Source organism: Lepus europaeus, chromosome 3 (genome assembly GCF_033115175.1).
Source record: "Lepus europaeus isolate LE1 chromosome 3, mLepTim1.pri, whole genome shotgun sequence".
In the NCBI taxonomy this organism is placed as follows: domain Eukaryota; kingdom Metazoa; phylum Chordata; class Mammalia; order Lagomorpha; family Leporidae; genus Lepus; species Lepus europaeus.
In genome coordinates, this window is record NC_084829.1 from 111,965,575 (window position 1) to 112,037,663 (window position 72,089).

The 72,089-nt window shown below is 42.0% G+C and overlaps 2 protein-coding genes and 1 pseudogene across 2 annotated transcripts; 2 read left to right on the plus strand and 1 right to left on the minus strand.

Annotated features, from left to right (window-relative positions):
- The first annotated feature begins 10,644 nt into the window (after nt 1-10,644).
- LOC133757052 (large ribosomal subunit protein eL37-like) lies at nt 10,645-10,953 on the plus strand (annotated as a pseudogene).
- Nucleotides 10,954-19,450: 8,497 nt separating this feature from the next.
- Nucleotides 19,451-21,420, plus strand: LOC133756131 (cathepsin B-like). The gene has a single exon (XM_062186638.1). It carries the CDS (start codon nt 19,542-19,544, stop codon nt 20,559-20,561), a length of 1,020 nt encoding a protein of 339 aa, XP_062042622.1. The 5' UTR covers nt 19,451-19,541; the 3' UTR covers nt 20,562-21,420.
- Nucleotides 21,421-25,338: 3,918 nt separating this feature from the next.
- On the minus strand, nt 25,339-57,452 carry HDAC2 (histone deacetylase 2). Its single transcript, XM_062186640.1, has 14 exons — nt 57,172-57,452; nt 45,374-45,486; nt 43,921-44,038; nt 42,537-42,611; nt 41,948-42,086; nt 38,579-38,720; nt 35,680-35,772; nt 35,496-35,604; nt 30,772-30,912; nt 30,441-30,549; nt 29,763-29,893; nt 28,474-28,629; nt 26,369-26,426; nt 25,339-25,713 (listed from the first exon to the last, which is right to left on the minus strand). The coding sequence occupies exons 1-14, from the start codon at nt 57,221-57,223 to the stop codon at nt 25,683-25,685; spliced, it is 1,467 nt and encodes a 488-aa protein (XP_062042624.1). The 5' UTR covers nt 57,224-57,452; the 3' UTR covers nt 25,339-25,682.
- Nucleotides 57,453-72,089: the final 14,637 nt, after the last annotated feature.

Sequence of the window (72,089 nt, forward strand, 5' to 3'; positions counted from 1 at the left end):
CAACTTAACCCATGGCATCACAACATCTGCCTGAAAGATCAAATTTTTCATTTCTGAAAAAGGCGGCTATTGAACTTTTGGTAGGGGACTGCACTGAATCTGTACTACACTATGTTTTTGGTATTATTGCCATCTTAATATTTCTAATAAGTGTAATAAGTCTTCCAGTATATTAACATAGAATTATCTAGGTCTTAGTACTCATTTAGATCTTTATTTTCTTTCAGCAATGTTGTGTAGCTTTCAACGTACAAGTCTTTTACTTCATTGGTTAACTTTATTCCTAGATATTTCATTCTTTTGGAAACTATAATACATGAAATTGCTTCCTTAATGTCCGTTTCAGATTGTTTGGTGTTTAATAATCAATTGTTTTTGCATTTTAATCTTGTGTCCTACAACCTTTCTGAATGTGCTCTAGTAGTCTTCTAGTGGGTTCTTTGAGATTTTTTGCTATGTAGGATCATGCCATCTACAACCAAGATATTTTTACTGCTTACTTTCCAATACAGTCTTTTTTTTTTTTTTTTTTTTTTGCTTAATTGTTCTGCTAGAACTTCCAGTATAATGTTGGATAGTGATGATGAAAATAGACATCTTTAGTTTTTTGGTCTAAGAGAAAAGGTATTTAGTCTTCCACCAATGAGTGTTATGTTAATTGTGGATTTTTCATAAATGTGCCTATAATGCTGAGGAAGTTCCATTTTATTCCTAGTTTTTTGAGTTTTTTAATCATCAGATGTGTTGAATTTTGCCAAGTATACTTGTGTCAATTGAGATGATAATATGGTTTTTTTTTCTTTTGCTCTATTAAGCTATATATTACATTGACTCTATTTATGTGAGCCTTTCCTGTATTCCTGAAATTAATCTTTGGTCTCATTTTATAACCCAGGTAATCTAATTTTGGATTCAGTTTGCTCATATTTTGTTTAAGGGCTCTGCATTTATATACATGAGATATTGTTCTATAGTTGTCTTTTCTTGTGTTGTCTTCATATGGCTTTGGTACCAGAGAAAGACTGTTCTCATAGAATGAGTAAGGAAGTATTTATTTTGTATTTCTTGGAAGAATTTGAAAAGAATTTATTTTGATTCTTTAAACATTTGATCAAAATCATTATTGAAGTAATTTAGTTCTGGACTTCTCTTTGTTGGGAAGTTTTTGCCACTGACAATTTGTGTGTGTGTGTGTGTGTGTGTGAAGTAAGATTTTTTAAAAGATTTACTTATTTGAAAGGCAGAGTCACAGAGAGGCAGAGGCAGAGAGAGAGAGGTCTTCCAAACACTGGTTCACTCCTCAGATGGCTGCAACCACTGGAGATGCACCAACCCGAAGCCAGGAGCCAGGAACCTTCCGCAGGTCCCCAGTGCGGGTACAGGGACCCAAGGACTTGGGCCATCTTCCACTGCTTTCCCATGCCACAGCAGAGAGATGGATCGGAAGTAGAGCAACCAGGACTAGAACCGGCGCCCATACGGGATGCCGGCACTGTAGGCGGCAGCTCCACCAGCTCCACCACAGCGGCGACCAGTGAAATAAGATTAATGTAAGTCAGAAACCTCCTGCTGCAGCACCAGGAAGGGGGCTCCAATAGAGGAAACCCCCAGAAACTTGTTAAGCATAATTCGGAGGAACAGAATAACAGCTGATAACCAATCTGAGGGCAGGAACAAAACCCATCAGAGGGCAGGAATTCTAATCCTATGTAGCCTGCTCATGATTTAAAAAAAAAAAAAATCAGAAATGTGGGATTGCTACTTCCTTGCTAGTCTCATGATAAAACTGGAAACTCAGAGAGGGGGGATAGGCACTTTTGTCCTCCTAAAGGCAGTTTCTGGGACAAAGCAAACATTTTGGCTTCCCATTTTCTCATTCCAACAGGGACCTTACCCAACTGCCTATTAGCCCATCAGATTCCTCACATCTCACCCTTGCCCAACCCCTCCGAAGAATGGACCCTAATGCTACTAAGGATATGGGGCAACCACGGCCCTGGCTGCTTCATGTTGAAAGAGGGCGTGGTTGGCCGGCGCTGCAGCTCAATAGGCTAATCCTCCGCCTGCAGCGCCAGCACACCGGTTTCTAGTCCGGGTCAGGGCGCCGGATTCTGTCCCGGTTGCCCCTCTTCCAGGCCAGCTCTCTGCTGTGGCCTGGGAGTGCAGTGGAGGATGGCCCAAGTGCTTGGGCCCTGCACCCCATGGGAGACCAGGAGAAGCACCTGGCTCCTGGCTTCGGATCACCGCGGTGCGCTGGCCACAGCGCACTGGCCGCAGCGGCCATTGGAGGGTGAACCAACAGTAAAGGAAGACCTTTCTCTCTGTCTCTCTCTCTCACTGTCCACTCTGCCTGTCAAAAAAGAAAAAAAAAAAAAAGAGGGAGTGGTTGAGAGACAGCAGCAGAGCCTTCCTCTGAGGTGGATCTAAGGGATTTGGGTAGAATGCAGTTTGATGGCTTCTAGCACAAAGCATGTAAGACAGTTATTATCTCTTCCAGTACAGAGCCTCATCTTTTGAGAGTTCCAGGGATCCAACTCGAAGCCTCAAGGTCAAAGACTCAGTTTTAGAGATTTATATGGAAAAGAATTGTCAGTTTTAAATCATTTGGTCAAAGTAAGTTAAACCTGAACATTTTAACCAAAGCTGTGGATCAGATCTAATTGGTTAAGGTAGATGAAGTTAATTCCTTAAAGACTGAAATTTTAAAGAAATTGAACTTAATAAAGGCAATAGAAAACACATGAAACTTCCCTAAGATGCATAAAACTTTGTTACCTAGGTCAGTTACAAAACAGAAAACCGTGATTGAAAAGGATTGGCCAATGATTTCAGCAGGTGAACCTATCATTCAGGACAGTTAAATACATCATGGAACAAAAAGATAGCGAGGGGCCAGTGCTGTGGTATAGTGGGTTAAAGCCCCAGCCTACCGGGTTGGCATCCCTTATGGGCGTCAGTTGGAGTCCTGGCTGCTCCACACCCATCCAGCTCTCTGCTACGGCCTGGGAAAGCAGTGGAAAATGGCCTAAGTCCTTGGGCCCCTAAATCCATGTGGGAGACCTGGAAGAAGCTCCTGGCTCCTGGCTTCAGATCGGCACAGTTCCGGCTGTTGCAGGCAAGTTAGGGAGTGAACCAGTGGATGAAGATTCTCTCTCTCTCCCTCTGCCTCTCTGTAACTTTGCCTTCAAATAAATAAATACATCTTAAAAAAAGAAAAAAGTAGAGAATCAGGTAATCCCACTATTACTGACAATCTTTTACTCATTATAAGTCCACTGAAATTTGCAGCTTTTTTATTTTTAAGATTTATTTATTTGAAAGTCGGAGTTACACAGAGAGAGAAGGAGAAGCAGGGAGGGAGATCTTCCATCTGCTGGTTCACTCCCCAATTAGCTGCAACGACCAAAGCTGCACTGATCCGAAGCCAGGAGCCAGCAGCTTCTGGGTCTCCCATGCGGGTGCAGGGGCCCAAGGACTTGGGCCATCTTATACTGCTTTCCTAGGCCACTGCAGGGAGCTGGATTAGAAGTAGAGCAGCCAGAACTCAAACCGGAGCCCATATGGGATGCCAGCACTGCAGGCGGCAGCTTTACCCGCTACGCCACAGTGTCAGCCCCTGCAGCTTCTTTTTAACTCAGTTTTGGAAATTTGTGTGTTTCTAGGAATTTTATCATTTCATTGAAGTTAAGTGAATGGTTGGCATACTATTCATTATTATATTCTCTGTATACCCTTTATTTAGTAACGTGGTAGTAATACCTCCACTTCTACTTCTACTTTTAGTTATTTACATAGACTCTTTCTTAGCCAGTCTAGCTAAGGTTTGTCAGTTTTGTTGATCTTTTCAAAGAACTTGTCAAATTTGATGAAACATGAATCTAGAAGTCCAAGAGAATGAACAAATTCCAGAAGGATAAACAGTGAGAACCACGCTGAGATTCAATGGCGTCTCCCGATTCAGCATGAAACCTCGGATTTTCTCTGTGTCATTTCACCTCCTGTATCCCTGAGCACGGAGCCAATCTGGTTCAACTTCTGCAGAGGGAAAACATCTCCCACTGGGGCAGAGCAGGGACCCCTGGAAAACTTCTCAGGGCTCTAAGTGCTTCTCTTAAGACACCAATCATTCTTGATTTCAGCTCTAATCTCACTGTAGCTTTCAGCGGTACCTCTCATTTCTAAACCTCTCTGAAGTTCTGGCTTAGGAACACATCACTTCCAGGATCTTACCTGGCAGGTGGTTTCAGCCACCACTTGTCTGTCAACCACCTACCATGATCATTTCCCTTTTCTGCCGTAGTCTCTTACATTGTACTACTGGGTTTTTATATTTTAATATATTAGGGGAGCTGTGGGAAGGATCTAATTAGTATCTGTTATTTAACCTTTATTACCAATCTAAAGTTGATATCTCCATTTAATAGATGAGGAAATGGACGACTAAAAAACTTGTCCTAAGTCACAGCTGGATCCCAGTTTCAGTGGTCTTATATTACCTTGTGTAGCCCCAACAAGCCCAAGCATCACAATTTTTTCCAGTGTCATTTGGCTTCAGCAAGAGTTCTTAAACCAGATTTGTTCTTAAGAGTGCCCTCAGTTCTCTATGATATAAACAAGAATCACCCTGGTGTTCATACCCCTAAATAGGCAGGTTCATTACTTTAAGTTCGACTCATATTCAGTCCTCCCATAGATGTGGGAATCTGTGTTAGGTAATTGTAATTTACAAGGCAGTAAAGAGGGTGATGGCGAGAGTGAGAAATGCCAAGGGCTGCTCAGGAGGAGTGGACTGCTTTAGGGAATGGAGGGCAAGGAAAAGTGACTGAGGTCCAGGCAATCTGAGCCCACACGGAGAATGGTGGCCTCACAGTAATTACCACCAAAGAGTTGTTTGAGAAGGGGAAAAGCCTAGTAACCAGTTTATTGCCTCTCAACTCCGAATGCCTCCTTCATTGTCGGTGCAGCAGTCCTAGAGTCGAGCAGGTTAAATGTTTCAACTTGGCCAGTGGGAGAGACATTGAGCTTTGTCAGTGGACAGCCTCTTCTCAGGTTCTGGTGTGCTTTTCTCACCAAGTCCTTGGAGCACCTGTGGTTTTTGGACTCTGGCATCACCAGCTGGTTCTCTAGCACCTGGCCCTAGCAGCATATGAGGATACTTTTCCATGGCCCCATGATTTAAAACTTTTTTTAAAAGATTTATTTTGTTTATTTGAAAGACAGAGTTACAGAGAAAGGTAGAGACAGAGAGAGAGAGAGAGAAAGAGAGAGAGAGAGAGAGATCTTCCACCCACTGCTTCATTCTCCCAAGTAATGGCCAGAGCTGAGCCAACTGAAGCCAGGATCCAGAAGCTTCTTCTGGGTCTTCCACATTGGATGCAGGGGCCCAAGGACATGGGCCATCCTCTGTTACTTTCCCAGTAACATTAGCAGAGAGCTGGATCAGAAGTGGAGCAGTCCGGACTTGAACTGGTGCCCATATGGGATACTAGCACTGCAGGCCAGGGCTTTAACCCATTGCATCACTGCACCAGCCCCAATTTAAAACTTTTTTCAAAAATATTTTATTTATTTATTTCAGAGGTAAAGTTACAGACAGTGAGAGGGAGAGACAGAGAGAAAGGTCTTCCTTCTGTTGGTTCACTCCCTAAATGGCCACAACAGCTGGAGCTGCACCGATCCAAAGTCAGGAGCCAGGTGCTTCTTCCTGGTTGCCCAGATGGGTGTAGGGACCCAAGGACTTGGGCCATTTTCCACTGCTTTCCCAGGCCACAGCAGAGAGCTGGATTGGAAGTGGAGCAGCCAGGACTAGAACCAGTGCCCATCTGGGATGCAGGTGCCGTGGGTGGAGGATTAATCTACTGCGCCATGGCTCCAGCCTCCTATTGAAAACTTTTTAAAAATGAATTTCTATGAGGTAAATAGTTTGATATTAGTAAAATATTGACATTGAAAGTATGTTCTAATAAATATATAGTTAATAACCATGAACTATATTGCCTACTTATTATGCATAAAAGTACACTGTTGATTTTGGACCTTAGAAATTTTGCCATGTAGGAAAGGCAAAAGCATTTCAGGGGCTGGCACTGTGTTCTAGCGGGTAAAGCTGTCACCTGTGGTGCTGACATTCCATGTAGGCTGCTCCACTTCTGATCCAGCTCTCTTCTGTGGCCAGGGAAAGCAGTGGAAGATGGCCCAAGACCTTGGGCCCCTGCACCCATGTGGGAGACCTGGAAGAAGCTCCTGGCTCCTGGCTTCAGATTGGCACAGCTCCAGCCATTGTGGACATCTGGGAAGTGAACCAGCTGATGGAAGACCTCTCTCTCTCTCTCTCTCTCTCTCTCTCTCTCTCTCTGCCTGTGCTTCTCTGTACCTCCTCTACCTTTCAAATAAATAAATAAATCCTTTTTTTAAAAAGAGCATTTTATCTCTAATGTCAGCTCTGATTCATTGCAGTGGCTGTCTGGGTCAATAAGGACTTTAAGGCCAGAAAGCAGTGACAAACTGATGTCTCTAGCACAAGTAAAAGAGAGGGAGTGGTGGAAACGCATAGTTCTTTGTCAGCTGCTCTCTAATGCTAGGTTTAACCGTGTGCCCATCATTCATGTATTGGAAACTTAAGGTCCATGCAATGGTATTGGAAGGTAGAGGCCTACTGTGGGCTGATAAGATCATGATCGTTCTGCGCTTGCAAGTGATTTCATTTTATTGTGGCATCGGGTTCATTGTGGAGGGTTGGACCTATCATAAAAGTGAGTTCAGACGCCTCTTGCTCTCTGCTGCCCTCTGCCGTGAGAAGATGTACCACTAAGGACTTCACATGCTGACACCTGGATTCTCTGGACGTCCCAGCCTCCAGAGGCATGAGCCAAATTCCTCACAAGTTATCTAGTCCATGGCATTTTGTTGTAGCACCACGAGATGGACTAAAACACCTGCCTAGTTGCACACATTGGTAAACTGAGGCATAATACAACTTTCCCAAAACAAAGCTATGTACATAAGGTAAAGGCTGAGGCTAAATCCATATTTATTATTTCAAACACACTGCTCTTTACATGTTACTGCTTCAAGTGAATATAGAGTTTTGAGAAGGTCAGATGAGCACGTATAAGTTTAAGGTGAGTAACAGAGTTAATCATATGTAAATAAAGTTAATTGAAAATAAATATTAGTAAAAAATAAGAATGGGAACAGGAGAGGGAGGAGGAAGAGGGGTAGGAGAGTGGGTGGGAGGGTGGGTATAGTGGGAAGAATTACCATGATCCTAAAGTCGTAATTATGAAATGTATGAAGTTTGTATTGTGAGGCTATTTACCTTATTTAACTATTAGGGCACAGCTGCGCATATTTGGGGAATCAGATTTATTGAGTATCATAGCCACAAATAGACCTGAAATAGATTGGACTTGCAGAGTTTTTGGCCTAGCTAGAGAAAGCATGGTGAAAGAGTCATTAAAATAGAAACCAAAACCATGGCTTTACAATTTGCCTGAAGATATGTCACATGTTAATGTGGATTTTAAACAAATGATATTTCAAAAGGGTCTTCAGCATCAAAGATAAATAGCATGAAAGTTATACCTAAACCTATTACATGTAAAAATTAAACTATACAAATACCTGCACTTCAAAATATCAATTCTGGGGGCTGGTACTGTGGTGTAGTAGATTAGTCTCCTCCTTCAGTGCTAGCATCCCATACAGGCGTGAGTTCTGCCTGCTCCATTTCTGATCCAGCTCCCCGCTAATGGCCTGGAAAAGCAGTGGAGGATGGTTCAAGTGCTTGGGCCCTGGCAGCCATGTGGGAGACCCAGAGGAAGCTCCTGGCTCCTGGCTTCAGATGGGCCCAGCTCTGGTCCTTGTGGCCATTTGGGGAGTAAACCGGTGGAGGGAAGACCTCTCTCTCTCTCTCTCTCTCTCGCTATATCTTTACCTCACAAATAAATATTTTTTTAAAAAAAGAAAATATCAATTCTTAAAATTCATTTGCTTGATGGGGAGCATGACAGTGAATAATGGCTTGGATTTTTGATGGTAGAGGTAGGTTTTTCCTGGGAAATACTGTATGTCCACCTCAGGTATTGAAAGCAAGATTCTTCTCTCACTTCTTATTCAGGTGCTGATTGGAAAATACATATTCAGATCCTATGGAGATTAGAAATTCGGCCTTGTAAGTAAAAGTGTAACTTCCTCGGGGCGGGAGGGCTGTTAGCCACCACTGGAGCACACATGACTGGCATGTCGTCAGAGGCATCACACGTCTGAGCTTTCCTACAAGACATCAGAATAGGATTTTTGGCGTGCTTTCTCACTTAAGGACAGAGAGAGACACTCTTGTCTCTTCAAATCAAATACTGAATTTATGGGTTGCCATAAACACAACATCCTTGTATTGTTGTTTGCTAGGTAGATAAGTTTGGAGAGTCTCTTTTCTTTTACATATATTTCAGGTGATTAAGCTTATCCCTTATAACTGAAGTGACCATGGAGAAGTTTTTTGAAGAAACACAGAAGAATGTAGTTAGACATAGAAGAGAGGCTGGAAGCTTCAGTTTATCAATAAAATCCCAAATTTGCAAGCTTGAAGGAGATTAGTTGTAGATTTTAATCATAACTTTGTTCAAACTCATTCCTAATCACAAACTATTGGTTGCAAAATGGGACTGGCCAACAATTTTTACCTATTTGGAATTCTGCCTCTGTTTAGAGATATTACTTTATATGCATTTCTTCAACATTTACAGCAAGACATTCTTAAATTATTAAAGCAAATAATGTAATTGATGAGTCTTCTCTCCTTTATCATCTACTCTACAAAAAATTAATGATTGTTAATAATAATCACAATCACAACTCTGCACAGTGGTCAAAGATCAAGGTGATTTGGTACTTACTTTAGTAACAAAAATTGCAGAGCAAGGATCCAAGGCTCCTAATATTCACTAATATTAACTTCACTATATTAGGTTACCATTCCCAGTAATAAATTTCAATTCTCTTTTTTCTATTGTGCATATTAACTTATTTTACTTTCAGTTAAAACAGAACATCATTCTGATTGCACTATTTTTGTGTTTTGTGGATATAAATCTCAACAATTGGTGTTACATTATTCTACATGGAAAAAACTTGAATCAGAACCCTGAATTTAGCTTAATTAAAAGTGTTTAATCCAATATTGCACTCCAAAGAACCTGTTAATACATGATACTTTACTTGTAAATTGACCATCAAGTGAATACAGAAGAAAATGCCAAGTAATAAAAATTGAGGGGGGGAGGGGGGGTGGAGAAGAAAGTAATAAAGAGCATATCTGCCATCTTGTGGTGAGAAGGAGAAATGCACCAATTGTTGAGCAGCTTCTAAATATTACAGATAGCAATAGTCCTTATTTTCCCTATAATCTACTACAATTTTGTTTGAAATTATCTCTAATAAATTACAGGGGCATGAAGACCATCCTAAATTTGAAATGTTAACAGCTGCCTTGCTAAAATCAGGTCTTGAAAGACTGTTTCTCAGGGGCTGGCATTGTGGCACAACAGGTAAAGCTGCTGCCTGCAGTGCCAGCATTCCACATGGGCATCGATTTGTGTCCTGGATGCTCCACTTTTGATCCAGTGCTCTGGTAATGGCCTGGCAAAAGCAGTGGAAGATGGCACGAGTTTGGCCCCTGCCACCCACATCGGAGACCCAGATGAATCTCCTAGTTTCAGCCTCATTCAGCCTTGGCTACTGAGGCAATCTGGTATCAGAGCAGCTAGCACTTATTGAGCATTAATTATGTCTTAGCTCAATCCTCACAACAAATCTATAAGGTATGGACTTACCTACCTTTTTTCTTTTTCTTTTTTTTTTTCTTTTTTAAAGATTTATTTATTTATTTGAAAGGCACAGTTGAGAGAAAGTCTTTTCATGGTTAGGACTGACTCAGGCTGCAGCCTGGAGCTGGAAACTCTATCTAGATCTCCTACATGGGTGGCAGGGACCCAACCATCCGAACCATCACGTGCTACCTCTCAGAGTGGCATTAGCAGGAGGCTGGGATTCGGGGGAGGGTTGGAACTTGAACCTAAGCTCTCCAATATGAGACTCAGGCACCACAAGCGGTCTCAAACAGTAGGCTATACAACTGCTCCTAGAGTACTATTTTTAAAGCTGAAATGATAGTGACTGTTGCTACCTACTTTTTCCCAGTTTCACAAGATTCTTCCAGATGACCTTTACATAATCTTGTTCTTGGCAGTGGAGGCTTCAGCCACAAGGCACATCTTCCTCCTAGGAACCAAGGAAACTAAGACAGTCACTATTGTTCCAGGAGCCAGCTCTTAACTACATGAATCTGCAAGTTATTCCAAGAGCCAATCTGAGAAAAAAAAGAATGAAAAAAAAAAAGGTGTAGGGTTGGATAAAACTTTTATCTCTATAAGCAGAAATTGTCTGCTTGCATTTTTCATTAAAAATTATAGCAAAGGCATGACATCCACATGGCCTAGCACTCAAATCCCCAAGAAAAGCAGCCCATGCCCAGTGTTATAGTGTCACGATTATCTTTCCTAGATGTTACTTGTATAGCCAAGTAGTTATGTGTATTTAACTTTCAAAATTTTCTTTCTTTTTGGCCGTCACCCCAGAAAAGTGATGAAGAAGGGAACATCCTTATTCGGAAAGGATCACAACAAGATGCACACATGGTGCTGCCGCTGCAGCTCTGAGGCCTCCCACCTGCAGAAGCGGCTACCCTGCCAGGTATATGAGGAAGTACAACTCGAGCGCCAAGGCTAAGAGACAAAAGATCGCTGGGACTGGTCGGGTGAGGCACCTAAACACCGCGTACCGCACCGCAGATTCAGGCACGGATTCTGTGAAGGAACAACACCTAAACCCAAGAGGGCAGCTGCTGCAGCATCCAGTTCATCTTTAGAATTTTAACAATTAGTCACACAATAAATGCTCTAGTTTGAAATTTTTAAAAAAATCTTTCTTTTGCGGAAGGAGAAAGAAAGAAGAGAGAGAGAAGCTCTCCCATCCACTGGTTTACTTTTTATATGTATGTACATATATAATTTATTTATTTGTTTGAAAGTAAGAGTTACACACAGAAAGAAGGAGAGGCAGAGAGAGAGAGATGTCTTCCATCCACTGGTTCCCTCCCAAATGGCTGCAATGGCCGGAGCTCTGCTGATCCGAAGCCAGGAGCTTCTTCCGAATCTTCCATGTGGGTGCAGGGGCCCAAGGACTTGGGCCATCTTTTACCGCTTTTCCAGGATATAGCAGAGAGCTGGATTAGAAGTGGTGCAGCCAGGACTCAAACAGGCTCTCATATGGGATGCCAGCACCGTAGGTGGTGGCTTTACCCAGTACACCACAGCGCCAGCCCCCACTGGTTCACTCTTCAAATGCCCACACAGCCCAGGGCTGGGCCAGGCACAAGTCAGGAGCGACCCACTCCAAATCTCCCATATGGTAACAGGGACCCAACCACTTGAGCCATCACGTGTTGCCTCCTAGGGTATACATTAGCATGAAGCTGCAATTGGGACTGGAGTCCTGACTGAAACCCAGCTACTTTGATACCGGACGCGTTTGCCCCAAGTGGTGTTTTAACTGCTACAAAAACACTATTTTTCTTTCTTTTTACACAAAAAAACATGTCATATGTCCCACATCTTTCTTGCTTCTTCATACTTAATGAAGCAGGTCTTTTTTTTTTTTTTTAAGATTTATTTACTTATCTGAAAGAGTTACACAGAGAGAGGAGAGGCAGAGAGAGAAAGAGAGGTCTTCCATCCGATGGTTCACTGCCCAATGGGCTGCAATGGCCGGAACTGCGCTGATCCGAAGCCAGGAGCCAGGAGCTTCTTCCAGTTCTCCCACATGGGTGCAGGGGCCCAAGGACTTGGGCCATCTTGTACTGCTATCCCAGGCCATAGCAGAGAACTGGATCGGAAGTGGAGCAGCTGGGTCTCGAACCGGCACCCACATGGGATGTCGGTGCTTCAGGCCAGGGCATTAACCCACTGCACCACAGCACCAGCCCCATGAAGCAGGTCTCAACAATCTTTCCATTCCCTCATACTTACTATGCCTACACAGTATATATGCCAACAGATGATAGCTCCATTCCAACCTTTCTCCATGTGCTCATGACTGACCATCCTCACGAACACTGATCTCAGAGGAAGATCGAGTTACAGTACACAGAAAAGACCTCGAGTCAACAATACGAATGTTGGATGTGTTCCAGATCCAAAATGCAGAGCTAGAAGAGCAATTGAAGCAAAAATAATTGCAATGCAGGCAACATACATTCGGAATAGTCATCAAAATGTAAGTGGTATGATATGCTACACATGGCAGCTACAAAGAAAAGTTGAAGCCGAGTGTGGATCTTTCCGAGAGAAGTGGACAGATGATGTTTTTGTTCTTGTTGAAATCAAAGGCAAAGCCATGTGCCTAGTTTGTGGTGATGTGCTAGCACTCATGAAAAAGCCAATCGAAAAAAGACACTAAGATGGCGGAATAGGGAGAGAGCTTACTGCTCTAGTCTGGGGGAAGATAATTTAAAAACTGTGGAGAGAGTGCAATTTCAGGGAAGAGTTGAGGGGGAAATGGCAGAGGAAACTCCACACAAATTGGGAGGACACTGTGGATCTATGAGGAGGGTGTGGACGTGCACAACTTGGGACCTCAGCACCAGCTTTGGAGAGTGAGGTGAGACCAGATGGCGGCAGCCCAAAGCACTGGTGATAAAGCTGCTGGAAGGGACTGGCATGAGTCTGGCTGAGAGCCCTGTAGGGGACAGTGTACCTGTCAACCTAGAGGGACAAAAAGGGGCCACATTTCCCTCTCCCTGTCTACCTGGCACCAGCATCCTAGCTCAGAGAGGGCAGGCACCATTTTGGATATATGTAACAGCTGCACCAGCTTGTATACGCACACCCAGCAACCAGCCCAGTGGAGAGGCCTGAGTCTGGCTGCAAGAATTGACAGGGGGCTAGGTGCTCGTGACTCTGGAAGAGTTGTGCACTGAGACTGTGGAAACTGGTTGCATGGGAGGGTGCAGGTGTGGGTGGCTCCACATGCTCGAGGCTCCCTGATATCCTGGTGAGGTTCATGTTAATAAAATGGTGCAGTCTTATCTATGGCATGATCTATGCCCTGGACACCATCCTAGGCTCTAGCCCCCGCTACCATTGCTGGAAGCCAGCTGCCCCATGACTCAACCACTAGTGTCAGCTCCACCCCCATCCTAATGGGATTCCATGATCCTACTTTCTTGCCCGCCCTCCACCAAAGTTTTAAGAGGACCTGTTCTTGAACATGGCTCACTCGCTCGCTCCCGATCTCTCTGCTTCTTGATCTCTCTCTCTCTTTCTCTTACATTCTTCTCCCTCTTTTCTTTCTTTGCCCCTCCCCTCCAGTCTGTCAGGTTTCCCCAATAAGCCCTTTCCCTTACTCCGGTGTTTGGTGTGTTCTGTGGTGGCCTTACAGGTCATTGCTATGGGATCTGTGTTCACATGGAGGGCTGCAAAGACCCTTTGTGTGATTCTTGTGGCAGTGCGAACAAATATTATACCCACTGGGGCAGGTGACCAGGCACTGGTCTCCTTAAGGAGAGGAGGTGAGCATGAGACAGAGCAAACAGAGCAGATTAATCCTCCCCTCTGATTAAAAAAAGAGAGCAGAGCACAGTTTACCATGCTTAATTTGGGAGTCACCTTGGACACTCCCTTTACCCTGGAGCACTGATCAGAGCTCCCCAGCCACACCCAGCACATGCCTCAGACAAAGTATTCACTGGAAGAGCAGACACTCCACTAATCCACATAGGCATAGTCCAAGGAAAAACCCATCAAGCAAGGAAAAAAAAAAACCAACAACTGTCTTCACAAATGCCTAAAAATAGATGCAGCAACTCAAGAAACAAGAATAAAGAAGACAACATGACACCTCCAAAGGAACACAACACTTAAGTACTAGATTGTGAAGAGATTGAAGAAATGTTGGAAACAGAATTCAAAAAATTGATTGTAGGATTGCTTAGAAATAATCAGAAGTAAATCCTCATATTAAAGAAATCTATACATGACATAAATGAACATTTTTCCCATGAAATTGAGATTTTAACAGAAATCAAAATGAAATATTAGAAATGAAGAATTTGGCCGGTGCCATGGCTCACTTGGCTAATCCTCTGCCTGTGGCGCCAGCACACTGGGTTCTAGTCCTGGTCGGAGCACCGGATTCTGTCCTGGTTGTTCCTTTTCCAGTCTAGCTCTCTGCTGTGGCCTGGGAAGGCAGTGGAGGATGGCCCAAGTGCTTGGGCACCTGCACCCACATGGGAGACCAGGAGGAAGCACCTGGCTCCTGGCTTTGGATCCGCGCAGCGCACCAGCCGAGGCAACCATTTGGGTGGTGAACCAACAGAAAGGAAGACCTTTCTCTCTGTCTCTCTGTCTGTCTCTCTCTCACTAACTCTGCCTGTTAAAAAAAAAGAAATGAAGAATTCAATAGATCAAATAAAAAATGCAGTAGAAAGTATTAACGATAGACTTGGTGAGGCAGAAGAAAGAATACCTGAGTTAAATGACAAATCTCTGGAATTTTTACAGTCAGATAAAAAGAAGAAATTAGAGGCCAGCGCCGTGGCTCAACAGGCTAATCCTCTGCCTTGCGGCGCCGGCACACCGGGTTCTAGTCCCGGTCAGGGTGCCGGATTCTATCCCGGTTGCCCCTCTTCCAGGCCAGCTCTCTGCTATGGCCCAGGAAGGCAGTGGAGGATGGCCCAAGTCCTTGGGCCCTGCACCTGCATGGGAGACCAGGATAAGCATCTGGCTCCTGGCTTCGGATCAGCACGAAGTGCTGGCCGCAGTGGCCATTGGAGGGTGAAGCAACGGCAAAAAGGAAGACCTTTCTCTCTGTCTCTCTCTCTCACTATCCACTCTGCCTGTCAAAAAAAAAAAAAAAAAAGCAATTAGAAAACTAAAAAACAGTGTTGGAGATCTATGGGATACTATCAAATGGCCCAACATATAGTTCTTAGGAATTCCTGATGGCATAGAGAGAATGGATTGAAGGTCTTTTTAATGAAATAATTATAGAAAATTTCCCCAATTTGGAGAAAGAAAGGGATGTACAGGTACAGGACTCCTGATAGACAAGACCATAAAAGATCTTCATCATGACACATTGTAGTCAAACTCTCCACAGTAAAACATAAAGAAAATATTCTAAAATGTGCACGAGAGAAACGCCAGATTATTATCAGAGGATCTCCAATTAAACTCACAGCTGACTACAGAAACCCTACAGGCTAGGAGAGAAGAAGGGTGAGATATTTTCCAAGTCTTAAGAGAAGAAACCTGTCAACCAAGAATATTGTAGCCTACAAAGCTCTCATTTATGAATGAAGGTGAAATAATGACCTTCCATAACAAACAGAAATTGAAAGAATTTGTCACCACTTGCCCAGCCTTACAAAAGACACTTATGGATGTGCTACACACAAAGAAACGTGGTCATCACTATGAAAGACGGTGAAGGCAGAAAATCTCCTAGTAAAAGTGCAAAGCAAATCCAAAGTAAACAATATGAACATTTATAGAAAAACAGCAGGGAAATTGAACTTACTGTGGTTTTTCTTCTGTAGTTCCTTAGATTTCAGAATATCCTGTTACTGGGAATCTAACCACATATTAAGGCGATCTGTTTTTGAACCTTTTTAAAAAGAAGACATTGATTATATTGGAACAACTTTTTTTTTTTTTTTTCCCCTTCTCTTGTTACATACCATTTGTGTAATTACAGTGCTAAGTCTTAATTCTTATGTTTTTGGGCAAAAGAGTGTATCAGTTATTTTAAATGAATTTTTCCCTGTGTTTGAAAAAAAAAAAAAAGCTAATCTGGAACAACATGACAGCTCAAGACATGCCGAATTCAATGAACTGGGAATCTAAATGCATCTGGATAAAAATCAACGCTCTTCACTGGAGTTTGGAAGCATAACAGCCACTCTCACTGGGCCTCACTGTGACACAGACATTATTCAGAGGAGTTACACAGCGAGCGAGCTAACTGCAAAGCTGAGACCTCAGGGTGAGGGAGATTTGTGAAAGACATGGTGGCTGCTGTGGAGCTGTTAGCATCAAAGAAAAATTGTTTCTGAATGGAGTGCTTGTCTCAGAGAAGGCTACTAACTTAGCACAAGATGTTGAAAAAAAAACTGCAGAGTTCCAATTTTTCTCTGGCTTGTGACAAGACAATGGACATAACAAATACAGTCCAAACTGGCCATTTTCATTTACGGGATTCTACAGTTGATATGCAAAAGGAGCTGCTGTCACTGGAAGCCATACAGGGAACAAGAGGAGAGGACTTGTTGGAGACATTATTTATCAATGACAAGACTTAACATTTGAAGAGTGGCCTTATTACAAATGGAGCTCCAGCCATCACTGCCTTGCCAAAAGGGTTAATTCTATCTGCCAAGAAATAACTAAATTGGGGCCAGTGGTGTGGCGTAGTAGGTAAAACCGGCTCCTGTGGCACCAGCATCCCATATGGGCACCAGTTCTAGTCCCATTTGCTCCCCTTCCAATCCAGCTCCCTGCTAATGTGCCTGGGGAAGTAGTGGAACATGGCCCAAGTGCCTGGGCCCCTACACCCACATGGGAGATCCAGAAGTTGTTCCTGGCTCCCAGCTTTGGATCTGCCCGGTTCTTGCTGTTGCAGCCACTTGCCCTCTCTCTGTAAACCTGCCTTTCAAACAAATCAATCTTTAAAAAAAATAACTAAATTGTCTCAGTCATGACCCAATTGATTATACACTACTGAAGTCTGTGTGCACAGCTAGTGCAGCTCAGTGATGTGATGCCATGTATACATTTTGTCAAAAGCAGAGGGATTAATGGTCACCAGTTTGAGTTAGTGCATCATCTTCACTCTGAGTCTGGTGATTTTGCTTATCACCATCAAGTATGGTGGTTGAGTCTTGGGAGAGGGCTCAAAAGGTTTGACAAACTTCTGGGTGAGGTCAAAGCACTTCATGGTGATGAAGGGAAAACCTGACAGGGAACACAACAGCAAGTGTGATCTGGCGTTCATGGTGGAGATGACCAAGTACCCCTCAGAGCTGAATGTCAAGCTGCAGGGCCCCATACAGCTTTGCAGCTCTCTGCTTTCACACACCAAGTCATCTGAAGCTAAACTGAAGTTGTGGAAAGTGCACCTCGAAAGGAGTAACACAGTGCATTTCCCCACCCTGGAAGGACTAAAGCCTTCTAGGACACTTGAATATGCTGGTGAGCATGGGGAACTGGTTGAAGCATTTAATTAGACTCAAGGACAAGAAAAATAAACAGACCATTTTTGCTACACCATTCAATGTGGAACCAACTGAGGTGCCTGATAACCTGCGAGACAAGATCATTCAGCTGCAAAGTGATGAGCGGAAAGCTAGGTACAACAACCTCCCTCTGCTTCAATTCTGTAAACCTTACATAAGCAGTGATATGTTTCCTACTTTGAGGGAATCTGCATTGAAATACTCATCTGTGTTTGGAACAACTTAACTGCTGCGAGCAGTTCCTTTTCAAAACTTATTATCCAAAGTGCAGACTGTGCTCCAGCCTGGCTGATGCAAACATGGATGGAAAAGTATTTTTCAGTAGCGACATCTTCAATAACAGCTAACAGCACATGCCTCACCAAAGAAGTTCCAACCATCACATAGATGAGTTTATTGTTTGATCAAATACTGCAGGCAAATTTTTAAGTTGGTAATTTTGTATGGCCAATGAATTATAAATATCCAAGTGCTGCTTGGCTGAAAAAGGTATCTCAAACTTGCTTTAAAATAGAAATATTGTCTTAATCTTATAACATGTTGCATAATGAAGTCTTCTGAAGGTTGTCTGCACATAAATTGTTATTTTTCTTAAAATACAACTTGCAGATTGTAATTTTGATACAGAAATGTCAAATTAAGCTCCAGGCTGTACTGACACACTGACATACGGAGTTTCCTCGCTTTTGCCAACAGTTTCTTGAAATCTTTTAAATCTAATGTCTACCTCCAGACTTAATTTGCATTTTCTAAGTTAAAGATCTTTTCATATTAAAGATTTGCATGTTTATCAGTTAATATCTTACATGATTTTTTTTAATTGCTTTTCTCTATTGACCTGGATATGTTGCAATGCTGCTTTCCATACTCCCTTTTATCTTGTCTTGGAAGTTGGGTTTTTCTTGCTTTTTTAATCCTATCTTTTTTTTTTTTTTAATTTTTTTTTTTTTTTTGACAGGCAGAGTTGTCAGTGAGAGAGAGAGACAGAGGGAAAGGTCTTCCTTTGCCGTTGGTTCACCCTCTAATGGCCGCCGCGGTAGCGCACTGCGGCCGGCGCACCGCGCTGTTCCGATGGCAGGAGCCAGGTGCTTCTCCTGGTCTCCCATGGGGTGCAGAGCCCAAACACTTGGGCCATCCTCCACTGCACTCCCTGGCCACAGCAGAGAGCTGGCCTGGAAGAGGGGCAACCGGGACAGGATCGGTGCCCTGACCGGGACTAGAACCCGGTGTGCCGGCGCCGCAAGGCGGAGGATTAGCCTGTTGAGCCACGGCGCCGGCCTTTTCTTGCTTTTTTAAAAAGATTTGAGGGGCCGGCGGCGCTGGTTCGAATCCTGGCTGCTCCACTTCCTACCCAGCTCTCTGCTATGGCCTGGGAAAGCAGTGGAAAATGGCCCAAGTCCTTGGGCCCCTGCACCCACATGGGAGACCCGGAAGAAGCTCCTTGCTCCTAGATTCGGATTGGTGTAGCTCCAGCCGTTGCAGCCATCTGGGGAGTGAACCATCGGATGGAAGACCTCTCTCTCTCTCTCTGCCTCTCCTTCTCTCTCTGTTTAACTCTTTCAAGTAAAATAAATAAAGCTTAAAAAAAAAAAAAAACCTCATTTGAAAGGTAGAGTAATAGAGAGATCTCCCATCCACTGGTTCACTCCCCAAATGACCTCAACTGGCCAAGCCAAATTCAGGACCCTGGAACCCCATATGGCTCTCCCACGTGGGTATTAGGGACCCAAGTACTTGGGCCACGTTCGCTGCTTTTTGAGGAGTATTTGTAGGGAGCTGGATTGGAAGCAGAACAGCTGGGATTCCAACTCGCCCTCTGCTACGGGATGCCACCATCACAGGCAGCAGTTTAATGTGCCGCACCACATCCATCTCTTGGCTTACAAGTTTTTGTTGGCCTGGCAAACACTTGCTGTCACCAAGTGTACCACTTCCTTTATAGTTTGGGCTTGGTCACACTCAGGTCTTCCCTATTTCAACTACTTTTAAAAACCTCTAAGAAGTTTTAGTAGTTAACAGTTTCATCTTTGTTTTCCAATTTAAATCACGTTCATTTGATAGAAGATAAAAGCTGTACGGCGGCTGCTGGGCTCCGGCTGCGGCGCGGCGGCGGCGGCGGCGGCGGGCGCGAGGAGGCTGCAGGCCCGGCTCTCACGGCTGCGCTCGGTGCATCAAGGATCTGTCTTCCAGAATGTGGCGACTCTTGGCCCCTCTCTGCTGCCTGCTGGCACTGACCAGCGCCTGGAGCAACTCCCATCTGCACCCGCTGTCGGATGAGCTGGTCAACTTCATCAACAAGCAGAACACGACGTGGCAGGCCGGGCACAACTTCTTCAACGTGGAGGTGAGCTACCTCAAGAAGCTGTGCGGCACCTTCCTGGGAGGGCCCAAGCTGCCCCGCAGAGTTGAGTTCGCTGATGACATAAAACTGCCTGAGAGCTTCGACGCGCGGGAACAGTGGCCAAACTGTCCAACCATCAAGGAGATCAGAGACCAGGGGTCCTGTGGCTCTTGCTGGGCTTTCGGGGCCGTGGAAGCCATCTCCGACCGGATCTGCATCCACACCAACGGGCACGTGAACGTGGAGGTGTCGGCGGAGGACATGCTCACCTGCTGCGGCGGCCAGTGTGGGGACGGCTGTAATGGCGGCTACCCCTCTGGAGCTTGGAACTTCTGGACCAAAAAAGGCCTCGTGTCCGGGGGCCTCTATGACTCCCACGTGGGCTGCAAACCCTACTCCATCCCTCCATGTGAGCACCACGTCAACGGCTCCCGGCCTGCATGCACGGGGGAGGGAGACACGCCCAGGTGCAGCAAGACCTGCGAGCCCGGCTACAGCCCGTCCTACAAGGAGGACAAGCACTTCGGCTACAGTTCCTACAGCGTCTCCAGCGATGAGAACGAGATCAAGGCGGAGATCTACAAAAACGGCCCGGTGGAGGGCACCTTCACCGTGTACTCTGACTTCCTGATGTACAAGTCAGGAGTGTACCAGCACACGACTGGCGACATCATGGGAGGCCACGCCATCCGCATCCTAGGCTGGGGCGAGGAGAACGGCGTCCCCTACTGGCTGGTGGCCAACTCGTGGAACACTGACTGGGGTGACAAAGGCTTCTTTAAAATCCTCAGAGGACAGGATCACTGTGGAATCGAATCCGAAGTTGTGGCCGGAATCCCACGCACTGACCAGTACTGGCGACAGATCTAACCCGCTGTGGGTTGGCCCCCTCCCCTGCCGTGGGGGAGGCGCCCCTAAATGTATCCGGTGGGCTGGGGAGGAGATGAGATGGGGTTGGGGTAGGTAGGAATGGCTTTCCACACAGGAGGTTTTAGACAGGGCCTGAAGGACTGGACTGGGCCACGCTTGCGTCCGCCGCCAGAGCTGTCTTCCGAGGAGACGCATCCATGGCTGCCCCCTCCAAGCCTGCTCAGCGGACGCTGGTCAGGAGGTAACAGGCCGCGCCGGCCACTGCTGTGAGCGCAGGAGGCTCCTCCTCCACTAGGCACCTGCTGCTCCTGCCCCAGCTGCTCCCACCGCACCCACCACTCCTCTCTCTGGAACCTCCAAGAGCAGGACAGACCCGTCGGCGTGGACGGCAGGTGTTCCGAGGCATTGGCGAGTGGCGTTCCTGCTGACGCCGCCAGCAAGTTGCCTTCTAGACCTGCACCAGGTTCCGAGGAGGGATGGCGGCAACTCTCCGGAAGACGCCACCTCCCCCCAGGGCCCCTGCACCTGCCAAGCTTCGCAGTGTCGCAAACCCTCTCCGGTCTTGTCCTCGGCATGGTTCCTTTCTAATAGAAGTTTTATTTTTTGCATCCTTGAGCTGATCACGTGAACGAACAGGTCTAATAGTTGGAAGAGCGGCACTCCTTTTCCAGATTGTCTCCCAATGGCGCGGTGTGAAACAAAACCTGGTGGTGTGGATTTGCTGACTGTCTCCTGACACGGCAGCTGGCAGGACTAGTGTGGGAGAAACCAGCTTTTGCTGTTTTCTAGAAATCACTGCTTCACCCTGTCCATTTAATGAGGAATGACTGTGCCAATAAAAGGTTTCTCCTTCCAAAAAAAAAAAAAAGATAAAAACTGTATTTTACCCATTTGGTTATCCATTACGCCAGTATCACTTGGGCAATGATCTTTCCTCATAAATTTCAAGTGCCATATGTATACTGTATAAAATCTCTAATGTGTTAGGGCACTTACCTGGACACTCTACGGTAACACACTGGTATCACCTATTGTACCTTAGAAGGACAGCAGGTAGTGGCTTGAGTAGTTGGGTTGTTGCCGCCCACAGGGAAGACCTGCACTGAGTCAGGGCGCCTGGATCAGCCCCAGCATCCCAGGAGCTTGGGGAATGAACCGCTTGATGGGAACTCTTTCTCTCAAATAAACTTTAATTTTTAAATCCATGTAGCTTTTTCATATGTATTTTCCATGAAAGTACCCTTCTCTCTAAGTTATTGGTTCCTGTTTAATGCTGTACCAAATCATCTGCCTGAAACTGCTTGTTTCAATTTTCTTCCGACATTTGCTATAAAGGATGTTTTTACTTTACAAGTAAGAAATATACCCAAGGAGATTAATTACCATATTAGACAATTTTAGTATGTCCACATAATGGGACATAATATTTAGCAATTAAGATGAACTAGAGTCGGCGCTGTGGCATAGCTGGTACAGCTGCTGCCTGCAGTGCTGGCATCCCATATGGGTGCCAGTTCGAGACTTGGCTGCTCCACTTTTGAGCCAGCTCTCTGCTATGACCTGGGAAAGCAGAAGATGGCCCAAGTTCTTGGGCCCCTGCACCTGCACAGGAGAACTGGAGGAAGCTCCTGGCTCCTGGCTTTAGACTGGTGCAGCCCTGCCACTGCGGCCAATTGGGGAGTGAACTGTGGATAGAAGACCTCTCTGCCTCTCCTTCTCTCTGTGCAACTCTTTCAAATAAATAAACCCTTTTTTTTTTTTTTTTTTTTTTTTGGACAGGCAGAGTGGATAGTGAGAGAGAGACAGAGAGAAAGGTCTTCCTTTTTGTCGTTGGTTCACCCTCCAATGGCCGCTGCGGCCAGCGCTTCTCCTGGTCTCCCATGCGGGTGCAGGGCCCAAGGACTTGGGCCATCCTCCACTGCCTTCCCGGGCCATAGCAGAGAGCTGGCCTGGAACAGGGGCAACCTGAATAGAATCCGGCACCCCAACTGGGACTAGAACCCAGTGTGCCGGCGCCGCTAGGTGGAAGATTAGCCTGTTAAGCCCAGGCGCCGGCCAAATAAATAAATCTTAAAAAAAAAAAAAAAAAAAAAGATGGAACTAAACATGTGTCAAAACAGATTACAGGCTGGTGCTGCGGCTCAATAGGCTAATCCTCTGCCTTGCGGCGCCGGCACACCAGGTTCTAGTCCCGGTCGGGGCACCGGATTCTGTCCCGGTTGCCCCTCTTCCAGGCCAGCTCTCTGCTGTGGCCAGGGAGTGCAGTGGAGGATGGCCCAAGTGCTTGGGCCCTGCACCCGCATGGGAGACCAGAAGCACCTGGCTCCTGCCTTTGGATCAGCGCGGTGCGCCAGCCCCAGTGCGCCTACCGCGGCGGCCATTGGAGGGTGAACCAATGGCAAAAGGAAGACCTTTCTCTCTGTCTCTCTCACTATCCACTCTGCCTGTCAAAAAATAAACATTACAAAACTGAAGGACAATGGAAAGCTACGGAAGTATACCTATGTGATAACTTTTTTCACAAACACAAAATACATTTCATTATTCTAATGGGCTGAGTTTGTTAGTTTCTCTTGTAATAAAGGTTTATCGATTGCTAATATGTAGTGAAATGGTAAAAACATGGATAGGATGTCAACCACTTTCAGAATAGTGGTTCTTTCTGAAGAGTAGACAGGGAATTATACACAGCAAAGTGCATAGAGAGGGCAAAACGCTGGTTGCGGGCAACATGGACACAGTGAAACATCTGCAATCTGGTTGCATATGCAGTTGTTCCTAACAAAAACCTCATGCTTAAGAAACTCATTTTTATCTCAAAACAATCGATTTGGACCAGGAAAAAGGAAAAAGCCAAAGGATTTTGCCAAGTTCCTAAAATGTAGAAACTACCTCAAATGTCTGCTTCCTACCATTAGCATGTAATATGTAATGAGTTATTTCTCCTTATGTTCAACTGTATTCTCAAAATTCTAAAATGGGTACACATTCAGTTAAAAAAATTAGATTTTGCCTAAATAGGATGTTTTGTTTTGCTTTGTTTTGACTTTTTTGAAAGGCAGAGCTTTTACAGAGGGAGGGAGAGGTCTCCCATTTGCTGTTTCACTCCCCAAATGGTCAAAAGGTCTAGGGCTGGGCCAGGCCAAAGCTGAGAGCTAGGAGCTTCTTCCAGGTCTTCCACGTGGGTGCAGGTGTCCCAGCACTTAGGCCATCCTCTACTAAATTCCCAGACACATACACAGGGAGCTGGATCTTAAGTAGAGCAGCCAGGATTTGAACAGATGCCCACATTGGTTCATTTGTAAAGAAACAATAAGGAGCAGGCATTGTGGTGGCAAAGGAGGTCAAGTCACTGCCTGTGGTGCCAGTACCCCATATATGAGCACCTGTTCCAGTCCTAGCTGTTCCACTTTTCATCCAGCTCCCTGCTAATAGGCCTGGAAAAACAGCAAATGATGACCCAAGTACTTGGACCCCTGCCCCTCACGTAGGAAACCTGGATGGATTTCCAAGCTCCTGATTCACCTGGCCCAGCCTTGGCTGTTGTAGCTATTTGGGGAATGACTAGTGGACAGAATCTCACAGCATTCAGGATACACATACAGGATATTGTGTGCAATCCTGAGGGGACCACAGGTGCTTAGCCCTAACCACACTTGAGAAATAGAAACTGCGTAAGAAAGCTTTTAACATTTATTTATTTTTTATTATTTATTTATTTATTTTTTTGACAGGCAGAGTTGTCAGTGAGAGAGAGAGAGAGACAGAGGGAAAGGTCTTCCTTTTGCCGTTGGTTCACCCTCCAATGGCCGCCGCGGTTGGCGCGCTGCGGCCGGCGCACAGCGCTGATCTGATGGCAGGAGCCATGTGCTTCTCCTGGTCTCCCATGGGGTGCAGGGCCCAAGCACTTGGGCCATCCTCCACTGTACTCCTGGGCCACAGCAGAGAGCTGGCCTGGAAGAGGGGCAACCGGGACAGGATCGGTGCCCTGACCGGGACTAGAACCCGGTGTGCCGGCGCCGCAAGGCGGAGGATTAGCCTAGTGAGCCACAACGCCGGCCAGCTTTTAACATTTTTGAAACAGATATTTAAGTAGAGGGCTTTTGCTAACCTTGGGAAATAAAAAGCTAAATGGGGAAGCAGGCAGAAATTTAACAATGTAAAAGAAAAATAAAACTTTAGGCATCCTACGGAAGACTTGACCCACAGTACTCAGCCAATGAGGAACTGGAGGAGGGACTTACACAGTAGGAATAAATACTTAAGATTCCTTGCACCAGCTGTGCCTACTGACCACTGTCCTTGAAAGGCTGTGAATGAAGCCTGGGTTTTTGCTGACTTCATGGGTTTGAGTCCATCCTCTGGTGGTTTGGTCACCTCTGGTGGGTTTATTTCTCACACTGGTACTTGATGTGGGTGGTAGAAGACTTATATGTAGGCTCATCACGGAAGCAAGTTCTTTCCCTGATTTTTTTTTTTTTACATTTCAGTATTTCTACTTCCAATTTTTGGTAATCATTGTTTCAGCTCAAAGAAAATTTCTGTACTTCAGTTGCTCAGTTTGCATTAATTTCATAGATAAATTGTAACAAGGTCTCAGTCTTCACTCATGTTGACCAGTTAAGTTACAGAGGGCAAAGTGGTTAAAGTTGTTAATGAAACAACAGATATCATTAAAGCTACAATTATCTTTCACCTAGTGTGTTCTAATTCTACAGAAGTGATGTCATTAGCCTCTGAAATAAATTTCATATTATAATAAACAGGCAATACACCATCCAAGTACAATTTTTTAATAAAGGTAATTACAAAAGATGGAAAATCAGCTCAGAAAGGCCAATTACTTCTTTAATAGATCAGCTTTTTGACATAATAACTCACATCAATTTTAAATACTATCACATAAAGCATGGTGGAGAAAAGAAATTTTGCTTCATAATTAGAAAAACTCACAATAAAACTTGCCAAGAAAAACAAAAACAAAAAAAGCAATTTTGAAAATAAATACAGTCCATGCCAAAGTAGTATAAAATGAAGCCAGAAGTCCTCAAAAAGAAAACATTTTTCTTCCCCAGTATTTTTTCTTTTTAAATGGTTTCTTGAAATTGATGACTTTCAAATTCAAGGGTTGCTGAGCTGTTCTGATTTGGCTCTGTTAAAAGAGGCAAGGTGAATATTAAAAACAGAACACTCTTGGTTTGAATGCACTGACCAATAATTCTGATTCAGGTCCTGTAGGTTCATGCCAAAAAATACACTCATTGATAAAGCTTTAGATGTTTTGAGACTAACCACTTCCATAATCTCTCTAGTTGTTTTACAATCTATTTCAAGCTATCTTGCAAAGTTAGCAGAAATTATGTGTGACCACATATCTACATGCTTTCTGGCAGTAAAATCCTGAATTTTATTTTCATTCAAAACTTGTTTTATATTGGCTCAATGTTTCTTAAATTTATATATTGCATAACACTAAAATACAGAAATAAGAGCACCATGAGCGCACATTTAAAAGAAAGAGTTTCAAACTGATTTATTATTTAATTACAATATGCAGTAACTCTAGTCTTTGCAGTTTTTAAAAGCAAGCTACTTAAATAACAGATGAGTAGTGAACCAATGACATAAAAACCAATGGGTAAGATGGCACAGGTCTCATGCATTAAGAGAGACTGAAATTTAGAATATCTACACAATGTTCTCAGATTTAGTTAAGTACTTCCCAGTACAGATACCAATAAAGACACACACCCCAAGTAAATATATTTTTTAATATATAAAAATTATGGACAAGGAATATCACTTACCCTTTGGTATCTGTTTTTTCACTACTGCTATCCTTGGATTTATCTTCTTCCTTAACATCTAGAAACAAAGATTTGGAAAAGATCAAAATCTATTTTGAAATATAATTCAGTATGTAAGTTTTATTTCAGGTATTATACTAAATGGTAGATGTTTAAGCTTTAACCTAACAGTCACTGCCCTTTTTGAGCCTTCAGTTCTGTGGGATCACAGCCAGGACAGGGACATCAAAGGAAAATGCAGCATGGTGACAGGTGAGGAACGACTACCACAGAAGTGACATCGGAAGCTGTCCTGAAGAATGAATGTAGATTTGGTAGGTAAAAAGGGAGAGAAACATCTTGAATGGAGGAAGAAAACAAACTCCAAAGTTTTAAGGACTCTGAGCTAAGAAGAAAATTGGCAGGATGGAAGGAGAAACCCTATTGTGGCTAGAGCACTGTGAGAAATGGGGAGTAGATGACACAACCAGAGGCTGCTGCCACCTTTAGATTTTTTCTTTCTTTTTTAAGATTTGCTTATTTTTGTATTTGAAAGGCATAGAGAGAGGTAGAGATATCTTCCACCTGTTGCTAGTTTGCTCCCCAAATTCCCACAACAGCTAGGGATGGGCCAGGCCACAGACAGGTACCAGGAACTCTCTCACGTGGGTGGCAGGGATCATCACCTGACAGTCATCTGGGGTCATCCTATGCAACTCAACAGGAAGCTAGATAAGCTACAGAGCAGTCAGAAGTCAGATCTGGCACTCAGACACAGCATGCAGGCATCTCAAGCAGCAGCTTAACCCACTGCGGCAGTGTCTGCCTCATACCTTTATTTTCTAATCCTCACTAAATAAATACTGAAAAGTTCAAAACTTTTTAACAGAAGTTAACACTACAATCTGAAAACTGCAAAAGCAAATTGTTTTTAAAATTTTTTAAAGTTTTTCTTTAAATAAGCGAACAAACTAAAGTTGTAAGGCAAAAGCCTAAGAGGGGACAGCAAAATATCAATATTCTTAAGTATTCTACAATCATTGCAAGGCTCTAGTCCTATAATATGAACACCCATGTTGACAATGTGGATTTTATGACATTTGTTGTGATTTTTGGTTTAATTCTGGCTATGCAAACTCAAAGTGCCAAAACGGGATGGGGGAGGGAAACATGAAAAAAGAAATGGCTCTATGGCCTCGACCCACAGGTTTTTCCTAAAAGTTTTTTTTTTTTTCCTATAGGCTGAGAAATTTTAAGAATCACCAAGCCTGATGACCAAAGAACAGAACTAGAAGTATCAGCTTTGATATGGATTCCTAACACTCTAGAGAAGAGAAAGAGGCAGTTTACTCCCAAAATTTCAATGGTACAGACATGGAAAAAAGATGTTTGACTACTACTCTCTCTGCTTCAGGTTTTCATATCAAAACAGGTCAACTAAATCTTTTGCTCGTCACTGTTACTTGCATGAAGAAGCATACCAAGTGCTGAAAACAGGTATTTAAGGTGCTGTATTCCCTAGCCAGCTAGCATGGAGACATATAAAATACAGACAAACGATCACAGATTCTGGTGGCAAATTCAATTGCCTAGAGCTGACAATCTTCAAAGACAGAAAGGTAATAGAAAGCAGTATATTTTTAATCTTTTCTGAGAGCTTTGTGTTTTCCTCAATTTCTGAACAAAGTCTATTATCTGGCCTTATTAAAAATGATAAATAATATAAATGATAATATAAAGATTGATTTCATCTACATAAACTTTAGGTAGTTAAAAATTATCTTAGAATTTCAGTTCTCTCGTAGACTACAAACAGATTTATAACTTACCCTCTCTCTTAACTCTATCAGAGTGCACGTAAACTATTTAAGCCTTTATCATCAAGAGAATATAATAGGGTTTCCTATATTATAAAATCAAATGTGAGTAGTAACTTGCAAAGATTTCAATCAAAGATATTTAAAAGCCAAACTTTATATGGAGGAAAAAATGGCATTTACCTAGCACACACACCTCTCTGTAATACTTGCAGTAGATGACTTCAGGAAATTTTTATATTTCAATGTAGCTCTCAATTTTAAAAAAATTTTAAATCAGAACACATTCACCAAAAAAATAAACCTGACCTGCTTTTTTGTCCTCTGTTTCTTTCTTGTCTTCTTCAATTCTAGCTTTCTTTGCTCCTTTTTTATGATCTGATACATTTCTACGACCTCCTTCTCCTTCATCTTCAGAATCTGAGAATTCTTCATCACAAGCTATCCGCTTGTCTGATGCTCGAACTGTTAACATAAGATTTTAACAAGCTTTGAGGAAAAGTCACAAGCTTTAAAATCTTTACAGCACACTCATGCAAATGTACTCATCAGTTACCACATTTGAAAGTACAGGATAACAGATGCTTAATAATTTTAAGATTGGAACAAAATGAATAGTTTGCTCTAATACCGAAAACTTAGCTGTGGTTTATAAAACAGTTAAAAAGACATTTGGGGATGAGAAACATTTAGGGATCTTTTTTTTAAAAAAGTAAAAGTTTGGAGGAAAAAAAGTATGCTTCTCTTATAGCAGGTGGGAATAACATCTTTATACCTAAAAGGTGGACTTTTACTTCAGAGTTCTGAGGAAAAGGAGATAAAATAAAAAATAGTACCATAAATGTGAAATACAATCTCTGTACCATTATGATATAAATCTATAATCATATTAAGTGTAATCAAAGACTATAAAATCAAACAGCAAGTGCTTACTATTTTATGCATTCTAATGAGCAAATGGCATGTTTTCCCAATTTATTCCTGAATATACATAAGTGGATACTTTTTGGAAATTTTATATCTTACACATATAGTCGTTTAAACTGAAACTGTACACTCAAATCAGACTATGAAGCACCACAAAGAAAAATATGCATAAGGTTAAAAATGGCAAAAGCAGGGGTCGGCACTGTGGCACAGAGGGTTAACGCCCTGGCCTGAAGCACCACCATCCCATATGGGTGCTGGTTCTAGTCCCAGCTGCTCCACTTCTCATCCAGCTCTCTGCTATGGCCTGGGAAAGCAGTGGAAGATGGCCTAAGTCCTTGGGCCCCCGCACCCACATGGGAGACCCGGAAGAAGCTCCTGGCTCCTAGCTTCAGATCGGCGCAGTTCCAGCCGTTGTGGCCAATTGGGGAGTGAACCATCGGATGGAAGACCTCTCTTTTTCTCTCTGCCTCTCCTCTCTCTGTGTAACTCTGACTTTCAAATGAATAAATAAATCTCTAAAAAAAAAAATGGAAAAAGCAAAAATAACATGGTACTCTTTAAACATTACCCATAGTAAAATTTTGGGGCCATTAAAACTTGTAAGTTGAAGTGTTTATTTTAATAAACCAGCAAAATCTAACAGAATACAAATCAAGGCATTAACTTACTAGAAATTCTCTTATCTGGGTCTTCTCCATCTTCATCTCCACTATCTTCATGGACAGCATCTTCAGGAATAGCTTGCATTTGGACACCAGGTGCATGAGGTAACATTCGCAAATTTTCAAATAAACGCTGTCTAAATTATACAAGCAAAGTTATTAGACAAAATTCAATTTCACTGAAGTTCCTCTTATATGAAAAATCAAGCAAAAATTTTCATATTTTATCTAGTTAACCTATGAATTAAAATAATACTTACTGAGTCCCGATAGTTTACATATATTCACTGCATCTTTACAATTTAAAAGGGCAATACTATCTTATTCCCCATTTCAATGATGAGGAATCCTAAGCACAAAGTCAAATAACCTTGTCAAATGCCATACAGCATTTGAAGGTACCTCAAAACACTGGTAAAATGGGATCGAGACAGAAATTTATTCTGGCAGAAATTTTTTTGAAATCCGTATGTAATTTTCATGATCTTTTTTTGGAAGAGTCTTGCCATGCATGGATTTCGAAATTTTTTAGACTAAATAAATTTGTATTTTGATTTCACTTGCCATGAACGTTCTGCAACATCCTCGATATCTCTGTATAAAGCTTGGATCTATTTTCCTTAACAATGAAACTCTCCCTAAGGCACTATGAAGATGAGTTCAAACAAGTCAATGATTTCTTACTTTATCTTTTCCATGTACTCTGGAGTGTTCTGGTTTGTCATGTTTGAAGGGCTAATATGCAGTTTGAAGTCTGGTCCAAAATACTCAAAGTAATCATTATATGGCAACTCTATCAAAAACAATGAGATAAACGTGCATATTAAAACCATGGTACCCACAGAAATCCATGCACAAAATCAAATAAGACATTTCCAAAGAAAAGCTTCAAAAATAAGCATGAAGTGAATGATCTCTTAAGTCACACAGTTGTAGAATGTTCTTAATCATTCACCTACCCATTTCGGTATACTGACAGTCCATACAATCAAGCTACCAGAAGAAGAACACTTACCATTGGGTATCTCACAATCCAGAGCAACTGCAGTCTCATATGTCCAACATCGAGCAACATTCCGGATTGTGTAACCACCTCCCCCAAGCATCAGTAACGGTAAGTTAAAAGTTTTTACAACTTCCACACATTTAGCATGACCTATGACAAAGAAGATTTGGGTAACAGAAAATCTACATACTGTATCAGTTTGAAAAGTAAAATTCAAAGATAATTCAAGCAAATGCTTACTCTAACAAAATAGGTTTCCTAAATATTTTAAAAACAAAGAATAAAAATCCAAGAAATTTTTAGTCTAAAACTTTTCATCTGTTATGTCATATTCTAGTAAACATCTGATAAAAAAGCCAAACATGTAACTATTAAGATTAAAATATAAATACAGGAAGATGTTCATGTAAGGTTACATTGGAGAAAAAAAAATCAGATTACAAGGAAACACTATATACAACCCCCATTTTCCCCAATCAGCATTATGTAGAACAATTATAGAAGACTATACAACAAAGTTTAAGGCTAGGTTATCTTTGGGTAATTGTATTCTGGATAATTTTTCTTAACTTTTCTAAGATTATAAATCTAACATAAAACCACATACTTACTCTGGATAAATTTCACAACTCAGTAATCATTTATAAATTACTAGTAACTTCCTGGACTACTTATATACATAATATAATCTTTAAAGAAAGAACAACTCCCTCAATTATAAGAGAAATTCATGTATGTCCAAGAATATCTGAAAAAAAATCGAAGTACCAAGAAAAAACTAACCACCCCAAACCAAATAATATTCATTTCCAATTCTGAGTTAATTTTATAAAGATCAATTATCTCTTCTCTTCATGTATTTGTATTCTTGTAAGCATTTCCATTATCAGTAATGACATTATATGACTCACAACCCAATTGTTATTACTGCTACTAAATATGCATTTCTTTTTTTTTTTTTGACAGGCAGTTAGACAGTGAGAGAGAGAGACAGAGAGAAAGGTCTTCCTTTTTCCATTGGTTCACCCCCTAAGTGGCTGCTACAGCCGGCGTGTTGCAGCCAGCGCGCTGCGCCAATCCAAAGCCAGGAGTCAGGTGCTTCCTCCTGGTTTCCCATGCGGGTGCAGGGCCCAAGGACCTGGGCCATCCTCCACTGCACTCCCAGGCCACAGCAGAGAGCCGGACTGGAAGAGGAGCAACCGGGATAGAATCCGGCGCCCCAACCGGGACTAGAACCCGGTGTGCCGGCGCCGCAAGGCGGAGGATTAGCCTGTTAAGCCACGGCACTGGCCCACATGAGTATTTTTTAAGACAAAGTAAAATATAAAAAAACTAACTTGCATATTTCCAAGTAAGTTGCTGACTCACAAACACAATCCTCAAACCTAACAAAAATAAGTAAGGAGATTTCTGAAAGGCTAAAATCGATAAAAATGAAGAATGGAATAGAACACATCAGGAACATAACTGAAGATACAAAGGAAATGGATAAGAGGTAGCTAACTTTAGCAGACTTGAAAAATCCAAATAGAAGCTAGCAGTAGAGAAACTCAGAACTCAAGTTCACTAAGCAGATTGTAACCTCCCTTATATGCTTTTTATAACTGAAATTCTATCAATGAGTAGAAATACAATGTAGATTAAGAGTAAAATACTGCAGTTTGTGATTATAAAAGCTATTACTTTTTAAATACAAAGATACTAAAGATTTTCAGAGTTAAACTGGAAATCCAATAGTTCACACATACTTTAATAAGAGTTTCTTAGTTATATCATGTTAGGAAACGCTTATCTATTTTGAGGCAACAGATTGAACTTAATGTGTTCAACAACATGAAACTGCTTTTTGACTACTGTTGACCTACCAAGGAAAGGAACAATTAGTTTAGTATGGTTCAGCCTAATACAAAGCAGAAGAGATCATAATTCTAATGCTGGCTGGTTTAGTAGCAATCATAAACTTTTTTTTAATTTATTTGAAAGGCAGAGAGAGAGATAAGACAGAGATCTTCCTCACACTGGTTCACTCCTCCAATGTCCATAAAAACCAGGGCTGGGCCAGACTGAAGTCTGGAGCCTGGAGTCAATCCAGGTATCCCACATGGGTAGCAGGAACCCAACTACTTGAGCTATTTATTCATTGTCATCTGCTGCCTCCCAGAATACACATTAACAGGAAGCTGGAATTCAAAGATGATGTGGGGCCAGTGCCGCGGCTCACTCGGCTAATCCTCCACCTGCGGCGCCGGCACCCCTGGTTCTAGTCCTGGTTGGGGCGCCGGATTCTGTCCTGGTTGTTCCTCTTCCATTCCAGCTCTCTGCTGTGGCCCGGGAAGGCAGTGGAGGATGGCCCAAGTGCTTGGGCCCTGCACTGGTATGGGAGACCAGGAGGGAGTACCTGGCTCCTGGCTTCGGAATAGCACAACGCGCTGGCCGTAGCGACCATCTGGGTGGTAAACCAATGGAAGGAAGACCTTTCTCTATCTGTCTCTCACTGTCTAACTCTGCCTGTCAAAAAAAAAGACGATCTGGGACTCAAACCAAGGCACTCCAACACAGGATGCCAGGTGTCCCAAGCAGTTACTTTCCCACTGTACCAAAGATTTACTGTAAAGGCCGGCGCCGCGGCTCAATAGGCTAATCCTCCGCCTTGCGGCGCCGGCACACCAGGTTCTAGTCCCGGTCGGGGCACCGATCCTGTCCCGGTTGCCCCTCTTCCAGGCCAGCTCTCTGCTGTGGCCAGGGAGTGCAGTGGAGGATGGCCCAAGTGCTTGGGCCCTGCACCCCATGGGAGACCAGGAGAAGCACCTGGCTCCTGCCATCGGATCAGCGCGGTGCGCCGGCCGCAGCGCGCCAACCGCGGCGGCCATTGGAGGGTGAACCAACAGCAAAAAGGAAGACCTTTCTCTCTGTCTCTCTCTCTCACTGTCCACTCTGCCTGTCAAAAAAAAAAAAAAAAAAAAAAAGATTTACTGTAAAACAGCTTTTAGTTCTATGTGAGAATTCTTCACATCTTATCAGATAATGCAAAGCAGACATCAACCTACTACCTAAAGTTCACACAGGAAAAACTCCAAAATCATAAAAAATTATTATCCATGATAAATCACTTCTGATACACATATGAATTTTTAATAATCTATTAAATAAAATTTCAGATTCTTATGTCCAAAAATTTCATTCCAGAATGGTGACATTCTCTGGCGCAGACTTCTATGACATGTTGATTTCAACTCCTGATCAAAATATCAGAATTTGGTGCAATATTCCTAAATCTTCCACATCTTTTCTCAGGAAGCTACTGAGAATGAGCTCCACTAGAATGTGAGAAAAAAATTAAGTGGAAGACAGAGGACACAGCTGTCAGAGGGATGTAACACACCAGAGAAGAAAAAAGATGTCATCACATGTCTATAAGATACTTAGATCAACCAGGCACAGGTTAGAAGGCTGTTCTTCAAGAAGGCAATTCCGGGACTGGCATTGTAGCACAGCATGTAAAGCTACTGCCTACAATGGCAGCATTCCATATGGGCACTGGTTCATGTCTCAGTTGCTCCACTTCCCATCCAGCTCCCTACTAATGTCCTGGGAAAAGCAGTGGAAGATGGCCCCAGTACTTGGGCCCTTCTACCCATATGGGAAACCTGGAGGGAGCTCCTGGTTTTGACTTGGCCCAGCCCTAGCCATTACAGCCATTTGGAGGGTGAACCAGTAGATGAAGATCTCGCTCACTTTCTTTCAAAAATTAAAAAAAGATGAAACTGACAGAATACTTGAGGGACTGAACATAGTGAGATAAGAGATACTGAGGCTTAGTAATGAGCAAAGAGAAAACTAAGTAAATGAAAAACTTAGAAGAAAAAAATTTCACAGGAAAGAACAATTGCAGAAGGGAAAAGAGGTTGTTGCTACCATGAACACATGACCCAAACTGTTTTGTGAAAATGAAAGTATTGGAAGGGGTTTGCACACTGGGAAGCTAAATCCTCTCCTTGCATACAAGAAATGAATATTTTAAGTGGAAATTAAGAATCCAATTAAGTAACAAAGTAGGCCAAATTATATGGAGAAAGCTAAACACGAAAGAACCAATAAGAATACTGAAAATAGCTGTCTCAATGGAGATTACAACATGCCTCATAAAACTACTCATGTATAAACATATATAGAAATTTGGGCCAGCACCGTGGCTTAACAGGCTAATCCTCCGCCTTGCGGCGCTGGCACACAGGGTTCTAGTCCCAGTTGGGGCGCCGGATTCTATCCTGGTTGCCCCTCTTCCAGGCCAGCTCTCTGCTATGGCCCGGGAAGGCAGTGGAAGATGGCCCAAGTCCTTGGGCCCTGCACCCGCATGGGAGACCAGGATAAGCACCTGGCTCCTGGCTTCAGATCAGTGAGATGTGCCGGCCGCAGCGGCCATTGGAGGGTGAACCAACGGCAAAAAGGAAGACCTTTCTCTTTCTCTCTCTCTCTCTCTCTCTCTCACTATCCATTCTGCCTGTCAAAAAAAAAAAAAAAGAAAAAAATCTGACTAAATACAAGAGACCTAATTTACTGAAAGAAGGTTAACTTCTGACACACATAAACACATTTAAAAGACAGCCATTACAAACACAAAGCACAAAGTTCATTGTTAATGCACAGGCAAAAAAACTACACTGACAACTTTTATGGAAGTTCCTGAGAAGAAAAGCCATTCTCCTGGAAATACCTCTGGTACAATTGCTCACCTTTGACTGTTAGATTGAAGCAACCAAGTCTATCACCAGATAATGAGTCTGCACCACACTGTAGCACCACAGCACTAGGCTGATACATCTCCATCACTTTTGAGATAATCTACATAAGATAACAAATGTTAATATCTCTAATAACATTAAAAAAATCCATTTTAAATTTGAAAATACCACTTACAGGCTTGAATATCTGCCCATAAGACTCATCATCTATACCATCTCTCATTGGAAAATTGACAGCATAGTATTTGCCTTTTCCAGCACCAATATCCTGAAATACACAAACAGAAATATTTCACAAGAAAAACTGAGAGATTTATTTACCATAGTATTTTTAAGGTTAAAATTATGCAGTGTATTCATGGTACTCCATAAACAGGTACAATTTTTTGCCAGTTAAAATTTCTTTAAAAAGTTCAAGTAACAAGATCCAACTCTGAGTACATCCTAGAGGTTGAAACAATAGAACCCTTAAAAAATAAAACAATAAACAAGCGTATTGTTCCAATTTTACACATTGATTATTTTTGGAAGAAAATAAGCTTAACTCAAGAAATTCACAAATCAAATATATGAGATAGAGAGGCAAATTTAAAAGTAAATCTGTGGACAATACATATTTTGAGCCAAAGAAGCTTGCAGGACAACAGATTCCTTTTCGCTGTTTACAATCTGGTATGAGTTACTTATGACTTTCTTAAAGTTTTAACAGTTGTGGACTACTCTAAATAAAGTAAGCAGTTTTAACAATGAGCTAATTTCAGGTTGCATTCTTATCTGCTTTAGAATGGATTAGGCAGAAAAGAACGTTTATCAACAACCAAAACAAGACGTTTCATTTAAAAGTCCAAATATGGTTACATACAATGATTATTTTCCTCAAAAAATTTGGGGGTAGTGGGGAGGGTGAGCAGCAGTGTGATGTAGAAGGTTAAGCCTCTGTCTGCAGTGCTGGCATACCACATCAGTGCCAAACTGGAGTCCCAGCTGCTCCACTTCCAATACAGCTCCCTGATAATGTACATGGGAAAGAAGCGGAAGATGGCCCAAGTGCTTGAACCCCTGTATCTGAGTGGGAGTCACAAAAAAGCTCCTGACTCCTGGCTCCTCGCTCAGCCTGGCCCAGTCCTGGCCATTGTGGCCATCGTGGCCATCTGGGGAATGAGCCAGTGGATGGAAGTGCACGCTCTCTCTCTATTCCTGCCTTTCAAAATAAATAAATCTTAAAAAAATTCTGGGAACACATTTAAAATATACAAATGTTAATCTTGGAATGATATTTCATACAAGTATAAAGTCTCAAGTAAAGAAAAGATGCTGTTGGCCATTCTCAATCTTTATAAAACAACATTCACCAGTACTTCCTCATAATTTCAAGCAACCATTAAGATAAATGCACAGTAATTAAGAGGCCATAGTGACATCTACCTGCTGTTGGAAGTTGAGAGGGCTCCATTTGCCTCTTTGTATGCCGATTAGGATTACTATGCAAAAAGCACTATTTTATTTTTTTAAGCTTAATTAAAGCCGAGAAGAATATTGTTCTATTTCTATGGGATGTAACACCCATAAACAAATGAACTCCAATGATTTTGGGCACTAGTTCTCAAACTTCTGTGGGTAAAATAAGGGTTTCTGGGATCTGAGAATATATCTGAGAATATCTAACAACTTCCCTGTATCACTGGTCTTGCTAGTTTAGGGATCACTCTTTGCAAATTATTAGTTTATAAGACAGAACCAAGTGGTTTAAGGGAAAAGTTGAGTAAGCTAATTGGCAAGGAACTGAAATTATAAACCTGTAATTTTAAAAGTTAAATGATTTAGACTCAATCTAAATCCCTGACCTCCTTCTATCTATTAGGAAAGCTTTTACTAGCCTCTCTTACTCAAGAGTTTACTGAAAGAGTACCACCTTGTGGTCAAGCAAAGAAAAACCACACATTTGAAGAATAAAGGTACTCTTTCTGTACGACAGACCTCAAGCTTATAAAATTTTAACTAACAGTTTAGAACTAATGTTGAATGTCATTTTAGGAGAAATACCTCAATCCAGGCTGAACTAAAAACAGCTGTTTAAATTTCTCAATAAACTTCAATATTGTATGCAGTGTGGTTAAAAACATAAAAAATTCCAGTGAAGAACAACTGCCGGCAGTGTATAGAAGGATCTGGCAGTGCTTTTCACATTTATAAAACAAAAGAGCACCAAATGGAAAAAGGTAACAGAAACAGAAATAAATGCACAGAATGTAACAGGCAGGCAAGTGCTAAATGTTTATATTTTTTCTCTCCCCAAATGGCAGACACTACAAATTTCAGAAGGCTAAGGAAAAGAGATTAAAATTAGAGGTACTGATTCAAAACCAATCATAAAGGAAAGCACAAGAATCTAAAAGCACCCAGTCTATTTTATTCCAACAACTTTTACAATCAAAAGCAATGTATGCTACTACTAGGTAGTTTTGAAGATTCAAATTGAACACTAAGGGCTTCATGTGCCATGGATGTTCAATAATATTTACTCAAATAAAATAGCTGAGCAAAAGAAAAGTCCTTTAAGTTTTTGTTAATTTTTTTTTTTGGGAGATAAAGATTTATTTATTTATTTGAAAAGGCGGAGCTTAGAGAAAGAGAGACAGACAGAGACAGAGATCTCCTATTTGCTGGTTCACTCCCCAAACGGCTGCAACAGCAAGAGCTGAGCTGGCCTGAAGCCAGGAACCAGGAGCTTCTACTGCATCTCCCACATGGGTACAGGGTTCCAAGCACATGGGCCATCCACCACTGCTTTCTCTGGCCATTAGCAGGGAGCTGAATCAGAAGTGGAGTAGCTGGGACAAAAACTGATGCCCACATGACATGCTGGCAGTGCAGTCAGCAGCTTTACCTGCTATGCCACAACGTCTGCCCCTTTTTAAATTTTTTTTTACAGTCGGCAAAGTCAATTCTAGCAGATGGCAGAGTATACAAAGTGATTTAATTCTGCATGCATGCTTCAAATTAATGATTCAGGAAAAATACTGGTTCAAATACAGGTTATATCTTACATTTATTCAAGCAGAATTTGGTCTTACCCTCAAGTCTCCGGTGCCAGGAAAATATTCCCCATATTTATGGAATGATACAGTCATTACACGATCTGTGGTATAAAAAGCTTCTTCAACACCATCCCCATGATGAATATCTATATCAATATATAAGACTCTCTGATGATACCTGAAAATAAAACCATAAGTTTGTTTTTTAAGGTTCTAAGTTGAGAACAATCATCATGAATTCTGGAAACTTATTTTTGAGTTCTTACATTCCAGAATGTTTAATTTCTTTCTTACTTTATATCTACCCTAAGAGACTCCCTGATAGTTTGAATCTTAAACGTTTAAATTCCCTCTTAGAACCCAAAGTGGAAGAAAAATGTTCTATTTTATCCAAGGAATTTGTCCTATTTTACATGTTTTAAATGCATAAGCACATTTTTATATATTAACAACTAAAGACCACACCATATTCAATGCTGTTAATTTAATTTTAAAATTTCTTTAGTAAATCCCTAGTACTATTAAACAGAGGTTGGCAAATAGCCCACAGTCCAAATTTGGCCAACTGCCATTTTAAAGTTTTGAGCTAAGAATAGTTTCTACATATTTATTTTTTAAAGGAAAGATTCAGGGAACAGCTGTCGTGGCACAGCAGGCTAACCCACTGCCGTGACATCAGCATCCCATGTGGGTGCTGGATCAAATCCCAGCTGTTCCACTTACGAACCAGCTCCCTGCTAATGGCCTAGGAAAGCAGCAGAAGACGGCCCAAGTGCTTGGGCCCCTGCACCCACGTAGGAGACCAGGAAAAAATTCATGGCTCCTGGATTCAGCCTGGCCCAGCCTCGGTTATCATGGTCATCTGGGGAGTAAACCAGCAGATGGAAGATCTCTGTCTCTCCCTCTTTCTGTGTAACTCTTCTAGATAGATAGATAGATAGATAGATAGACAGACAGACAGATAGATAGATAAAGGCAGAGAGAGGCAGACAGACAGACACATCCACTGGTTTACTACCCAAGTGCTTCCAATAGCCAGGGTTAAGCCAGGCCAGAGAGTCAGGAGCCCAGAACTCCATCTGGGTCTTCCAAGTCTGCAGAAGTGTCCAAGCACTTAAGCTATCATCTGCCATCTCCAAGCACACATTAGCAGGAAGCTGTATCAAATTTTTCAAATAGTGAAAGAAAAAAAAAATCAAAACAAGAGTATTTTGTGCCATGACAATTACTTGAAGCTCAACTTTTAATTTTTGTAAAAAAGAAAAAAGATAACAGTAAAACATAATCATGCTCATTTCTTTACTAATACCTGTAGCTTCTTTTACCCTATAACTGAATAGCTGTGACAAGAGACCACATGTGGTACTCTCTCACATAATTTCATACCGGTGCTTATAGTACTACAGATCCCAGTAAAGTAGTTATGCCGTGAATACACTTTAGGAGCCACCTGTATCACCATATCTTGATATTTTATTACCCATGCACACTCATGTCAAACCACAAAAAGGGAGAGGTGTGCTTCAAATGTTATCCTTTTAAAGTACAGTGAAGTGAGAAGTATTGATGGCAATGCACCCTGTTTATTAGGCAGCATTTCAAAGCTGTGCTAAACTCATACAGTATAAGCTACCATTACCAGACTAAATATTCAAAGTAGTATTCTCAATTCACAGAAGCAACATTCAGAAGTAGAAAATTTACAACAGTGTATCTCACTGTAGCAGAATTTCTTCATAAAATTAAAAAACAAAAAGGCTGTTGATTAAAGTTTGAATTGCTCATGTGAGATAAATAAGCCTCTTTATCAAAGCAATTAAATTATGTTTATAGCCAAACAAATGTGTCTAGATTAGCTTGGGTTAAGACCATGTTTCAAAGTTTTAAAGACACTGGATTCAATATCAACAGGCAGTTACAAAACACAGCAAATGATTTCAAATGATTTTCCTTGGTTCTCAGTAAGTTAACACAATGTTACATTGACACCACTCAGTTATTATTCATTTGAAGAGTTAATACCATTTCAAGTTACTGAAAAAATAGCTTCTATGGATAAGTATGGAGTAACTACAAGGAAGAGTATCTTCAAAATTGAGAAAACACTAATTTGGTACAATCTGAAGTAGAATCTACTCAGATGTCACAACTGCTGATGCTAACAAATGTCTAACTTCGTAAATCTCCAAAATCCTAAGTGCCTTTGGAGTTTGAAGAGGAGTTCAAACAGTGAAGGATAACACCTAAACACAACACAGCAACTTAGGCATAATTTTATATCCATTAGTAAAGAAGAAGAGCCCGAAACAGATAAGAAAGGTACACAGTTACCTAGGCTCAATAGGTAAACAAATTTCCTTCAACACAGGTTTCCAATTTTTGTCTTCAAGTAAAAACTTGCTAAACATTTAGAACATAAACTTACAAGGTTTCATCATTTTTCTTTAGTTGAAACCGCAACTCAAATCTAAATTGAAAACTATTTCTACTATTTCATGTGTGTATATATACATACATACATACATACATATATATATATATTTAAGATTTATTTATTTATTTGAAAAAGTTATAGAGAAAGAGACCAATCTTCCATCGGTTCATTGCCCAAGTGGCCATAACACCAAGAGCTGAGCCAGGCCAAAGCCAGGAGCCAGGAGCTTTATCCAGGTCTCCCAGGAGGCTGGCAGGGACCCTTGCACTTGGGTCATCTTCCACTGTTTTTGCACAGGCCACTAGCAGGGAGCTGAATCAGAAGTGGAGCAACTGAGATACAAATATGGGATGGCAGCAGCTTTACCTGCTACATCACATCAGTGAATACACATACACACACACACACACACACTTACAAAGATTTATTTATTGGAAAGGCAGAATTAAAGACAGAAAGGCAGACACACACACACACACACACACAGAAAGAGAACTTTTGTCTGCTGGTTCACTCCCCAAAAGGCCACAACTGCCAGAAAGGTGGGCCAGGACAAAGCCTGAACTCCATCTGGGTCTCCCACAGGGGTCTCAAGGACTTGGGCCATGTTCTGCTACTTTCCTAGGTACATTAGCAGGCAGCCAGATTGGAAGTGGAACAGCCAGGACTGGAATTGGTACTCATATGCAACACTGGCATAACAGGCAATGGCTTAACCTGCTACACCCAAATAGCTACACCCAATAGCCCCTGCTATTTTTAAAAGGTGTTTTTAGATATTTATAAACATATATTCACTCTTAATAACACAAGGATTGGCAAATTTTCTCTATTTCTATATTGACTTATAATGAATTCAACAGAACACTAGAACTATTTCAGTCTACCATTTACTTGATATTAAAAATGCCATGGATTATTCAAATAAAAACATTATGTCACAGGAAAAGTATAAACACAAATAAACTTACTTTAGCAATTCAAGGATAGCAAGCACAATATCATTAACATAACAGAATCCTGATGCTTCTGATTTTTTAGCATGATGTAATCCTCCAGCCCAGTTAACAGCCATATCAGTTTGTTGTCGGTTTAACTTCACAGCTCCAGCTAACACAAAGAGAAATATAATAGACTTTCAGAATATTTAAAATAAAAAATTAGTATGACTGGGAAAAATGCTATAGGTAAGAGTATACCATAGGTAAGCAAAAGAGTTTAAAATTATAAAAGGTAAGGATCACTATCTAGGGCAGTAATAGTTTCTTCTTTAGCTTGTGAACTGATTAAACAATGGTATATGTATGGAAAGAGAACTAACAATGGTAACCAGAAACAAACAGGAAAACAGTCATCTCTCAGTGAAAATGCTATTGAAAAGGTAAATAAATATACACACACAAATGCAGCTCATTATACAAAACATGGTAGACACTTGTACTTTACTATAAACATACTGATTCCTTCCGATTATCACCAGTAAAACTTCTGCTTCAAACAAATAACCCAAGATACCAAGCTCAGCTCAACTTTTAAATCTGATTGAATCAGGGCACTTACCAACTGAGCCACCAGTAGAGAGCTGACAAAACTCAAACAGTCCGTCAAACACTGGACAATCTTCTCCAACATTAACTGTGGAAGATGTATTTCATTAATTTCAACCCATTCTACAAATAAAAACTTTTTCTCACAAAAACTATCCCCTACAAATTCTTTTTTGATACAATCATAAGACATTTCACACTAGTCATCTAAAGTTTCTAACTTTAATTTGTTCTTTTAGTCAAAGTAATTGAGGTGTTCCCTATGAAATGTCAACATCCCTGCTACATTAATTGTCGAGTACAAAGGTACCTTTTATTTAGTTGAAAAGGGTATTTCTCTCCCTAAATATACAACAATAAATTAGTGAAGATTCTAAAAACTGATGATTTACTTTTTAAAAAGTATCTAGATGGGGCTGGCGCTGTGGCGTAAAGGGTAGGGCCGCCGCCTGTGGTGCCAGCATCCCATATGGGCACCAGTTTGAGACCTGGCTGCTCCACTTCCAATCCAGCTCTCTGCTATGGCCTGGGAAAGCAGTGAAAGAAGTCCTTGGGCCCCTGCACCCATGTGGGAGACCTGGAAGAAACTCCTGGTTCCCGGCAGCTTTGCAGCCTCTTAAAGTTATAGGCACTATAAAAATTTTTGGTTTCTTACTGCTCAAATAAGATCATCATCTCAGTACAACTCCATATTATATAGGTTTTAAATTCTGTTAATTCACTTGCCCAAGAACTACCCAGGATTCCTTCTACTCTGAATCACCAATGGAAAAAACATGGATAAATACCTGTCTCAATATATTACAGCATTTTATTGAATCAAATGAGACATTTGTGTATGTACTAAAGATTTGTGAGATGTCTAATAAGTACACTTAATTTACTATTACAATCACCAGTAATAAACACTGCAGAGAATGAACTCTAATAAAAAGTTTAAAAAAAAAATACACCATTCCAATCATTTTAGGATGACATTTTACATTCTACCTTTAACCCAGTTACAATATTTAATAACATACTTTAAGCTATAAAAGAGAACACTATGCAGAGAATCAAAAGCTTCACTAATACCAACAACAACAAAAAAAAAGAATATGCATATTATAGTCCAGATTAACTAAAGCACACAAACAGAAGAAAAGTATTATATACAAGGTCAGGGATAATTAAGATTTAAGAATAATCTCTGTTTTGAAACAAGAGAGTGGGTCTCCCTACCAATATCAATTATCCTATAGCCACTACAGGAAGAAAACAGAGTCGAAGATTACCCAAACAGCAGTTTTGCAATCCAATAAGCTTCAGGAAGGTTCATAATCTTATTTCAATAACTATAAGCTTCAAAAAATTTACACCTATCAATACTAAAATATACTTTAAAAATAGAAACGTACATCTCTGCATCTGCTTACTATACTCAGACATGTTATCTGGTCTTATTGACCGTAGAAACTTGATATACTCATCACTGTGGTATTTTGTCATTTCTTCAGCAGTGGCTTTATGGGGCCTCTGTAAGGAAAAGTAAACATCATAATTGTATAAGTACAACTGGTTGCATCAGAACTATTAAATAAAATGAAATACATAATTTTCTCTCAACTTAGGTCGCCAGAACAAATTTTAAAAGTAATCCAAATTTATACACATGTTTTAAGAACACAGTCAATCAGTTCTAAAGCTGGTTCAAACTTCTTTAAAAGCATCAGAAAGGGCTGGCACTGTGGCACAGCGGGTTAAAACACTGGCCTGCAGTCCCGGAATCCCATATGAGCGCCAGTTTGAGTCCTGCTGCTCCACTTCCAATCCAGCTCCCCACTAATGCACGTGGGAAAGCAGTAGAAGATGGCCCAAGTAGTTGGGGCCGTGCACCCATTTGAGAGATCCAGAAGAAGCTCTTGACTCCTGGCTTCAGATGGGCTCAGCTCCAGCTGTTGTGGTCATTTGGGGAGTGAACCAGCAGACAGAAGACCTCTCTAACTCTCTACCTCTCTCTGTAACTCTTTCAAATAAATAAAATAAGTCTTTAAAAAAAAAGCATCAGACAGGCATAACACCTGTGAATTAATCATTCTTTATATTTTATTGGGAATATGCCAACCCATTAAAGACAAACATGTTTGTAAGCTTGACTTATATACCACCACTTCATCAATGGCCTTCCAGAAAAACACATTCTCACTTCTAAGTCTGTTCACAATCTCTTCCTTCAGTTGAATTGTTCTAACTTTCCTTGTCCTGATGAGCCCAATTTCATTTCTGACAACTACCTTAAAAGGCTTCCATAGACAGACTCTTAAGCAACTGCCTCCCTTTTCTAAATGTCTATACCAGAGAATAACTTATACATATTCTCTGACATTGTTAATGGCTTCAAGTCTTTATAATCTCCCCAAATAGGTAGGAATTGTTGTGTCTTGAATTTGTTTATCTATGCCTGTTTGTACCTGAAAAATACTTAAGGCAGTTGTTTTATCCTGTTTTCACTCAGCTTGACCACTAACAGAGTTCCATATATATCATGTCCACTAAATGCTTGTAGAATTATTTTTCTTTCATAATAGTTCCAGGCAAACCCTTTTCAGTAGCATAGCAGGTCAACAATTACTGTGACAAAAATATTTAATATGCTAGACTGAGTTGTTCTCCAGGAGCCTAAAATTCTAAGAGGGGGAGCGTTTTTAAAATGGTTAAAGCAAAAGAAAAAAGAAGCTATAGCTACCACACTAGGTGTTCTATGAAGAGTAAAACAAAAAAGTTTGCTCCAGTTTTCACCAGTTAAATGCTTTCCAAATGGAAAAAGTTTCAAAGTAGTTATTAAAAAAAAAAATCAAAAGGTATACTTACATATATTTCCATTTTTCTGTATAAGCCATAATTTAACAGCAAGTTATGGGTCATGCGGATTCTGTGAGGTTTCATGGGATGACCCTGTCCATAATAGTAATTTCCAATGTCACCTAAAATAGGAAGACATAAACAATAGAGATAAAAGCATCCTTACAAGTATCTGAATTTATGTATGTCAAACGTTAGAAAACATTTACCATATAAGTAAAATTTCATTAGATATCTAAAATGGTATTGGCTTTATTTTACAACTTCCAAACTATATTAGAAAACCAAGACACATGTACACCTTTACAAGCTAATGACTCCATTATTAGTTAACACTGTATTTGTAAACTAAAGAAAGCCAAGATTCTCTGATTTTTAGTTCCACAAAGTGGTTTTTCTTTTTTTCAAATGTTTGTCCCTTAAAGCGATACTTGCTTTTAATGTTCTCTATCAAACTCAGATGATTCAGGGACACTCTCTCAAGTTTTACTGGCATTATTTCAATTTTTTTTCAGAAATACCGCTTTGCAGATGATTTATTAGCATCCCAGAAATCCTTAAAAGTTGGTATTCGGGGGTTTAAAATGTTCTATGTCCATAACAGCCTGTCAGGCAACTTCGGGTTACTAAAATTCAGGTTCTAAATAAAAACTTTGTTCAGACATATTCATGACATTTTTCAAATAAGGATATTTTGTCTTGTTCTTCATGACTAAAGTTATAACTTCCAGTCTTTTTAGAAAAGTTTTTTTTTTTTTTTAAGATTTATCTATTTATTGGAAAGTCAGAGTTAGAGGGAGGGAGACAGAGAAGTCGGTCTTTCATCTGCTAGTTCAACTCCCCACATGGCTGCAATGGCCAGTGCTAAGCCAAGCCAAAGCTAGGAGCCTGGAACTCCACCCAGGTCTCCCACGTGGGTGGCAGGGGACCAAACACTTGGGCCATCTTCCACTGCTTTCCCAGACCATTAGCAGGGATTGGTATTAAAAGCAGAGCAGTTAGGACATGAATTGGCACCCTTGGTACCTTTATATCCAGGATGCTGGTGTTATAGTCAGCAGCTTTAACTGCTATTCCACAACACTGGCCCCAAAAGTTTTATTTATTTACTTGAAAGACAGAGTGACAGAGAGGGAGAGACAGAGAAATCTTTTATCCATTACTCACACCCCAAATACCTGAAACAGGTAAGGCTGGGCCAGGCGGAAGCCAGAAACTATCTGGGTCTCTCACCTGGATGGCAGGAACCCAATTACTTGGGCCATCATCTGCTGCCTCCTAGAATGCACACCAGCAGGAAGCTGGATCCGAAGCAGAGGCGGGACTGGATCCCATATACTCTTGATTTGGGACCAAGGTGTTCCAAGCAGTGGCCTCAACAACTATACCAGAACACTCATACCCAGACTGTCTTTAAATACCATCTTTATAATATCCCAATATCTAAAGAGATTTATTTTTTATTTTTTTAAAGATTTTATTTGAAAAGTAGAGTTACAGAAAGAGAGAGACACAAAGGTGCTCCATTGCTGGTTCACTCCCCAAATGGCCTCAACAGTTGGAGCTGGGCTGATCTGCAGCCAGGAGCCAGGAGTGTCTTCCAGGTCTCCCATGTGGGTGCAGGAACCCAGGGACTTGGGCCATCGTCTACTGCTATCCCAGGCCATAGCAGAGGGCTGGATCAGAAAGCAACCAGGACATTAACTGACGCCCATGTGGGATACTGGTGCCAAAGGCGGAGGCTTAGCCTACTACGTCACAACCCCAGCCCCATAAAGTGATAAAGTTAAGTTCCAGTGTTTCTTATAATAAAAAGTAACAATAAGAGTCTTTTAAACATATATTATACTACTTTTTTTGAGATTTAAAAAGATTTGGGACAGTACTGTGGCGTAATGGGTAAAGCCACCACTTCAGGGCCAGCATCCCATATGGTCACCGGTTCAACTCCTGGCTGCTCCACTTTCAATCCAGCTCTGTGCTATGGCCTGGGAAAGCAGTGGAAGATGGCCCAAGTCCTTGGGCCTCTGCACCCCCATGGGAGATCCAGAAGAACCTCCGGGCTTCAGATTGGCACAGCTCCAGCTGTTGCGGCCAACTGGGGAGTGAACCAGTCAGTGGATGGAAGACCCCTCTCTCTCTTTGTAACTCTTTCAAATAAATAAATAAATCTTTAAAAAAATAAATAAACAAACAAAAAGATTTATTAGACTCAAAAACATCCAGCCAGAGAGGCATGGAGGGGGAGTACTACCTTTTTAATGGACATCTTACAACAGAATTCATCAAACTGGAAATTAGTTTGAGTAACTACTCTAGTCAACAATTTCAAAAATTTTGTCACAATAGCCAAACTGATTTTACTGGCTTTAAGTTTCATTTCAACATAAGTTTTCCTAATAAAAGCTATATCATTTACTTATCTTCAGAATCAACAATCTTTTAAAAGATTGGACCAGTGTTGTGGCACAGTGGGTTAAGCTACCATCTGTAATGCCAGTATCTCATTCATGTGGGCATTGGTTTGTGTCCCGGATGCTTCATTTTCTTTCTTTTTTTTTTTTTTGACAGGCAGAGTGGACAGTGAGAGAGAGAGAGAGAGAGAGAGAGACAGAAAGGTCTTCCTTTTCCGTTGGTTCACCCCCCATTGGCTGCAGTGGGTGGCGCACCACGCTGATCTGAAGCCAGCAGCCAGGTGCTTCCTCCTGGTCTCCCAGGCGGGTGCAGGGCCCAAGGACCTGGGCCACCCTCCACTGCACTCCCAGGCCACAGCAGAGAGCTGGCCTGGAAGAGGGGCAACCGGGACAGAATCCGGTGCCCCAACCGGGACTAGAACCTGGTGTGCTGGCGCCACAGGCAGAGGATTAGTCTACTGAGGCATGGCGCCGGCCTCCGGCTGTTTCATTTTCCATACAGCTCCTAGCAGTAGAGGATGGCCCAAGTGTTTGAGTCCATGGCACTCACATGGGAGACCTGGAGTAAGAGTCTTCTGGCTCCTGGTTTTGGCCTGGCCCAGTCCTTCTCTCCCTCTCTCTCTGTCTCACCCTCTCTCTAACTCTGCCTTTCAAATAAATAAATAAATCCGGGGTCAGGGAGGGGTGAGCCACATATCCCATGTGCTTGGCTTCTTAAAAAAAATTTCTAAGTATACAGCTGTTTCGTTTAATAGAAACTGAGAACACAAAATATTTTGTTCTTCCATATATTTGGTACAACATGAGTATTCACATTTATTAAAAAAACCATGCTTCTTGGGGCTGGCACTGTGGTACAGCAGGTAAAACTACCACCTGCAGTGCCAGCATCCCATACAGGTGCTGGTTCAAGTCCTGGCTGCTCCACTTCCAATCCAGCTCTCTGCTATGGCCAGGGAAAGCAGTAGATGGCCCAAGTCCTTGGGCCCCTGCACCCGCGTGGGAGACCCAGAAGAACCTCCTGGCTCCTGGCTTCAGATCAGCCCAGCTTCGACCACTGTGGCCATTTGGGGAGTGAACCAGTAGATCAAAGACACACCCCTCTCTCTTTCTTTCCCTCTCCCTCTGAAATAAAAACTCATGCTTCCAATAATAGGACTATTTGTGAGTTTGTTGTCATCTTATCTCTAATTACTTACCTTTATTTGTAGCGTAAGCTCTCATAAGAAAATAATTTACATACATAGTCTCTTTAAGAGAAATTCAACTTTCTAAATGGAGGTACCAACAAAAAGATTAAAAAACAGAGTCAAATTGCAAAGCAAGGTTATCTTGCTACATAACATGAAAGGCTATGAATGGAGAAAACCAACTACCTATCAAGCAAGGCTCTGCCTTTTAAAAGCTTTGCCCAACATGGTGGCAGTACATACAGTTCCTTGAAAGCCAACAGTTTCATCAAATTCTTAGATGAAACCAGTAGAGCAGCAAAACATCATGTACCTAAGTAGTACATGCAAGGTATTTCAAAGTTACTACTAACAAAGGAGATCATTACAGTCAGAATAAAGAAATTCTCATCTTCACATACTTCTATCTGCCTCTGTGTAAGGATTATCAGAATTAAATGTCTCTAACATCTACCACATCTTCAGGACAAATATTCTAGTTATAAGCATACCAAGAATCCAACAGAAAGACACAGGCTCCAATAATCCATAGGAAAGAGACAACGCTGGCACTTTCTCAGCAGAAATTCACACTCACTGAGTGCTTACCAGAAGGCACTATTCTAAGCACCTCACACTTATTACCTTTTAATCTTTTCAATGACCCTATGATGTAGGTATCATTACTATTATTCCTATTTCATAATCATGAATAAGGGCAAGAAACAGACATGTCAAGTAAGATTGCTAAAATCACACAACTACCAAGCAGAGGAGCTAAATTCAAACACTAGGCAGCAGAGCTCAAAGCCAATATTCTTACAAGGAACCACAGGAAGAGCAATGGCAGTTAATAATCACTAGAGAGCAATGGTAGGAGGAAAGCTGACAAAGATCTAACATAGAATATAAATATTTTCCACCAAGGCTTAGAGACTTTGTTAATTTAGAGAAAATGAACACAAGAAACTACCTAATTCATCAAAGTAATTTATTTTGTACTAGCAGAGTCCTTAAATCTTACATAAATATACTTGGCTTTAAATAAGTTATTCAGCCATAATTTAAGGGCCCTATTTCGAATAAGAATATACATACAACCTAAATGATACACATCTACAAAGGCAGCCATACTACAGATAATTATTTGATTTATCAAGAATTTCACCGAAATGTAAGGGTGTAGAACCATCTCCCAATTCTCCTGCTTGGTAGCCGTTTACTTTTTAATAAAGATAAAATGTTTTTTTCTCAGCTTTAAGAATCTATGGTTTTCATATTTCTCATTCAAATGGTCAGTAATATATTTCAAGCATTTTAAATGTTATCCTGATTTTCATCAAAATATTTAAAAATACTTTACCAATGAAGCAAACATCCAGAAAAATCATCTCAAGGTGGTTTCCTGAATACAACAAATTTTTTAAATTGACAATTCAAAGAAATCATAAAGGGGCTGGGAAAGTGCCAGTTGTGATGCCTGCATCCCACATCAGAGTGCAGACTTGAGTCCTGGTTACTTCAATTCACTTGAGAAAGTAGGGGATAATGGCCCAAATACTTGGACCACGCCATCCATGTGGGAGACCCAGAGAGTTCTTGAATCCTAACTTCAGCCTGGCCCAGATATAGCTGTTGTGGCCATTTACAGTAGTCAATCAGAGGATAGAAGATCTCTGTCTCTCTATTTCACTCTACCTTTCATATAAATAAATAAATCTTATTAAAAAAATCAGAAATGATTTACCTGTAAAATTTTAGAAATTGCTCATTCAAGAAGTTATAGGAACAACTCTTAGAATTAGATGTGTTTTAAATTTTAATTTTTGCTTTTATAAAGAGAATACAGTACATTTATGTACCCAACATTCCAGAGTCTGAGCAGCACCCTACAGTCAACACCGTTATTCTGCTGTAAAAATGTGGGGATATTCAAACTTTTTCAAAATTTTCAGATAATTTTAGATTTCTGAGCTGTAAAATGTACATTCACCCCTAAAGATAAGCTAATTGAAGAAGATTCCAGAAATAACGGGAGGTGGGGGGTAGTAAGGAAAATTCTATTTCATTATTTTTGTCTTCCAGATTACTTAGTGCACTACCAGTTCTTAACATAACTGGTCACTCTGCCTCTCTGAAACACTCGGGCCGGCACCATGGCACAGCGGGTTTTAAAGCCCTGGCTTGAAGCACCGGCATCCCATATGGGTGCCGGTTCTAGTCCTGGCTGCTCTTCTTTCAATCCAGCTCTCTGCTATGGCCTGGGAAAGCAGAAGAAGATGGCCCAAGTCCTTGGGTCCCTGTACCCACGTAGGAGACCTAGAAGAAGCTCCTAGCTCCTGGCTCCTAGCTTCAGATCGACGCAGCCCCAGTCGTGGCAGCCATCTGGGGAGTGAACCAGCGGATGAAGACCCCTCTCTCTGTAACTTCGTCTTTCAAATAAATAAAATAAATTCTTTTAAAAAAGAAACACTCTGAGCCTTGGCTTCCATAATAACCATTTTCCTGGATTTTACTCCAACCCAAGGCCATCAGAACTTTCTCAAATTCATTCATTTACTTAATAAACCAAGGGTCCACTATGTGTCAGGCAGTCACTGTTTTTGTTTTTGTTTTTGTTTTTTTGACAGGCAGAGTGGACAGTGAGAGAGACAGAGAGAAAGGTCTTCCTTCCGTTGGTTCACCCCCCAATAGCTGCTGTGGCCGGTGCACCGCACTGATCTGAAGCCAGGAGCCAGCTGCTTCCTCCTGGTCTCCCATGCAGGTGCAGGGCCCAAGGACTTGGGCCATCCTCCACTGCCTTCCCGGGCCACAGCAGAGAGCTGGCCTGGAAGAGGGGAAACCGGGACAGAATCCGGCGCCCCAACCAGGACTAGAACCCGGTGTGCCGGCGCTACAGGCGGAGGATTAGCCTATCGAGCCATGGCGCCAGCCCAGTCACTGTTCTTGATTCTTGGGTATCAGCGAAGAAGAATTATGCCCTAAATTCTCTAGATTTTGTATTTTTTTAAGGTCTCAATACTTTATTATATTTATACACTGATAAATCTCAAATTCCTGCTTGGTCTCCATTCCCTGGGTTCCAAACTCAGAGAAACACTCAGTATTTTCTATTAAACTGAAGAACACATATATAATATGTTCAAATCTGAGCTTAAGCTTAGTCTTTCCAGAATCTCAGGAAATGGTGCCACTACCCACTTAACCGCTCAATCCAGGAATTTACCGAACCCTCTTTTATTCTTTACCAACATCCCCCAGCCCCAACTCCATTTCTAATTCATCAACAAATTCTTTTGTTTTTACTACCCAAACCTCCCTTAAATGTGACCATTTCTATCTAAAATGCAACCAATACATTTTATGTGGAGCAATATGCATTCAATTATTGCTTCTAGCCTACATTCTACCATACCTTACCAATTCTTTTAAAAGCGTGTTCTCTACCTGTGAAACCTTTAATGGCTTTCCAATCTTTAAATAAAAGTCAAAATCTCTTTACATAAAGTTTTGGGTGGTCTAGTTTAGTGCCTAATCTAGAAACACACAGTCTTGGCTTGCTTTTTCTGCTAAGTAGGACAAGTTCTAATTATCTGGCCTTTGCAGTTTGCAATAAGCCAGATAGGAGCTGGCTTTCCACTGTCTGATCACCCTATCAAATGTCTCTTACTCTCCAAGGTAGTCTTTTATTTCCTTCTTATGATGTAAATAACCTCCTTTGTGATTTTTTTTTTTTAATTTTATCTATTTGAAAGGCTGAGTTACAGAGAGACAGAGGGACAGATCCACCCACTGGTTCACTACCCAAATGGCTGCAATGGCAGAGGGAAGTCAGGAGCTGGATCATAAATGGAGCAACGGGGACTGTAACTGTCTCCAATAAGGGTTGCTAGCATTGCTGCCAGGGCTTAACCCACTGTGCCGCAACACCAGACCCTTAGATGATCTTTTATGTAGTACAAAGTAGGGACTTAAAACCTATTTGTTTTTTCTAAATCCAAAATTGACTACATGAGTACTTTAAGGTATAGAGAGAAATAACATCAGAACAAACTATATTCTCAGATTCAAACTTTTAACTCTTTTCTCATCCATGTTTCAATGTTACAAACATTCTCTAAAAAGTCACTCCCCTTTCCAATTCCAACTGTATTCTTTTATGGATTTCTCAACATTTAAAGTGTGTGTTAAATTAAATAATTTTTAGTACCTTTTGGTAGCAGAGGAAACTCTATGAAAAAGAAAAAAGAAAAACCTTTGGATTCCAGATGTGAACCCCTCCCTGGACATTAAAACTAAAGTCAATGTGGAAAAGGAAAAGTGAAACAGGGGTAGGCCGGCGCGGCAGCTCACTAGGCTAATTCTCTGCCTGCGGCGCCGGCACCCCAGGTTCTAGTCCTGGTTGGGGTGCCAGATTCTGTCCCGGTTGCTCCTCTTCCAGTCCAGCTCTCTGCTGTGGCCCGGGAGTGCAGTGGAGGATGGCCCAGGTCCTCAGGTCCTGCACCCGCATGGGAGACCAGGAGGAAGCAGCTGGCTCCTGGCTTCAGATCTGCGCAGCATGCTGGCTGCAACACACTGGCTGTAGCGGCCACTTGGGGGGTGAACCAACGGAAAAAGGAAGACCTTTCCCTCTGTCTCTCTCTCTCTCACTGTCTAACTCTGCCTGTCAAAAAGAAAAAAAGTAAAAAAAAATAAATAATAAAAAAAAGAAACAGGGGTATTAATTTGTTTTCTTCTATGTAATAGACAAAATGTCAAACATTCTACCTGCTAACTCAGAGTGGTTGTTAGGAACAAGACAGAAAGTTATACAAAAGTGCCCTATCTATAAAATATAAGGAATTAACTATTTATTCATCAATAACAAGTTTATTGCTTTAGATGGCAGAGATTAATGGAACACACACTCTGTCCTCATGAAACTTATATTCCAGTAGGGAGAGAGACAAAAGGTAGGAGGTACAAGTGATAATGGAAAAAAGTAAGGCAGTAATGAAGATCAATGATTTTACCTTGTTCTTATAGCTAGCTATATCATTTTTATACAAGTGACTTTGATGAAGTATGTTTTTAGAAGACTATGGCAGTATGAGTCAGTAGCCACAGTCAGAGAATTGCTCTTTCTTTGCTTCAGGTGTTTAAGGATACATTACCCATTAAGGCCTAAACCAGCATTTCAGTGATATAAAGGGTGTTCACGCTGAAGATGTTAAGTGTATAGAGAAAAATACATAATTTTTAGAATTCTCTCTCATGCAAAGACACACAGCCTCAATGGTAACCTTCTCTTGTTGTTGCCAAGAGGCTCGGAGTGTGTCCGATGGTCCCAGGAAGCCCAAGGGTAGGATACCTATGGTTACAGAATTTGTTACTTCACTCCTTTACTCTTCTCCCTACTTCCTTTACCAACAAGTTCAAACCAGTTAACAGGCTAGCAGATTATTCAGATCTTGCTACTGATTCCACTCACTCCCAGTCCAATCCATGTTGCATACCTTAAAGTTGTGTAAGTTCTTTGATGCCAAAGTTCCTTTACTTGCATCCTTAATGTTCATAATTTAACAAAAAAAAATTGTTTTTATAAAGTGACAAAATAGTTTTTTTTTGACAACAAAAATGTTTTTGTAACTAACTGTGCAGAACTTAGCATGCTGCCACATATCAGCACAATTATACCTGACTTAATCTCTGCAGGGTATTTTATTAGCACCTTCCACAGAACTCCAAGACGATTTGAAAAGTAAGCAACTAAAGGGTCCATTCTAAAAACGAGTCCAATCAGAGCCACAGACAGAGACCTACCAAACTGTCAGTAATACATCTCACTGTTGGCCATCAGTGAAGTACTGACTAACACAAATCAGAAGACTGTCAAACATCTTTGCTCTACCCAATTGCATCCTGCCCCTGGGACCAATGTCTGCCCCCACTCTCAACAAAGGCTTATCATAAATGGGCTGAGGAACAAACAGTTCTCAGAAAACTGCTACTCAAGCATACCTCCTGCTCCTACAGTTCAAGCCTGTTGACAAAAAGTTGCGAGTACTTTATTCCATGGACCCCATCACTGCCAACAGCAAGTGACAACTGACAGACACTGAGCACCACTTTCTGCAACTTGTTTAATTTTTTCCCTTTGTTCCAAGTCCTGCCAAAAAACAAATCTCTAAACTCTGGAAACAACCCCCGGGCATTGCAGCATATGGGGTAAAGCTACAGCCTGCAACACTGGCATCCCATATGGAAACAGGTTTGTGCCTCAGCTACTCCACTTCTGATCCAGCTTCCTGCTAATGCCCTAGGCAAAGCAGAAGAGGATGGCCCAAGCTTTTGGGCCCCCGCTTCCCATGTGGGAGACACAGATGAAGCTCCTGGCTTCCACCTGGCCCATTGTGGACAACTGGGGAGTGAACCAGTGGATAGAAGATCTCTCTCCCTCTAACTCTGACTCCCAAATAAATAAATATTTTTAAAATAAAAATTAACATACACATAAGGTTGTTACATTTCCAATTTAACCAGAGAAGGTAGGGGGAAAGGTTTTGCCAACAACCCAAATATGCAATAAAATTCATGTTAAAATGTTCTCCCACCTCTACAGCCCAGGTATAATTTCAAATCAATTTGCAGTCCTTCAAAGGATACATTTTAAAACAAGGCTGTTCCTATTTTGTCCCAGGTATTATGGGTCAATTTAAATTTTTTCCCATAATACATAATTTCCCACAAATGACTCAGATGGCTATTTCATATAAAACTGGCATTTTAAAAAATGGATCCATGCTAAATGAAGGGGCATGGTTCTGCTGTTACAGCCAGGTTTATACTGACCTTAGCTACCTTTCTAAAGTTGTGATTTACAGTATACAATCCATAAGAAATGGCTTCTCACATCTGTATTCGTATTGCTTCCCACAATTAGGGCTGTCTGATCACTCAGCCTGGCTTTGTTAAATTTCAGTATTCTTCCTCCCAAACGGTAACCTATTAGAGTTCAGGTCTTTGTAAAATCTGTTAAGCCAGTGTTCCATTTAGTGTAACTTAGGCTGGCACAGAACGCAGAATCCAGAGTTGTAATGTTACTGATGCTACTCCGTATTACAGAATCCCTAAAATTAAATTACCTGATTTTTATAATTCACCATACCGTGAGCTCAAGCTTACCAGATTAAACTCCTTAGTCCTCCTGCACTACTCCCTCCAGTTTTTGCACATCAGGATCCCCACCACCTGAGAACAGCCTTCACAAGCCAGATGCCCACGGTCCCCTAAACCTCCAAAGCAGGGTCTACTTCCTGATCGAACAAAGAGCAACAACAAAGAAGTGGGTGGTAACCACCTCCCACACGGGCAAGCCAGGACCCATCGAGTCTGACCTACAACACAAGCAGCAACACAGCTCCTCATTTTCCTCTCTCTCGTTCGCCGCGCGAACTGCCAGCCTCAAACTCGAAATCCCTAATTGTTACGGAGGAAGTGGAGCCCATCAATTTGAATCCGGAGCAAGTGGCGCTCAAAGAGCCGGGTGAACAAAGGAGAGGGATGCAGCCCACGCAGAACACGGGTGTGAGGGCGCCGCACGCCGGACTCGGGTCCCCACTCCCAGTAACCCCCACTCCGGCCTCGCCCCGGGCCGAGGGGTCAGGGGGGCGGCTGCCAGCGGAGAGAGGAGCAGGCGCCCGGGCCAGACGCGAGCCGAGGGGCGCAAGCGGGGGCAGGGGCGCCGGAGGGGGCTGCAGGGGCGGAGCTTTGCGGCCGCTGGGCTTTGTGTAGTCAGAGCCTGGGCAGGAATTTTGACTCAGGAGGACAAGGATCGGGTGCCTGATGCCGGCGAAGGGGTCCCCCAAAACCGCGATGCCACGAGAGGCGGGCGGGGGAAGTGCCAGGGAGGACCGGCCCCCTCGCCACTACCACCGGCCGGGGTAGGCCAGTGTGGTCCCCTCAGCCGGCCACCTTGGGGGCTGCGGGCCGCACGACCGGAGAGAGAGGCAGCAAGCAAGCGGGGCGTTCCCCCATTCCCGCCCGCAGGGTCCGCAGGAGGGGGTCGGGGTGCAGGGTCTCCCGCTGGCCGCGCCGGGTCCGCAACGGGTTAAGATGCGGCCAAGCGCCGGTCCCTCCTCCTTCCCACCCCTCCGAGCCGGCACCCACTCGCGACGGCGGCCAGGGAGCCCGGCGCGGCCCCGGGCCCGGCGACCCAGCCCTGCCCGCCCACCCGGCCTCTCACCATCATAGTAGTAGCAGACTTTCTTCTTGCCGCCTCCCTGACTGTACGCCATGGGTTCCCCGGCCACCGCCGCCTCCGGGCTCCGGCTCCTCCTCCTGCTGTTGCTGCAGCTGCCGCCGCGGCTCGGCGGAGAGAAAGGCTAGGGGGATGGTGGGGGATGCCGCCCCGCGGGGAAGGGCAGGTCGGAGGGGGAGGGTCCCCGGAGGGCTCGGTACAGCCCGGCCGAGGGGGCCGAGAGCGCGGAGCGGGGGTGGCAGCGGCGCCAACTCGCGACACTGGGGAGGGGGAGGGGGCCGCCAAACCACCTCCGGAGGCCGAGGGGAGGTGGGGCGCGTCCACTGAGTCCTCCACGGGGGAGGGAGGGGCACGACCAGAGAAAGAGGCCGGTTCAGGCTTGGGCAAGAGTCCTTATCGTGATGAACAGCTTGCGGGGAACAGCGCCATTCAAAGCCTTAAAATTATGGAAAAGGCAGGCTCCTGCTGAGCAATACCAAGAGGACGACGACCCTTGTGTGCGTTCCCACCCTCGGATCTTGGCGCAGTGGTTGCGCCTATCCCGAGCCTGCGCAGTCTGCGCCTGCTCAACCGTAGCCTTGGCTGTCTAGACCCCCTCCGTGTCGTCCCACGCTGTTCCCCTCCCCCACTGTCGCGAAGCTCCCGCCCAAGCCGACCACGTGCCGTGCGCCGGGCGGGGAAAGACCACTCACGTTCTCCTTCCGGGCCTTCGAGCTGCGGGGCTTTCGCCCGCGGCCCCAGGACGTGGTCGCGTGGTTTTCTCATCTGTTCACTAATAGTTCTTTTTTTTTTTTTTTTTTTTTTTTTGGCTTTTAAGTGCTCTGGATACTGACTTATTATAAGCTTTCAAGGAAGAGTGTACCGCCTGGGTTTGAATGGACATTTATAAAATTCATTTGTGTGGGGCAGGGTTCTATAAGTATTTGCATTTAGAGCAGTGTTTCATTGATACCCACTTAGAATAAATGCTTCACTTTGTAAAGCTTCCCTCCGATACCGTGGTGTAAGTACTATTTCTGTTTCTTGTAGTTGGGAGCAGATTAAATTGGCCCTCCCAACTGCTGATAGTTGGGAGTTTGGTCTCCGTCTTTTTGCAAACTCCGTATACCCTGGCTTTTCCACGAAACTAGACACTGGATAGGATGCTAGGAGAAAGGATTTTCAAACATTTGGAAATTACAAATGCCTGTGACCCTGCGTTCAATAAATCAGCATTTATCAAGCACCTACCCTAAGCCAGCCACGTTGCTGGGAACAGTGAAGACAGCCCGCAGTGTAGCACTTCTTTCGTGTAAGTCATGTACAATACCTTCCCACCCTGCCCACACGCAGGCTGTCTCCCGGACACTCCCTGTCAAGAAAAGAGGGGAGTGGGGAGACCTATATTGAAGCAGGAGCCGTTTAAAGTCACATCCAAAAATATTATTTTTATTTTCTTTTTACTTTTCCAAATTGCCAACGGTATTTATGATCGGAGCAGCAATTTTCCTGGACCACATTCCCATGAGATTTAGAAAAGGTGTGTCAAGGGTGGCTCCTGTCACACCCTTCCCCACCCTTCTGTTTGTAGTTTTAATAAGACCACAGTTGGCACAAGAACCCTGGTGGGAGAAACCTTGGCTTAGGTGCGGTTAATTGGTTAATTACGTGGTATCGATTCAAGTGTTTATCAAGTCCAAAATTGGGAAAATTCTGAGATCAGAACAAGTTAATTTAGTAGAAAATAATATTGCTCCCCAGAAACAACACAGTGAAAGTCTGAAATGATACTTTATTTCCTTCGAGAAGATTCCCCTAACCTGCCCTCCCCAAATATGTTCATGTGCCTTTCCATGGTGGCTATGCCATGTGCCTCTCTGGCTCAACCTTTACCTCATTACAGTTGCCCACAGCTTGTCTGAATGTACCACTGGAATAATGGTTTCAAAAGAGGAAGGATCAAATCTGTCTTGCCCATAATGATTTCTCTTGTCTGTGGATTGCTTCCAGCAAGTCAAACAATTTTTTTTGTCTGAATTGCCTTAAAATATAAAATGGGGCAGTAGTGTTTAGAAGTGATTCTTCATAGGAATATTGAGGAGTTCAAATAAAATTATGGGATGGTTTAAGCAATAAAAACTATGAATACAAATGATTAGTGTGAATACCATATGAAAAACAGTAATGGGTTTGGCGCTGTGGCATAGCAGGTAAAGCTGCTGCTGGCATCCCATATGGGCGGCTGCTCCAATTCCAATCCAGCTCTCTGCTATGGCCTGGGAAAGCAGTGGATGATGGCCCAAGTCAGTGCTTGGGCCCCTGCACCCACGTGGGGGATCCAGAGGAAGCTTCTGGCTCCTGGCTTTGGATCAGCGTAGCTCTGGCAGTTGCAACCATTTGGGGAGTGAACCAGCAGATGGAAGAACCTCTCTCTCTACCTCTGCCTTTCTGTAACTCTGCCTTTAAAATAAAATAAATAAATCTTAAAAAAAAAAAAAAAAGAACTGTTTGTATCCATAGCACTCAATCTTGGACTTGCAAGAACTTCCTGGACATATCCTTCAATTGGTTAAAGAACTTGTTATTTATTACTTAACAATTTTAAACAATAGGAGCAAATTATTTTGTCCTTAGAAACTGTCATTGATGAGTTTCATCCAGTAAAGATAAAATAAGGGCTCACCATGAAAATTATGCCTCTAACCACGTATAATGAACTCTAGGTTATTAAAGTAGAATTAGTTACTAAAAAGCTCCAAACTTTGTCTACCATATGCAAAGTCATCTCAATGGATCCTTTTTAAACAAAGTTTTAGAAAATGTACAGTAGGAGCTAAAAATTTGAGAGCATGAGAAACCCATGCAACACACAGTTAATGGATCATCTTTTTCCTTAATCTAATTGTTTTTTTAGTTCTTGGTCTGTAGAAACATTTTTTTTTCTCAATTTTGAAAATGTTTAGTGCTTTGAGATGATTCAATACAATGATCTATCAGCCATAAATGGATTGTTTAGAAACTGATTGCCTCAGCTTATGCTAAAAGTTATCCACTGCTAACTACAGCAGTCAGTGTGACTTTTGGTTTTTGTAAGAGAATTATTCATTGAAAAAAAAACCATTTTTCTTCTAAGGAAATGTAGATTTCTTGATGTTGAATTCTATATAGCAATTCCATAAGGTAATGCAAAAGGTAAAGAAATACAGTGACACACTAGGGTGTTGTCGTAAACTAAAACAGCTACAAGCTGAATTCTGTTCTCTTGGTAGGCATGGTGCTTATTTTTACATGGGGTTACAAGCTATAACTCAATGCCAAACAATGAAAGATTACATTGTTGCTTTAACTATATTTGTATAACAATTTCAAATTTCCCATTTCCTTAACAATGTATTTTTTTAAAGATTTATTTATTTATTTGAAAGAGTTACCAGAGAGAGAAGGAGAGGGGAGAGAGAGAGAGAGAGAGAGAGAGAGAGAGAGAGAGAGAGAGGTCTTCCACTGATCCACTCCCCAATTGGCCGCAACAGCCAGAGCTGCACTGATCTGAAGCCAGGAGCCAGGAGCTTCCTTTGGGTCTTTCATGTGAACGCAGGGGTCCAAGGACTTGGGCCATCCTCCACTGTTTTCCCAGACCATAGCAGAGAATTGGATTGGAAGTGGAGCAGCTGGGTCTCAAACTGGTGCTCATATGGGATGCCAGAACTGCAGGCAGTGGCTTTACCTGCTATGCAACAGTGCTGGCCCCAACAATGTATTTTTGAACTATTGTTTATCTACTAAATTATTTAGTTGCATTAAACCTGTCAGTCATTTCTGTTATCTTATTGATTGTCAGCATATGAGCTTCCAAATATATTGCCACTTTAAACCAATGCATCTGCTTACACAAAATTATTTATAAATCCACACTGTGCCTGTGAATATCAACTTGTTAGAGTACTGTAATCATTTGTATCTTAGTTATTCCTTTTTCCTATCCATATTTTTAAACTTTTTTTCAACCTCGTCATGATATTTCTCCACCTAGCACCAAACAGAGAAGTAATATGCATGTTATAACCATGAACTGGAAAGCTGAATGATGAGAATAGTAGACTTGGATGATAGGAATCTGCATCCTTGAAGAACTCACTTTTAGCTCTACCAGATCTGGACCATCTACTTCTGGGCTTCTGGTTGTACACAGGAAAAAAAGCACACCAAACAAACAAAAAAACACACACTGAATTAAACCACAGTAGTTGGATATAATCCTAATTCATGGAAATATGAACTAGAAGTCGATTCATAAATACCAGTGGCTTCCAGTAATTTCTACTAAGAAATTCCAGGTTTTTGTTAGGAGAAAATTTTCCATGAATTCTTGCGTATCTGGGGTCTTCACTTCTCTTTGTTCCAAATTATCTTTTTAAAGATATTTATATATAGTGATCAGCCTTGGAAGATAGAGAAAATGATTGCCTATGGAGCAAAGGGCAGTGTTTACTACTTATTATAAAAATTCAGGTTCCTTCAATTCCTGTAATCCAGCCCTAATGCAAGTGCTTGTGTTATTTGAACCTCTTCATATTAACCTGGGTAAATTGGGGTTCAGGGCAGCAGCATGAAGAGTAACACTGATACTCTGCCCACTGCTATTGCTGTAGGTAATATTTATCCTTTGTCTTTAACACAAGAGTCTTCTGTCTAAACTGGTTGACTGGCTTATCAGACCTTTCACCTTTCTTTGCAATTTTTGGTGATAAGGATAAGATGCCTAATAGACATAGCTCTCTGAGAAAAAGAAAGAGATGAGACTTTGTTTAGAAACTAACAGAAATTGCTTTTTGTTTGGTTTGTTTCGTTTTAGAAGAAAAGCAGAATAAGTTTATTTTGGATGACTGCAACCTAAACTAACAGAATTTGAAAGCAGTCCTTGGGAATTGGGATTGAACATGTTGACCACACTGTAGAGTCAACTAGAAACAAAGTAGTCCTTTACTTGTCTGCCTATTAATGAGGTGATACTGGGTGATGCCAGGAAGTAGGCTTAAATACAGTGTCCTAGTTGTTGTAACTTTAGTTGAGTGGACTTCCTCACCATGTAGCTAGACATATTGTAGGCACTGTCCATTGTCAACCTGTGCTCTCAAGCATATTAGTCCCACTAGAGAGCCCCAACATTCTAATCAAGTTTCTAGTAACACCCTGTTCACCCTTGGGACTCTATTTCTTGTGTGGAAAGAAGGTATTAATTTCTCCCTCACAAGATCACAATAATGTCTATCCAAGATGTGGTCACAAGAGGCTTCAGCTGTTTAGGGAGCCTGGAATAAATCATAGTCCTCAGATGACTCTGGAGATCTCGCTGAACCAGGGTGACCCTTAATTACTTGGAGGAGCTCTTCGAAGGGATAATTGACTCATTAACATGCACTATGTGGTTGATTGTCCTCATGATAAGAGTCAGTTAATTAGAAAAGGTGAAAGTAAATTTGTCCCCGAGTTTAGTAAAAGTGATCAGTGACTATTCGAGCGTTAGAAGGCAGTCAGATCTGCCTCAACTCACTGGTCAGAGTTGTAACAGCTGATGGAATTGCTCTCAATGGCAGATTCTGAACCATCCTGAATACAACCAAATGTTCATGGATTAATGTCTCATATCAGATAGAAAGGTCAAATGAGAACCTTAAGGAAAAGCCACTGACATTCTAAGATAGACTTCATAGTTTGTGGAATTTCAGAACTCTTGAGGTCACGATTGAGTTCACTGCTACAGATCAGCCTCACCTTGCTGCCTGGGTATAGTTGAAAGTGCCTTAATTAAATGTTGTATGAGGCAAATGGAATAAAGCCTAAAGCTTCTGTCAGTCTGCATTATCACAGTGGTCAATGAAGTCACATATTCACATGAATATTTGAATTCTGCCAGGAATGTTTAGAGGCAAATCTATCTTGGTCCTGTGTATCTCTGCACACTTTTGGTGAGTAAGCCAAATTATAAGTTTTATCTGTCTCCTGAGACTGAGAAGTTACTGTAGCTAGACACATTGAAAACTAAGTAGGTCAAAGTGACCATATCATGACTATCATGTAACTGCTTGCTCTTGACATAAGAGAAACTGACTTGTTTGCTACTTATTCAAGTTTGAGCCCGTGGCTCTGGGTTTGTCTTTTGCAGTGCAATCCATTAATGTTCAGGCATTGTCTGGATGCATTACATGTAACCCATACAACTTGAGGATAAGAGAAAAGGGTGCTCATGCTATTTGCTGCGCTGTGTGTGCTGAAGTAAGTGCAGAAGTACCTGCTCTCAGACCCAGGATTCTTGTGACTTCTGCCAGCACCCACAAAACTGTAGCAGGTTAAGTTAGCCTGAACCAAGAATACTAAAGTATTGTTAGAAATGAGAACATTTTCCTTAAGTCATGAACCAACAAATATTTTATATCCAACTTAGAGTGAGTCCTAGATTTCTCTGTCTAAACATAGATAGAAAATATGAGAGCATCTTAAGAAACTACACATAAGTTTTACAAAAGTTTAATTGGAAAACTGTCAGATTGGTAGTTAATGGAGAAAAATTGATATGCTCCTACCCCATTTGTGCTCTTGTTAAGTACAAAAATGTCGACATATTAACAATAACTTCAGAAACATCTTTTTCATATGAACAGGTACAAGAAATAATGTCTAGAACATATATTACTCAACAGCCGTGGTTAGATTATGCCAACTGACCTTTATTTCACCTTCTCTTTCTCTTTCTTAGTTGAACTTTACTTTTTCAGCCAGATTTTCCCTTAGTATACCCATAAAGAAGCCCATAACTCCCATCAATAGAACAGTAACTTCCATCTGGGGGTGCACAATCATGGTTCTCCTGACTTCTTTTTTCCTGAAGTCTTCACATTTTCTAGGTTGGTAAACTTTTCATTGTGAACTCTGGCTTTAGTTATGCTATAGCAATTGTCTTTATAGTGTGATGGTCTGGTATTATAATTTGGCCACCTTCTTTTCAGGGGATGGTTTGACTTCAGTTTTATTTTCTACATGTCGACATAAGAAGTGTTTTACTTTTCTTGGCATATTAGTATGTTAGCAAGCATCTTTCCTACAAAATGTTATGAACAGGACATTGAGACTTGTTTTCCCTTCCATCAGTTGCTTAGAGTTTGCTTTTATTCTGTATAAAGACCTCCTTTCATTCATGAAGGTAGGTTAATTAGCCAAACACATTTTCATTTCTTTGTAAATTTGTGGATAACCAGTATTTATGACATTCAAGAAAAGGTCTTGGAGCCGACGTTGTAGCATAGCAGGTAAAGCTGCTGCCTGTGATGCAGGCATCGCATATGTGCACTGGTTCAAATCCGAGCTACTCTGCTTACAATGCAGGTCCCTATCACGGCCTGGGAAAGGTGATGGAGGATGGCTCAAGTGTTTTGGGCTCTTACCACCCACATAGAAGCCCTGGATAAAGCTCCTGGCTTCGGCCAGTTATGGCCATCTGGAGAGTGAAACAACAGATGGAAGATCTCTCTCTCTCTGTGTCTCTCCTTTTCTCTGTGTAATTCTGACTTTCAAAATAAATAAATAAATAAATAAATAAATAAATATTTAAACAAGGAAAAAGAACAGGTCTTGATTAAAAATAAGACAAAGTGGAGCCGGTGCTGTGGCATAGCGATTGAAGCCACCTGCAGTGCTGGCATCCCATATGGGCACCGGTTCGAGTCTCAGCTGCTCCACTTCCAATCCAGCTCCCTGCTGTGGCCTGGGAAAGCAGTAGAAGATGGCCCAAGTCCTTGGGCCCCTGCACCAGCATGGGAGACCTGAAGAAGCTCCTGGCTCCTGGCTTCAGATTGGCGCAGCTCCAGCTGTTGTGGACAATTGGGGAGTGAACCAGTAGATGGAAGACCTCTCTCCCTCTCTCTGCTCTCTTCTCTCTGTGTAATTTTGACTTTCAAATAAATAAATAAATCTTTTTTAAAAAAATAAGACAAAGTAAACTTAAAAGAGATCTTTGTAAAAATTAAGAGTTGGGGGGGGGGGGACAGCGCTGTGGTGTAGCAGATAAAACTGCTACCTGCAGTGCTGGCATCCCATATGGGCACTGGTTCAAGACCCAGCTGCTCCACTTCCGATCCAGCTCTCTGCTATGGCTTGGGAAAGCAGTAGAAGTTCTTGGGCTCCTGTACCTGTGTGGGAGACCTGGAGGAGGCTCCTGGCTCCTGGCTTCAGATCGGTACAGCTTCAGCTGTTGTGGCCGATTGGGAAGTGAATCAGCAAATGGAAGATCTCTCTCTCTCTCTGCCTCTCCTCCCTCTCTCTGTGTAACTCTTTCAAATAAATAAATAAAAATAAATAAAAAAAATTTTTTTTTGACAGGCAGAGTGCATAGTGAGAGAGAGACAGAGAGAAAGGTCTTCCTTTTTTGCCATTGGTTCACCCTCCAATAGCCGCTGTGGCCGGCGCTTCATGCTGATCCGAAGGCAGGAGCCAGGTGCTTCTCCTGGTCTCCCATGCGGGTGCAGGGCCCAAGCACTTGGGCAATCCTCCACTGCCTTCCCGGGCCATAGCAGAGAGCTGGCCTGGAAGAGGGGCAACCAGGATAGAATCCGGCGCCCCAACCAGGACTAGAACCCGGTGTGCCGGCACCGCAAGGCGGAGGATTAGCCTGTTAAGCCACGGCGCCGGCCTTTTTTTTTTTTTTTTTTTGACAGGCAGAGTGGACAGTGAGAGAGAGAGAGAGAGACAGAGAGAAAGGTCTTCCTTTTGCCATTGGTTCATCCTCCAATGGCCGCCGTGGCCGGCGTATCGGGCTGATCCGAAGCCAGGAGCCAGGTGCTTCTCCTGGTCTCCCATGCGGGTGCAGGGCCCAAGGACTTGGGCCATCCTCCACTGCCTTCCTGGGCCATAGCAGAGAGCTGGCCTGGAAGAGGGGCAACTGGGACAGAATCCAGTGCCACAACCGGGACTAGAACCCGGTGTGCTGACACCGCAAGGCGGAGGATTAGCCTATTGAGCCTCGGCGCCGGCCTAAATAAATCTTTTAAAAAAATTAAGAGTGGGAATAGGAGAGGGAGGAGGAAGAAGGGTGGGAGAATGGGCTGGTCTGAGAAGCATTACTGTGTTCCTAAATCTATATATGAAATGCATGAAATGTGTATACCTTAAATAAAATTTTTTAAAAGATGAAAATAATGACATAGGTAGTATAAATTCATAGGGCATTTTCCTAACTTCTTTTCCCTCTCTACATTTATCCTCCACCATCTTCTATGCAATTTATGTTTTAATGCCTGCTTTTTTCTTATATTTATTCACATATAAATATCTTCCTTTACAAAATTATAAGATTGTTGAAGGCAAGTATATTAGTTTGTTAGGGCTGCCATAACAAAATATCACTTAACAACAACCACTTAAACAACAGAAATGTATTTTCTCGAAATTCTGAAGCTAGAAGGGCCCCTGGATGACTGGATATTTGGCTTACTATTCAGGGTATGTCTGTGAGAGTGTTTTTGGATGATACTATCGTGTGAATCAGAAGAAGGAATAGAGCAGATTGCCCTCCCTAATCTGGGTGGGTCTAACAAAGGTATGAGCTCCTCCTAGCCAGAGGAAATGCCACTAGCAGATAGCTTTTGAACTTTTGTTGTTGTTGTTAAAGATTTATTTATTTATTTAAAAGGTGGAGTTGGGGGGGGGTGTCTTCCATCTGCTGGTTTACTCCCCAAGTGGATATGAGGGCTAAAGGTAGGCAGATTGGAAGCCAGGAACTTCTTCTGGGACTCCCACATGAGTGCAGAGGCCCAAGCATTTGGACCATCCTCTCTTGCTCTCCCAGGCACATTAGCAGGGGGTTGGATCAGAATTGGAGCAGCCGATACTCAAACTTGTGCCCATATGGGATGCTGGCACCGCAAGTGGAGGTTTTACCAGCTATACCACAACACTGGTCCCCAGCTTTTGAACTTGACCTGCAGCACTGGATCTTCCCTGGAGATTCAGCATACCAGCCCACCCTGCAGGTTTCATATGTGGCATCCTCCATCCTGAACAACGTACTGGAGTCAGTTCTTAAAATCTTTCTCAGTCCATTTCCAGGCACACACACACACACACACTGTTGCCTATTTCTCTGGAGAACCCGGACAAATAGAATAATATTAATGGATGAATACTAAGTCTCTTAAGAATAAGCTGTGCCAAAGAATAAAAAGCACACAACAAAGCAAAAAATATAATAACCCAACCCCCTCAAACACCCTATGTAAAGGAATGCTGGTCAGCAATACAAATGAACAAGCAACATGCAGCAATGTCAATGAATCTCAAAATCACTTGTGCTTTTAAAAAACTGACTAGAAAGCTAAACACTATCTAATTTCATTTAAATGAGACAGAAATCAGATCACTGGTTCCCCAAGGCTGGGGGTAAGACTAGCGTGTTTTCTACAAAGGACATAAGGGAATATCTGGGGATGATGAGCATATTCCATGTCTTGATTGTGGTGATGATACATAACTGTCAATGCTTGTCAAATGCATACAACTGTACAGCTAAAAAGAGTAATGTGTTCTGTATGTAAGTTATACCTCAGTAAATCTAACAAAGATAAAAGAATAAGGTGTGGGCTGCATTCCTGAAACTTGGTGCACTGCAGTTCCCCTATACTCGTACTTCATTCCTGCTATAAGGACACCAGAGAGATGAAAGAAGGACATAGCTGAATATGTAACTAATTTATATATTTTGCTGAATTCTTATTACCCTGTATTTCCAAATACTGTGGGAAAGTACTTATAGGAGCAATAAAGATCTATGCTATTTCCTATGGAAAATTATTACCTTTTTAACATTTTGTTTTTTTTGACAGGCAGAGTGGACAGTGAGAGAGAGACAGAGAGAAAGGTCTTCCTTTTGCCGTTGGTTCACCCTCCAATGGCCGCCGTGGTTGGTGCGCTGCGGCCGGCGCACCGCGCTGATCCGATGGCAGGAGCCAGGTGCTTCTCCTGGTCTCCCATGGGGTGCAGGGCCCAAGCACTTGGGCCATCCTCCACTGCACTCCCTGGCCACAGCAGAGAGCTGGCCTGGAAGAGGGGCAACCGGGATAGAATCCGGCGCCCCAACCAGGACTAGAACCCTGTGTGCTGGCGCCGCAAGGCGGAGGATTAGCCTAGTGAGCCGTGGCGCTGGCCGTTTTTTAACATATTCGAATTTAGTTTAACTCCTTATATTCTCTTAAAACTTTCCTTTAAGTTTCCTTAAGTTGTTTCTTTGTGACTCATTGCTTTCCATTACAATGCTGAGAGATGCCTATTTTCTAGGTGGAGAACTGGAGAGGGTTTAAGTGTCCACCTTGCTTTTATTTTTTCACTTAACAAGTATTCCACTAAAACTTGAAGAAAAACCTAAAATTGTAGATTCCCCAAAGTTTATCCCAAAAGATCATTTGTAAATTGAAATTTAGTATATCAAAACTAAATTTCAAATAATTTAGAGAATACCCTCTTTTAATTTTTAAAAAAATTAATTAAATACAAATTATGGGAGTGCCAGTGCTGTGATATGGTGGGTAAGACCGCTGCCTGTAGTGCCGGCATCCCATATGGGTGCTGGTTCGAGACCCGGCTGCTCCAACTCCTATCCAGCTCTCTGCTATGGCCTGGGAAAGCAGTAGAAGATAGCCCAAGTCCTTGGGCCCCTGCACCCGTGAAGGAGATCTGGAAGAAGCTCCTGGCTCCTGGCTTCGGATCGGCACAGCTGCAGGCAATTGAGGAGTGAACCAGTGGACGAAAGACTTCTCTCTCTCTCTCTCTCTCTCTGCCTCTCCTTCTCTCTCTGTGTAACTGACTTTCAAATAAATAAATAAAAATCTTTAAAAAAAATCATGCCTAAGCACAACACAATTTTTTTTTTTTTTGACAGGCAGAGTGGACAGTGAGAGAGAGAGAGAGACAGAGAGAAGGGTATTCCTTTTTTCTGTTGGTTTACCCCCCAATGGCCATTGCTGCGGTCGGCACACCGTGCTGATCTGAAGCCAGGAGCCAGGTGCTTCTCCTGGTTTCCCATGCGGGTGCAGGGCCCAAGCACTTGGGCCATCCTCCACTGCCTTCCTGGGCCACAGCAGAGAGCTGGACTGGAAGAAGAGCAACCGGGACAGAATCCAGCGCCCCGACTGGGACTAGAACCCAGGGTTAACCAAAGATACAATCTATAAAGCAGGAAATTAAAGGGAGATTATATACCGGTGGATGCTCTGAGCACAACTCACATGGGTTGAGAATAATCTTGATGGAATTTTCTGATTATAAAAGCCCTTTCTCTTTCGTTGATACCTAGAAAACTTCCTACAATTCTTTCTTTCCCTCTTTCTCTTTCCTTTATTGTTTCTTTCAGAATTGTCTATAGTTGCTTTTTTTTAAAGATTCATTTACTTTATTTGAAATGCAGAGTTACATAGAGAGAGATGCTTTTGATTTGCCTTTTCCCTCTCATTAATCAATATAAATAACTGCAAAACCACTTAACAAATAAAGTAAGATTCATTTAACCAAACCCTATGTAATTTTTAAGAAATTCTTTGGCTTCTATTTCTGGTTCAGTCCCCAAATGGCCACGATGGCCAGGGCTAGGCCAGACCAAAACCATGAGTCAGGAGTTTCATCCAGATCTTGCACGTGGGTTCAGGGGCCCAACAACCTGGGCCATCGTCCACTGCTTTCCCAGGCACATTAGCAAGGAGCTGGATCAGAAGCGGAGCAGCCAGAAATTGAACCAGTGCCCATAATGTGATGCCAGCTTTGCAGAAGGCAGCTTAACCTGCTACACCACAGTGCTGGCCCCAGAACTCCTTAGACTTTCAAGACTGCTTTGTGAACAGATGTTATCCTAGAATGGTTCCTATAATGTGAATTTTGTGGCTTTTATGAATTTTAGTTGGAATATATTTTAGTGGGGAAAATGTTGAGGCCTACATGCAATAAAGTTTTTTCATTTTTTTAAATGTTTACTGAAAGCTTTGTAATTTTCTAGTTAATAATCATAATCGAATGTTAGACAGAAGATTGTTGTACTGTTTCAAAGCCTGATCACTTTTCTCTCCTTTACTGTTCCTACCTATGATCTCTGAAACAGGAGTTCCCATGAACCAGTGTACTCACTGAAACTTGAAACTTCCTGAAAATATCAGTTCCTTGGCTCACTTCCTAAATTTCTGAATCAGGAGGTCTGGAATGAGAGCACGTATCTCCATTTTATTATTTTTTTTAAAGATTTATTTATTTTTATTTGAAAGGCTGAGTTACAGAGATGCAGAGGCAGAGGCAGAGAGAGAGAGAGAGAGAGACTCTTCCATCCTCTAGGTCACATCCCAGATGGCCACAACAGCTGGAGCTGTGACCATCCGAAGCCAGGAGCCAGGAGCTTCTCCTGGATCTCCCATATGGGTGCAGGGGCCCAACCACTTGGGCCATCTTCTACTGCTTTCCCAGGCCATAGCAGAGAGCTGGTCAGAAGTAGAGCAGCCAGGACTCGAACTAGCGCCCATATGGGATACCAGCTGTGCAGGTGGCAGCTTTACAGCACTGGCCCCAAGGATGTCTGCGTTTTAACAAGCTCATCAAAGTGATTTTGCCATAGGTGGCCCAAGATTCACACATTTAGAAACATTACTGACCCTTGATATGCTGCAGGCCAATGCAGCCCACAAATTTTGGCAAAAATTTTGTTAATAATAGAATCACATTAACTAGGTAAAATAAAGTTCAGTTAATAACTGAATCATGTTATCTAAGTAAAAAGCATCTGTCTATTGCCACATTGTGAAACTCATCACCACCAGGCACCAAGTTATTTTTAAATTTATTAGTACTTCAATCAGGGTTGAATGCATAAAATTTTGAGTTGTGTAGAATTTGAGTTTTGTGTTATATAAAATTTAATATGAAAATAAAAAAATATAAATAGGTAAAAACATCATTTATCATCCATCTCTTTCCAGCCCTTAATAACATTTTATTGGAGATGCAGCACTTCCCTAATTTATAAATGTGCTTATATCTATGTTTGCAGGTAAGGAAATATATTGAAAAACAAAAGTAGGGACTTAATTTATTTACTGTCTTATAAATATATGCTTTTAATTTGCCTTCTTCCTCTTGATAATAAATAACTCCAAAACCACATCATGAATAAAGTAGGATTATTTACCCAAACCCTATTCAATTTTTAAAAAATCTTTTAGCTGTTATAAACAGTGCTTTCTTTAATTATATTATAATACATTTTTATACATTTGTCCAACATTTACTTTACAAATTGTTTGCCATACAATAATGAATGCTTAGGTCCCTTTCCCTTATAAAACTGTGCCTTTATGAAGAGGAGACAGTTGTAGCCATAGCTTTTGCCTGTCTGCCACCCTTGTCCTTCTCTCTGCGTTCTTCAGGTGAACTGCACCTCCTCACATCCTGCTGCATCCCCTATTCTGAGCCAGAATCCTGCAAGAGCTGTAGATCATGTGACTTCCATCCTCCCATTCAGGCATGTGCTTTGATCCACATTGGACCAGAGTATCTCCTGCAAACATGGCTAACAGAGCAAATCTGAGAAACTTATTCTACTCACCCTTGACTGTCTTCCTCAAATTGAGGGAGAAGCTTATTTATATAAGGAGTAGCTGAGATAAATATAGAAATAGAGAAACTATAGATAGATAAATGATAGATAGATACATAGATAGATAGATAGATAGACAGACATACATAAAATTAAAGCTTCTGGATCAAGCTATGCCTGAAAATAAGCACTGCCTTTAGATTCCCATATATTCCTATTTTTTGCTTAAACTAGTTGACTTGGTTCCTTGTTGCTCATAACTGAAGCAGCCTTGAGGAAGCAGATACAAAATAAAATTAACAAAACACCA

Coding starts and splice junctions, on each gene's coding strand:
- LOC133756131 (XM_062186638.1), top strand. CDS start 19,542: ATGTGGCGACTCTTGGCCCCTCTCTGCTGCCTGCTGGCACTGACCAGC.
- HDAC2 (XM_062186640.1), bottom strand. CDS start 57,223: ATGGCGTACAGTCAGGGAGGCGGCAAGAAGAAAGTCTGCTACTACTAT. Junction 42,612..43,920: donor TAGTAAGCAGATGCAGAGAT/GTACGTTTCTAT, acceptor CATCTTCCACAG/TTAATGTTGGAGAAGATTGT. Junction 30,913..35,495: donor CTTCAATCTAACAGTCAAAG/GTGAGCAATTGT, acceptor TCTTTGTCATAG/GTCATGCTAAATGTGTGGAA.